General features: G+C 44.7%; 1 protein-coding gene across 1 annotated transcript; it reads left to right on the forward strand.

The window, feature by feature from the left end:
* Window positions 1-20005: 20005 nt before the first annotated feature.
* On the forward strand, window positions 20006-50661 carry rgp1 (GP1 homolog, RAB6A GEF complex partner 1). Its single transcript, XM_085973453.1, has 8 exons — window positions 20006-20308; window positions 30306-30442; window positions 36870-36953; window positions 39113-39262; window positions 42234-42380; window positions 44537-44664; window positions 45707-45884; window positions 49420-50661. Exons 1-8 carry the CDS (start codon window positions 20193-20195, stop codon window positions 49641-49643), a joined length of 1164 nt encoding a protein of 387 aa, XP_085829579.1. The 5' UTR covers window positions 20006-20192; the 3' UTR covers window positions 49644-50661.
* Window positions 50662-72089: the final 21428 nt, after the last annotated feature.

Genomic DNA, 72089 nt, shown 5'->3' on the forward strand with positions numbered 1-72089 from the left:
CAATCTCCTCTGTTCCTAACTTTTCCAATCTCTCCTCATAACCAGATTCCCTCATGCCTGGTAACATCCTGGTAAACCTCCTCTGTACCCTTTCTAGTGCCTTTACATTTTACATGTGAGATTATAATCTCTTGCCTGAGAATTGCAATCTCTTGCATGAATGCAATGCGCTGGTGGCTCCTGGTATTCCTCTTTCCATTGCTGGAGGCCCCACAGTTTTTACAGAGGACTTTCAGCACCACTATAAATACTAGGAAAGCTCCTCTTTCAAAGCAGCCTCTTGCTTTATCAAGCAAAAAAAGGGGGAAAATTCCCAAATGCCTCAAGTGGGCTGTGAAGAGAGAAAAAGGGATGGATAGAAGAGAAAGACAAAGAAAAGTGGTTAAGAGAGAAAGAGCAAAGTGGCATAACTAGTGCCATTTGATCTTCACAATGGCACATGTGATGTGATGGATACAGCTTGTTGCTTTGAACCATGTTCATGTTTGTGATGCAGGTTCTTGCCTCAAGTATATGACCTTTGTTTGAAAATCTTACACCTAGGATTTAATCAATGTTGATAGCTCTGACTGTAACCCTGCTCACTGTCATCCTGTTTGAGGTCAGCTAACTCAGCACAGACAATAAATTGAGCTGGGGATATTCCAGTCTATATGGCTCTGTACAACAATCAATAGTACATTTGCTCAAGGAGCCATCAGATGAGCCCCGATCACCTGGTTGCAGGGCTACTTGTGTAAATGGATTAGCTGAAACATCATCGAATGTGTAAATGGTTTAAGATTTCTTGCTGACGATGATTACAATCTCACACGTGAGTCACCTGCCAAATATGAGCGAATTGGTGCACCTGGTTTCAAAATTGGTGGACCTGATTGCAATTGATCTCAGTGCCTCTTAAACCTATTAACACATAGTAGCAAGTAATCAGAGAATCTAGAAGGAGACAGATAATCCCATTACATGAAAAGTGCGGAGTCACTAAATAAACAGCCAGTGATGTACCATTTACACACAGTTAGTGACACATCATATAACTCATTTACATGTTAAAATGAGGAATCAGTTTATCCATTTACTCACAGCCAGTGAAAAATCAGTAAACACTTTCCAATGAAATGCCAACTAACCTATTTATATGTCAGGTTTATAGGCAGACAGGGAGGATTCAGCCAACCTGTTTTTGCACAGCCTGTTTAAGCATTTCAAGTGAAGATTGAAATAAAGATTAACGGCTAACATAAAAGGGAACCCAAAAGTCTTTTATAAACATATGAATAGTAAAACGATAGTCAAAGGAAGAGTGGGGCTGATTAGGGACCAAAAAGGAGATCTTCTTATGGAGGCAGAGGGCATGGCCGAGGTACTAAATGAGTACTTCACTAAAGAAGAGGATGCTGCCAATGTCACAGTAAAGGAGGAGGTAGTAGAGAAATTGGATAGGATAAAAATAGATAACGAGTTGGCAGCGCTCAAAGTAGAAAAGTCTCCCGGTCTGGATGGGATGCATCCTAGGGTGCTGAGGGAAGTAAGGGAAGAAATTGTGGAAGCTCTGGCCACAATCTTCCAATCTTCCTTAAATATGCATGTGGTGCCAGAGGATTGCAGTTGTTACACCCTGTTCAAAAAAAGGGAGAGGGATAAAACTATAGGCCAGTCAACCTAATGTCAGTGGTGGGGAAACTTTCAGAGACATTAATCCAGGACAAAATTAACTGGTACTGGGAAAAATATATGGGTTAATAAATGAAAGCTAGCATGGATTTGTTAAAGGCAAATTGTGGTTGACTAACTTGATTGAGTTCTTTGATGAAGTAACGGAGAGGGTTGATGAAGGTAGTGTGGTTAATGTTGTGTATATGGACTTTCAAAAGGCGTTTGCTAAAGTACCACATAATAGACTTGTTAGCACAATTGAAGCACATGGGATTAAAGGGGTAGTGGCAGCAAGGATATGAAATTCGCTAAGGGACAGGAAGCAGAGAGTAGTGGTGGATGGTTGTTTTTCAGACTGAAGGGAAGTGTGCAATGGTGTCCCTCAGGGGTTGGTGTTGGGACCTCTGCTCTTTTAGATATATATTAATGACCTGGTCTTGGGTATACAGGACATAATTTTAAAGTTTGCAGATGACACAAAATTTGGAAATGTAATAAACAATGAAGAGGATAGTAACAGACTTCAGGAGGACATAGACAAGACTGATAAAATGGGCAGACACATGGCAGATTGTGGTAAACCACTTTTATCGTTCACTATCGTTACACTATAGTTATCACTGTTATATCGTTACTCTATGGTTATCACTGTTCACACTGTTGTATCACTATACGAGGTCGCCTCTTGTCATGTTGTTATACCTGGGCTGACCACTGCTGACTCCGCCCATGACTCCACCTACCTGCCCAGGTATAAAGGTAGTCGACTGGCTGGCATTCCTCCTTGTTGTATCCGATCACCCACGAGGGTGGGCTCTGTTATTTAGCCAATAAAAACCTATAGTTACTTTCTTAACTCGTCGCTTTTCATTGGATGAATTGATAGGTATATCAATTTTATTGGCTAAATTTTAAAATGTCGTTCCCTGAGCAGCAAAGCGAGCAGCAAAGCGAGCAGTCAAACGACCAGCCAGACGCCGAGCTACAACAGCCACAGCAGCCAGCTTGGCTGCGAGCCCTCAGACCACCGTACCTGGATCTAAACCCACAGGCAGCAAACTCAGCCCTCGACTTCGAACACTGGCTGAGCTGTTTCGAGTCCTACCTGGGAGAATCCGGCGTGCCTCAGAGATCCAAGCTAAGAGTTCTGACCGCCCAACTGAGCCCTAAAGTATTCGCACTCATCCGGGACTTTAAAACATACGAGGACGCCATCAACCGGCTGAAAAGACAATACCCGAGCCCGGTAAATTCCATGTATGCCAGACACCTCCTAAGATCCCGCCCGCAACAGCCAGGAGAGACCGTGGATGAATTTTTACAGGTGCTACAAGCACTCGGCAGAGACTGTAACTTTAAAGCGGTAACGGCGGCAGAAAATACTGAAGACAATGTCCGCGATGCCTTTGTGAAAGGCCTGCGGTCCGACTACTCACGGCAAAGACTACTGGAAGCAAAGGACCTCGACCTGGACAAAGCTGCAGCCCTCGCTCGCTCCCTAGAAGTGGCCCATCGGGACCTCGAGGCATACTCAAGGTACTGTAACCTGCGACCCTGGGACCGACCCCAATACCCCCCGCAGCACCCCCCCCCCGAGACCTACCTCAGCGTCGGCGTCCCGGACCCGATCGGGACCGCCACCCCCGGTACCGGCTGCGACCTCTGACCCCCGCGATCGGGCCGCCGGCTGCTTCTTCTGCGGCCAGGCGAAACACCCGAGGGCGCGCTGCCCAGCCAGGAACTCTACCTGCTCAAACTGCATGAAGAAAGGCCACTTCGCCAAGGCCTGCAGAGGTGGATCATCAGAGGCCAGCAGTGCCTCATGCGAGCTGTGGGGGCGGCCATCTTCCATCAAGGCAACAGAGGCCAGCATCCCCACACGTGAGTCATGGGGGTGGCCATCTTTGATCCAGGCAACCGACACCAGCAGTGCCTCATGTGAGTTATGGGGGCAGCCATCTTCTCCGCCATTTTGTCCAACCTCGTGGGAGACGCCATTTTACCCACCACGCCCGACCGCCACCGTGCCTCTAGATCCGACTACCGCCTCAACCGCAGACTACAACAACTCGCTCAGCTATACACTAGCCTCCGTCACACTGGACCAGGCCCGCCCGCATCACCTGTCCAAGTCGATGATGGACATCAAAGTAAACGGCCACGCCACGACCTGCCTGTTCGACAGCGGAAGCACGGAGAGCTTCATCCACCCAGACACGGTGAGCCACTACTCCCTCCCTGTCCTGCCAATGCGCAACCGGATCTCGATGGCATCGAGGTCACACGCCACAGACATCAGCGGCTACTGTGTTGTGACCCTGTCGGTTAAGGGTACGGAGTATAAAAATTTTAAACTCCTCGTCCTGCCCCAGCTATGCGCTGCCATCCTACTAGGTCTAGACTTCCAATCCCACCTCCAAAGCGTCATGCTAGCATACGGCGGACCCCTCCCCCCACTCACAGTCGACAACCAGCAGATTTTAAACCGCCCACCGCGTAACACCTGCGGCCTATCCACCCTCAAGGTCCCGCCACCTTCCCTGTTCGCTAACCTCACCCCCGACTGCAAACCCGTCGCTACCAAGAGCAGGCGGTACAGCGCCGGGGACAGAGCTTTCATTAGCTCTGAGGTGCAGCGTCTCCTGAAGGAGGGCATCATCGAGGGGAGCACCAGCCCCTGGCGTGCCCAGGTCGTGGTCGTTAAGACCGGCAATAAAAACCGCCTGGTCATCGACTACAGCCAGACCATAAACAGGTACACCCAGCTGGACGCATACCCCCTTCCCCGCATATCTGATATGGTCAATCAGATTGCGCAGTACCGGGTATTCTCCACCATCGACCTTAAGTCGGCCTATCACCAACTCCCTATCCGCCCCGAGGACCGCCAGTATACAGCCTTCGAGGCGAACGGCCGCCTCTACCACTTCCTTAGGGTTCCCTTCGGCGTCACCAACGGGGTTTCGGTCTTCCAAAGGGAGATGGACCGGATGGTTGACCAGAACGGGCTGCACGCCACGTTCCCCTATCTAGATAACGTCACCATCTGCGGCCGCGACCGGCAGGACCACGATGTTAATCTGGAGAGATTCCTCCGTACGGCCCAACGGCTGAACCTCACCTACAATAAGGATAAATGTGTGTTTAACACCTCGCGCCTTGCCATCCTCGGCTGTGTAGTAGAGAACGGAGTCATCGGCCCCGACCCCGAAAGAATGCGCCCCCTCATGGAGCTACCCCTCCCCCACTGTCCAAAGGCACTGAAGAGAACCCTGGGGCTCTTCGTCTACTATGCCCAATGGGTGCCCAATTATGCGGACAAAGCCAGACCCCTCATGAAGTCCACATCCTTCCCCCTTACGGAGGAAGCGTGCGCAGCCTTCTCCCTCATTAAGGGAGACATTGCCAAGGCCACAATGCACGCAGTGGATGAGTCCATCCCCTTCCAAGTCGAGAGCGATGCATCCGACTTCGCCCTAGCCGCCACCCTTAACCAGGAGGGGAGACCGGTGGCCTTCTTCTCAAGGACCCTACAGGGCCCTGAGATCCGACACTCGTCGGTCGAGAAGGAGGCCCAGGCGATTGTGGAGGCGGTACGACGCTGGAGGCACTACCTGGCAGGCAAACGATTTACCCTCCTCACCGGCCAACGTTCGGTCGCTTTTATGTTTAATAACAAGCTGAGGGGCAAAATCAAGAATGACAAGATCTTGAGGTGGAGAATCGAGCTCTCCACCTATGATTATGATATCTTGTACCGGCCAGGTAAGCTGAACGAACCCCCCGATGCTCTGTCACGAATTACATGCGCCAGCGCGCAAAGTGATAGACTTCAGACCCTCCACAACGACCTCTGCCACCCCGGGGTCACCAGACTTTACCACTTCATTAAGGCCCGCAACCTGCCCTACTCCATCGAGGAGGTCAGGACCATGACCAGGAACTGCCAGACCTGTGCCGAGTGCAAACCGCACTTCTTTAGGCCGGACAGAGCAAGCCTGATCAAGGCCACCCGCCCCTTCGAGCGCCTGAGCATCGACTTTAAGGGGCCCCTCCCGTCCTCTGACCGTAATGTGTACTTCCTCAACATTGTTGATGAGTACTCCCATTTCCCCTTTGCCTTCCCCTGCCCAGACATGACCAGTACCACGGTCATTAAATGCCTGAATGACCTCTTCGCCTTGTTCGGGTTCCCAAACTATATACATAGTGACCGGGGCTCCTCCTTCATGAGCGAGGAACTCCGTCAGTTCCTACTAGCGAGAGGTATTGCTGCAAGCAGGACCACCAGCTACAACCCCCGAGGGAACGGCCAGGTGGAAAGAGAGAACGCGACGGTATGGAAGGCCGTCCTCTTAGCCTTAAAGTCTAAGGGCCTCCCAACCTCCCGCTGGCAGGAAGTCCTCCCGGCAGCGCTGCATTCCACCCGGTCACTACTTTGCACTGCCATCAACGCCACCCCCCATGAACGAATGTTTGTTTTCCCCAGGAAGTCGACTACGGGAACCACGCTACCAACTTGGCTGACCTCTCCGGGGCCCGTCTTGCTGCGAAAGCACGTGAGGGCCCATAAAACGGACCCCCTGGTCGAGAGGGTGGACCTCCTGCACGCCAACCCCCAGTACGCCTATGTGGCATACCCAGACGGGCGGGAGGACACAGTCTCCTTACGAGACCTCGCACCCTCGGGCACTCCGGAGACACCACCTTCACCCCCCCCCACCAGCCCCCCAATTCCAGCCAAGGTAGACGGCATGCCGGAACCCCACGAGCCTTCGCCGACCACGCAGACACCAGCATTAACACCGGATAATGCAACACCGCCGCTGCGACGATCAGAAAGGCTTACGAGGCCTCCGGACAGACTGACATACCAGAACTGGTAGTACACTTCACCCCGCCGGACTCAAATCTAAACAAGGGGTGAATGTGGTAAACCACTTTTATCGTTCACTATCGTTACACTATAGTTATCACTGTTATATCGTTACTCTATGGTTATCACTGTTCACACTGTTGTATCACTATACGAGGTCGCCTCTTGTCACGCTGTTATACCTGGGCTGACCACTGCTGACTCCGCCCATGACTCCACCTACCTGCCCAGGTATAAAGGTAGTCGACTGGCTGGCATTCCTCCTTGTTGTATCCGATCACCCACGAGGGTGGGCTCTGTTATTTAGCCAATAAAAACCTATAGTTACTTTCTTAACTCGTCGCTTTTCATTGGATGAATTGATAGGTATATCACAGATGAAATGTAACACATTAGTGTGAAGTGATTTATTTTGGTAGGAAGGATAAGGAGAGGCAATATAAACTAAATAGTACAATTTTAAAGGGAGTGCAGGAACAGAGACACCTAGGGGTGTACAGACACAAGTCTTTGAAGGTGGCAGGACAATTGAGAAGGCTGTTAAAAAGGCATACGGGATCCTTGTTTTTTATACGTAGAGGCGTAGAGTACAAAAGCAAGTAGGGTATTCTAAAGCTTTATAAAATATCGGTTAGGCCCAAGCTGGAGTATTGTGGCCAATTCTGGGCAGCACACTTTAGGAAGGATGTCAAGGCCTTAAGAAGATGCAGAGGAGAGTTGCTAGAATGGTACCAGGGATGAAAGACTGCAGTTACGTGGACAGACTAGAGAAACTGGGGTTCTTCTCCTTAGAGTAAAGATGGTTAAGGGGCAATTTGATAGTGGTGTTCAAAGTCATGAAGGGTTTTGATAGAGTAAAGAAAGAGAAATTGTTTCCAGGTAATTGGCAAAAGAAGCAGAGGCGACATGAGGAAAAAAAAATTTACACAGCGAGTTGTTATGATCTGGAATGCATGGCCTGAAAGAGTGGTGGAAGCAGGTTCAATAATAACTTTCAAAGAATTGGATAAATACTTGAAAAGGAAACGTTTTCTGGGCTATGGGGAAAGAGCAGGGAAGTGGGACTAACTGGATGGCTCCTTCAGAGAGCTGGCACAGTCACGATGTGCCGAATAGCCTCCTTCTGTGCTGTATCATTTTATGAGTCTATGATTTAATGAAGGCCACAACTGTCCTTTGATTTGCTAAGCAAAGAGGTGGTTGTCCACCACGAAACTTGAAATTGTTGCTCACCGCACATGTGATAACATGCAGGCTGCAATATGTATTAGGCAATAGTGCATGGATGATTGCAGATGGTGTCTAGAGCTCCTATTGTTTTTTAACATCATCTGAAGTGTAACAATCTTTAAAACAACCTCCAGTCTGCCTTATTGTAGACAATATACACAAGTAAAATATGGGAAGGCAGTTTTAATTAGGTACTTTTGAAGCTTTCTGCAGGTGTTGTGGTAACTGATAGCAGCATTCTGTGATCAAATCACCTGATTTTAACTGAGTTACTATTGTAACAAGTCATTTAAACTAGATTGAAGTTATATTTTATATTTCACTAAATATTGCAGGAAATAGGCATATCCTGTATATATTTTGATACAAATAATTGACAATGCTTAATATCCGATAACAAACAGCTGGTGACATTTTGTCTGACCTCTGACCTGTTCAAATGTTCTTAGTTTCTATAGTATCTTCAAAATAAATAAAATGACCACCAATGAGCTTCTATGTGTACACAGGCCTTATTGTCCTTAAACAAATAAGAGGTGGACATTATTACTGCCATTTGGTTTTTGATGTTTAGCTGATATCTACTGTTCCAATGTTCAACAATTGGATAAAATGTCCTTGTGAACACCAGATGATTGTCAAATGGAATTAGCTAATATAATCAACATATTTAGATAAATTAGTAACTATTCTGTGCAAATTCTCGAATACTGATTAATTATTTCTAAATTTCCCAGTGCTAGTTAATTGATCCTCTAGTAATATATCCACCAATATAGCAGTCAATTGCAGGTCACTTTCAATTTAAAATGTAGGAAACATCAGCCCTTCTGCTGTTAAAGACACAAAACTATCAGTAATAGATTACCATGATTACATGTAGACTAATGAACTGCTGAGTGATTACAAGACAATAACCTCATCTGAGGTTCGGATGAAATAAATCTTGAAAGCAGTTTATAATTGTATTTTGAGATTGGATTAATGCCTAGAAATAATAGTTGATTTATAGAATGGTTTTCAGTTTTTATACTGATTTTCTGCTAGCATTGGCTGTCTCTGCAGACACTGGTTGCCAATGTTCTTAGTATCATTGACATGTGATGATATTGACATTGAAGCATTAACAAGCATGTTACCATGATAATGTTTATCAAAAAAAAACAAATGATAATTGGGAGATTACTTGCCCAAATTCAGTTTGTTTTCTATCTGACTAAAAGCTTCAGTTCACTGTTTTCACCATTTTTCAAAACCTGATTCTCGCCTGATTCTGGCAAGCTCAGCTGATTGACATAATTCTCAACAACTCATCGACCCATCCTTGGTATTACGTCACATTGAATTTGCTGGAGCGGGGCATCTCGCGGCATATCCTGTTAGTTTGAGTACCATTCAGCTTAAATATTGTGATGCAAATTGCTGGAAGTGCAAGTCCGATTGCAGTAATTACAGAGGAGTTTCCCTGCTGTCTGCCACAGGGAAAGTCATCGCAAGAATCCTTCTCAATCGCCTTCTCCCAGTGGCCGAAGAGCTCCTCCCAGAGTCGCAGTGTGGATTCTGCCCACTAAGGGGCACAATGGACATGATCTTCACCGCACATCAATTACAAGAGAAATGCAGGGAACAGCGCCAACCGCTGTACATGGCCTTCTTTGGTCTCACAAAGGCCTTCGACACTGTCAACCGTGAGGGATTATGGAGTGTCCTCCTCAAATTTGGCTGCCCTCAAATGTTTGTCACTATCCTTCGCCTGCTTCATGACGACATGCAAGCCATGATCCTGACCAACGGTTCCACCACAGACCCAATTCACGTACGAACCGGGGTCAAGCAAGGCTGTGTCATCGCACCAACGCTCGGATCAATCTTCCTTGCTGCAATGCTCCATCTCACCCTCAGTAAGCTCCCCACTGGAGTGGAGCTAATTTAAAGAACAAACGGGAAACTGTTCAACCTCCGTCGCCTCCAGTCCAGGTCCAAGGTCGTCCCATCCTGTGTCGTTGAATTACAGTATGCAGACAACGCTTGCGTCTGCGCTCACTCGGAGGTCAAACTCCAAACCATCATCAACACCTTCACCAAAGCGTACGAGAGCATGGGCCTTACACTAAACATCCGTAAGACAAAGGTCCTCTACCAACCTGCCCCCGCCACACAGTACTGCCCCCCGATTATCAAAATCCACGACAAAGCCTTGGACAACGTGGACCACTTTCCATACCTCAGCAGCCTACTGTGAACAAGGGCAGACGTCGACGACAAAGTCCAACACCACCTTCAGTGTGCCAGTGCAGCCTTCGGTCGCCTGAGGAACAGAGTGTTTGAAGACCAGGACCTCAAACCCGGCACTAAGCTCATGGTCTACAGAGCAGCAGTGATACCCGCCCTGCTGTATGCCTCAGAGACATGGACCATGTACAGCAGGCACCTCAAAGCACTGGAGAGGTACCACCAACACTGCCTCCGCAAGATCCTGCAAATCCATTGGCAGGATAGGCGCACCAGCGTCAGTGTTCTTGCTCAGGCCAACATCCCCAGCATCGAAGCTTTGACCATGCTCGATCAGCTCCGATGGATGGGTCACATTGTCCGCATGCCCGATACGAGATTCTCAAAACAAGCGCTCTACTCGGAGCTCCGGCACGGCAAGAGAGCCCCAGGTTGGCAGAGGAAACGCTTCAAGGACACCCTCAAAGCCTCCTTGAAAAAGTGTAACATCCCCACCGACACCTGGGAATCCCTGGCCCAAGACCGCACAAAGTGGAGGAGAAGCATCCGGGAAGGCGCCGAACACCTCAAGTCTCTTCGCCGGGAGCAAGCGGAAGTCAAGTGCAGGCAGCGCAAGGAGCGCACGTCAACCCAAGCACCCCACCCACCCGCCCCTTCAATCACCGTCTGCCCCACCTGTGACAGAGACTGTAGGTCCTGCATTGGACTCATCAGTCACCTGCGAACTCATTTTTAACGTGGAAGCAAGTCATCCTCGGTTCCAAGGGACTGCCTAAGAAGAAGGAGAAGTGTGATGCAAATTGCTGGAAGTGCAAGCTGATAATGGCGCAGCAATGTCAAGGGGGCATCTGGGACCTTGGTGAACGATGGGACCAACAGTCTATTTCCTTAACCAATGAGATTTAAGGATTGAGAAAGAAAAAGGAACAACAGTGAAGGAAATAGGGTGAATGAGAGTCAAATCAGGCACAGAAACAGAAATCAAGAGAGGGAAAGATTGGATTAAGAGAGAGAAAAAAGAAACAGAATGGAAAAGAAAGAAAACGAAATTAAAATTTTAAAAATCTCTAATTACAATTTACTACAGAAATGAGATTCCACAGTTTCAATTGTTCCCTTTCTGGGCCGAGAGGTTGAGTGGCATTGCAGGAATATAAATCTAGTCATTAAAAGGGTACTTACGCTGTTAAGTACCAGCCCTAACTTTCTGCGGTGAGTTTAATTGGCAATTAATGCGCAAATACAGCAATTTGTTGAAACTCATGGGGGTGTTGATGTCAAGCTGCCACTTGGCGGAACAGTGCAAAGCGTCCAGCAATTTTTGGCAATTCACAGCACACCAGAATGATACTGGGGCTAAAAGGGTTAAATTATGAGGAGAGGTTGCATAAACTTGGCTTGTATTCCTTCGAATATAGAAGATATAGGGGCGATCTGATTGAGGTGTTTAAAATGTTCTAAGGATTCCAGAAAAAGATTTCCTCAAGTGGGGGAATCAACAACGAGGGGACATAATTAGATCTGGGCCATTCAGGAGCGAAATCAGGACTCACCTTTTCACACAATGGGTAGTAGAAATCTGGAATTCTCTCTCTCCAAAGGCTGTAGATGCTAGGACAATTGGCGCTGTCAAGACTGAGATAGATAGATTTTTTTTAGGAAAGGGTTTCAAGGGATATGGAGCTAAAATCTGGGTAAATGGAGTTGTGGTATAGATCAACCTGATCTAATTGAATGGCGGAGCAGGATTAAGGGGGTAAAATGGCCTGTTCCTGATGATCCCTCCCTCTGCCTGTTGTTCCATCTCTCTGACTCTGTCGCAGCTTTTACCTGTTCCTTCCTTTGTGGAAACTGTCCCAGGTTTTACCCGATCCTTCCTCTGCTGGACGATAGCAAAATACTGCGGATGCTGGAAATCCGAAATAACAAACAGAAAATGCTGGAAGTACTCAGCAGGCCAGGCAACATCCGTGGAGAGAGAAACAGAGTTAACGTTTCAGGTCAATGACCTTTCGTCAGAACTGGAAAAAAGCAGGAAATGGAAAGCAGGTTTAGGGGCTGGGAAAAGGGGGAGGGGCTGAAAGAACAAAAGGGAATGTCAGTGATAGGATAGAAAGCAGGAGAGATTAAGAGACATTGAGAGACATTAAGAGATATTCAAGGCGAGAGGAGGTGGTAATGGGACAGGTTAAGGAACAAAGGATGGCTCTAAATGGGGTGTGAATTGCGCAGGCAGAATGAAGGACAGCTGCCATGTGGGAGAGAAGAAGAAGGAAAAAAAAAGGGCCAAACAAAAATTGTGGATAAAAAAAGAAGAAAATATATATATGTGATAGCCGAGGTTACGATCTGAAATTGTTGAACTCTATGTTGAGTCCAGAGGGCTGTAGAGTGCCTAATCGAAAGATGAGGTGCTGTTCCTCAAGCTTACACTGAGCTTACGTGGAACAGTGCAAGAGGCCGAGGATGGTGAGGACTTCCTCTGCTGAACTTTGCTCCAGCTTTTACCCATTCCTCCCTCCACTGTACTCTGTCACAAATTTTAACCATTCGTCCCTCCACTCAATTCTACTCCAGGTCCCATTCTAGCCTCCGCAGGATACTGTACCATGCTTTACCTTTACCTCCCTCTGCTTGATTCTATTTCAGATCTTACCTATTCCTCACTAAAACAAAAGCAAAATGCTGTGGGTCCTGGAAATCTTAAATAAAATGCCTTTCACAAAGTCCCCAAGCACTTTACAGCCAATGAAGTAGTTTTTGAAGTGTAGTCACTGTTGTAATGTAGGAAAAATAGAAATTGCTGGGAACAGTCAACAGGTCAGGCAGCATCTGTGCAGAGAGAAACAGGGTGAACATTTCAGGTTAATGAACTTTCATCAGAACTGGAAGGTGTTAGCCATGAACAACATTTAAGCAAGTACAGAGCCAGGAAAAAGGTGGACAGGAAAAGAACAAAAGGGAGAAGATTGTGATGGGGTGGGGGGCAGGAGAGGTTAAATGATAAAAGCAATAATGGTGCTTTCATAGATACATAGATACATAGAAGATAGGAGCAGGAGTAGGCCATTCGGCCCTTCGTGCCTGCTCCGCCATTCAATGAGATCATGGCTGATCCTTTAATTCAGTATCCCGTCCCCGCCTTCTCTCCGTAACCCTTAACCCCTTTTGCCCGTAGAAATATATCTAATTCCCTCTTAAATATATTTAATGAGCTGGCGTACACTGCCCTCTGTGGCAATGAGTTCCACAGGTTCACCACTCTCTGAGTGAAGAAATTCCCCCTCATCTCTGTCCTAAATGGTTTAGCCCTTATCCTTAAATTATGTCCTCTAGTTCTGTTCTCACCCGCCAAGGGAAACATTCCTTCTGCATCCAGTCTGTCTAGACCTGTCAGAATTTTATACACTTCTATGAGGTCCCCTCTCAATCTTCTAAACTCCAGTGTGTACATCCCTAAACTACATAGTCTCTCCTCATAGGTCATTCCCGCCATTCCTGGTATCAGCCTGGTTTCATCTCTAACATCATCCAGTTCTGATGAAAGAACATAAGAAATAGGAGCAGGAGTAGGCCATACGGCCCCTCGAGCCTGCTCTGCCATTCAATAAGATCATGGCTGATCATTGACCTCAACTCCACTTTCCCGCCCAATCCCCATATCCCTTGATTCCCTTAGTGCCCAAAAATCTATTGATCTCAGTCTTGAATATACTCAACAACTGAGCATCCACAGCCCTCTGGGGTAGAGAATTCCAAAGATTCACAGCCCTCTGAGTGAAGAAATTTCTCCTCATCTCAGTCCTAAATGGCCGACCCCTTATCCTGTGACTATGACCCCCTAGTTCTGGACTCTCCAGCCAGGGGAAACAGCCTCTCAACATCTACCCTGTCAAGCTAGCTAAGAATTTTGTATGTTTCAATGGGATCACCTCTCATTCTTGTAAACTCGCAGAGAATTTAAAAAGAAAGACTTGCATTTATATAGCGTCTTTCACGACCACCGGATGTCCCAAAGTGCTTTACAGCCAATGAAGTACTTTCTGAAGTGTAGCCACAATTGTAATGTAGGAAACGAGGCAGCCAATTTATGCATAGCATGCTCCCACAAACAGCAATGTGATAATGACCTGATAATCTGTTTTAGTGATGTTGATTATAGTGTGGATGAGACTGGGGAATTAATAATGGGGAACGGGGGAATGGCAGAGACTCTGAACAAATATTTTGCATCTGTCTTCACTGTAGAAGACACTAACAACATCTCAATAATGGATAATCAAGGGGCCACAGGGAGTGGGGAACTAAAGACAATCACTATCACTAAGGAAATAGTACTCAGTAAAATAATGGGACTAAAAGACGACAAGTCCCCTGGACCAGATGGCCTGCGTCCCAGGATCTTAAAAGAAGTGGCTGCAGAGATAGTGGATGCATTGGTTGCAATATACCAAAACTCCCTGGATTCTGGAGAGGTCCCAGTGGATTGGAAAACCATTAATGTAACACCCCTATTTAAGAAAGGAGGGAGACAGAAAGCAGGAAACTATAGACCAGTTAGCCTAACATCTGTCGTTGGGAAAATGCTGGAGTCCTTCATTAAGGAAGCAGTAGCAGGGCATTTAGAAAAACATACTGCAGTCAAACAGAGTCAGCATGGTTTTAGGAAAGGGAAATCATCTTTAACAAATTTGCTGGAGTTCTTTGAGGATGTAACAAGCAGGGTGGACAAGGGTGAGCCAGTGGATGTGGTGTATTTGGATTTCCAGAAGGTATTCGATAAGGTGCCACATAAAAGGTTACTGCATAAGATAAGAGCTCACGGAGTTGGGGGCAATATATTAGCATGGATAGAGAATTGGCTAACGAACAGAAAGCAGAGAGTCGGGATAACTGGGTCATTTTCTGGTTGGCAAACGGTAACTAGTGGGGTGCCACAAGGATCGGTGCTGGGGTCCCAACTATTTACAATCTACATTAATGACTTGGATGAAGGGATCGAGTGTAATGTAGCCTAGTTTGCAGATGATACAAAGATGTATTAAGACAGAAGGCCTTCAGGCTTGTTTTTTTTAACCGTGGCTAACAAGGGAAATTAGGGATAGCATAAGATCCAAGGAGAGGACATATAAATTGGCCAGAAAAAGCAGTAAACCTGAGGATTGGGAGCAGTTTAGGTTTCAACAAAGGAGGACAAAGGGATTAATTAAGAGGGGGGAAATAGAGTATGAGAGTAAGCTTGCAGGGAACATAAAAACTGACTGTAAAAGCTTGTATAGATATGTGAAGAGAAAAAGATTGGTGAAGTCAAGCGTAGGTCCCTTGCAGTCAGAATCAGGGGAATTTATAATGGGGAACAAAGAAATGGCTGACCAATTAAATACATACTTTGGTTCTGTCTTCACAAAGGAGGACACAAATAACCTCCCAGAGATGTCGGGGAACATAGGGTCTAATGAGAGGGAGGAACTGAAAGAAATCAGTATTTGTAGGGAGATGGTGTTAGGGAAATTGACGGGATTGAAGGCCGATAAATCCCCAGGGCCTGATAATCTACATCCTAGGGTACTTAAGGAAGTGGCCCTAGAAATAGTAGATGCGTTGCTGGTCATCTTCCAAAATTCTATAGACTCTGGAACTGTGCCTATACATTGGAGGGTAGCTAATGTTACCCCACTATTCAAAAAAGGTGGTAGAGAGAAAACGGGGAATTATAGACCAGTAAGCCTGACATCGGTAGTGGGGAAAATGCTAGAGTCCATTATAAAAGATGTAATAGCAGAGCATTTGGAAAACAGTGACAGGATCGGACAAAGTCAACATGGATTTACAAGAGGTAAATCGTGCTTGACTAATCTACTGGAATTTTTTGAGGATGTAACTGGTAAAATTGATAAGGGAGAACCAGTGGATGTAGTGTATTTGGACTTTCAGAAGGCTTTCGATAAGGTCCCGCATAAGAGATTAGCGTGTAAAGTTAAGGCACATGGGATTGGGGGCAAGGTATTGACTTGGATAGAGAACTGGTTGGCAGACAGAAAGCAAAGAGTTGGAATAAATGGGTCTTTTTCCGAGTGGCGGGCAGTGACTAGTGGGGTACCGCAGGGATCGGTCCTGGGACCCCAGCTATTCACAATATATATTAATGATCTAGACGAGGGAATTGGATGTAATATCTCCAAGTTTGCAGACGACACAAAGCTGGGTGGGAGTGTCTGCTTTAAGGAGGATGCCGAGAAACTCCAGTATGATTTGGACAGGTTGGGTGATTGGGCAGAAGCATGGTAGATGCAATATAATGTGGATAAATGTGAGGTTATCCACTTTGGTGTCAGAAACAGGAAGGCAGATTATTATCTGAATGACAATAGATTGGGAGAAGGGGAAGTGCAACGAGACCTGGGTGTCCTTGCGCACCAGTCGCTGAAGGTAAGCATGCAGGTGCAGCAGGCAGTTAAGAAGGCAAATGGTCTGTTGGCCTTCGTAGCGAGAGGGTTTGAGTACAGGAACAAGGATGTCTTGATGCAGCTGTACAGGGCCTTGGTGCGACCACACCTGGAGTATTGTGTGCAGTTTTGGTCGCCTTATCTGAGGAAGGATGTTCTTGCCATGGAGGGAGTTCAGCAAAGATTCACCAGGCTGTTACCTGGGATGGCAGGAATGACATATGAGGAGAGATTGGGTCGATTGGGCTTATACTCGCTGGAGTTTAGAAGAATAAGAGGGGATCTCATTGAAACTTATAAAATACTAACAGGACTGGACAGACTAGATGCAGGAAGGATGTTCCCGATGGCCGGGGAGTCCAGAGCGAGGGGTCACAGTCTAAGGATAAGGGGTAAGCCATTTAGGACTGAGATGAGGAGGAATTTCTTCACCCAGAGAGTGGTGAACCTGTGGAATTCTCTACCACAGAAGGCAGTAGAGGCCAATTCATTAAATATATTCAAGAAGGAGTTAGATATATTTCTTAAGGCTAAAGGGATCAAGGGATATGGAGAGAAGGCAGGGACAGGGTACTGAATTTGGATGATCAGCCATGATCGCACTGAATGGCAGAGCAGGCTCGAGGGGCCGAATGGCCTACTCCTGCTCCTATTTTCTATATTTCTATGTTTCTATCCCACCAATTACACTACAGTTAAATGGTATACTTAAGGGCCCTGGTTTACCAACAGTCCCCGCTATACCACAGAGAGCTTAGAAATTATAAACCACAGAGTTAAGGTTTAAAAAGAGAGAAATACTCACCAACGAATCACTTACCTGCTTTCTGGTGACATCACACTTCGATTACTTTTTAATTCTCTCCTTCCCTCTGAGTTCTGAGATTGGAGATTAGTACACTCGGAGGCCTACCTGGTCTCTGGGGCCTCTTTTAAACTCGCCGCTCCTCCGAGATTCCCGCCGCTGCTGCCGCTCTGAGGCCTACCTGGTCTCTGGGGCCTCTTTTAAACTCGCCGCTCCGCCGAGATTCCCGCCGCCGCTGCCGCTCTGAGGCCTACCTGAGTCTCAGGGGCCTCTTTTAAACTCGCCGCTCCGCCAAAATTCCCGCCACCGCCGCCGCCTTGTTGCTCAATCACTTAACCGGTCTGTATCCCATTGCAGCCTCTTTACGTCCTCTTCACAGCTTACTTTCCCACCCAGCTTTGTATCATCAGCAAATTTGGATATATTACACTCGGTCTCCTGTGCCGTCCGGACACATCTTGGCGCATCATCTTGCCGTCCGGAGGAGGTGGGGGTCCCCAATGGAGGGTTGTCTATGCAGGAGTCCTCCCTTTATCTATTGGAGACTTTGTCTGGAGGATGTTGCACAGAGCAATCCCGTGCAATAAAGTTTTAAGTCGGTTCATGGACTACCAGGCCGCCTACCTTTTCTGCGGCCTGGAGGAGTCCGTGTTCCATGTTTATATGGAGTGTGAGAGGTTGCAGCCCCTCTTCCATTATTTGAAGGGGCTGCTCCTCGATTTTTGGCTGAACTTCAGTCCCACGCTCCTGATCTTTGGTCACCCGGTGCGGAGGGGAAGCGGGCAGGTCGGGGGACCACCTCGTGGGACTGTTCCTGGGTCTGGCCAAGGTGTCCATTAACTGGTCCAGGCAGCGGGCGGTCGAGGGGGTCTTCCGGCCTGACTGCCTGCCTCTCTTCCGCGGCCACGTTTGCACCCGGGTGGCCCTGGAGATGGAGCACACGGTGTCCGTCGGCACACTCGAGGCCTTCTGCGACCGGTGGGCACCGCAGGGACTGGAGTGCATTATCACCCCCAGCAACCAAATTTTAATTTAATTTGGTAAGTTTCATTTAATGTTTTAAGTTTAGTTACAATCCGTTTGTTTATGGGTTGCTCAAAAAGAGTACACTCGCTCTCCTCATCTAAGTCATTGATATAGATTGTAAATAGCTGAGGCCCAAGCACTGATCCTTGTGGCACTCCACTAGTTACACCCTGCCATCTTGTAAATGACCTGTTTATTCCTACTCTGTTTCCCGTCCGTTAACCAATCCTCAATCCACGCTAATATATTACCCCCAATCCCATGAACCCTAATCTTGTGTAACATCCTATTGTGTGGCACCTTATCGAATGCCTTTTGAAAATCCAAATATACTACATCCACTGGTTTCCCCTAATCTACCCTGCTAGTTACATCCTCAAAAAACTCTATAATAGATTTGTCAAACAAGATTTCCCTTTCATAAAACCATGTTGACTCTGCCTAATCATATTGTGATTTTCCCTCTTGCCACACTTCATCTAGAGCCATCCTTTGTTTTTTAACCTGTCCCATTACCATCTCCTTTTGCCTTGAATATCTCTTAATCTCTCCTGCCTTCTATCCTATCACAGACCTTCCCTTTTGTTCTTTCATCCCCTCCCCCATTTCCCAGCCACAACACTTGCTTAAAAATCTGTTACATTTCCTGCTTTTTTCCAGTTCTGACAAAAGGCCATCGACCTGAAACGTTAACTCCGTTTCTCTCTTCACAGATGCTGCCTGATCTGCTGAGTATCTCCAGCATTTTCTGTTTTTATTTCAGATTTCCAGCATCTGCAGTATTTTCTTTTTGTATTGTTGTAGCCTGTTCCCCAGTTGGTTCCTCAACATATTGTTCTAGAAAACTGTCTCGAATGCATTCCATGAACTCGTCCTTCAATTTGGTTTGCTCAGACTATATGAAGATTAAAGTTCCTCACGATTATTGCATTACCCTTGTAACATCTCTAATTTTCTGATTTATACTCTGTCCAACACTATGATTACTGTTAGGGGAGACTATAAACTACTCCCACCAGTATTTGCTGCCCTTTGTTATTTCTTAGCTCCACCCATACTGATTCTACATCCTGATTTCCTGGGTTAAGATCCTTTCTCACTACTGCCTTTATCTTATCCTTTATTATCAAGGCTACCACATTTCTTTTTCCATTTTGCCTATCTTTTCTAAAAGTCAAGTACCCTGGAATATTTAGTTCCCAACTTTGGTCACCTGCAACCCCGTCTCATTAATTGCTACTAGAACAAACCCATTTATCTCTATTTGTGCCATTAATTTATCTATTTTGTTACGAATGCTTTGTGCATTCATAGATAGCATCTTTAATTTTAACTTTTCACTATTTTCCTTGATGTGGCCTTAGTCACTAATGTCCTATTACCATTGTTAAACTCTCTGTCCCTACCTGACACAATCTGCTTGATTTTACCCAAATCGCTACTCAGCTCTAGACTTGACTTTTCTCTTCAGACTTATAGATTTACCCTTACCTGAACCCTCCCTCGATGAAAGGTCATCGACCTGAAACGTTAACACTGTTTCTCTCTCCACAGATGTTGCCTGACCTGCTGGGCGTTTGCAGCATTTTCTGTTTTTATTTGACCTATTCCTCCCTCCACTGGACTCCGCTCCAGTTTTTCCCCATTCCCCCCTCCACGAAACTCTGTTCCAGGTTTTACCTGTTCCTCCACCTCCTGTCAGCTGAGTTCGCCTTCAATGTGACGCGACGGTATGGCAGAAGACTGTCAATACGCATGTGCGATGCCACCAGACTTCCGGTTGTGCTGGGGCTCTTCAACCAGATGTGAGCGGTGTTTGTTTAGATTGGTAGCGGTTGAAATGATTGCAGATGGACGCTGCTTGAGGTGTAAAGATCGGTGTTAAATTTATTTTAAAAAAAACCTTTGCGAAGAGCTCGGAATGATTGAGGTGGTGGCAAAACTCCTTCGGGGCCCGGTGTTTCTGACCGGCGAAGTGCTGGAGTCCGTTATAACTTTCACCAACCCCATCACAGCCCGCTCCACCTCGGCCAGCAGGTAAAGATCGCGCGAGCGCCTGTCACTCGATCACCGGAGCGCGCTCCCCTCCGCGCGACAGCAAGCGTCAGTTGCCAAGCAACGAGCGCGCGCCTGGGTCTCCAGGCGGCCGGAGTCACCAGGTAACGACGTGGCCCAGGCTGTCGGTCACATGGTAATGCGCGCGCCCGTGCCTTGAGGTGATCAGTCTCAACAGGCATGATGTGGAGATGCCGGTGTTGGACTTGGGTGGACAAATGTGAGAAGTCACACAACACCAGGTTATAGTCCAACAGCTTTATTTGAAATCACAAGCTTTCGAACCTGACGAAGGAGCAGCGCTCCGAAAGCTTGTGATTTCAAATAAAGCTGTTGGACTATAACCTGGTGTTGTGTGACAGTCTCAACAGGGAAGGCGAGTGAGCCTGTCTGCAGGTATCTGGTCTGTACGTTGTCAGTAAGCGTGCATTACCAGATGATCCCAGTTGCCAAGTAATGTGCAAACCAGACCGTGCTAACCCTTGACGATCTCTTCGACCCACAACTAAGCATCAGATTCCATTGATCTCCAACGCTTCTGCAACATTGTCTGTCTTTGCCTAAGCCACACTGCTGATGAAGTTCTTACCCATACTTCTGAAACCTCTAGACTTGTTTTCCGTGATATCCTCCTTGCCAGCCTCCCATCTCCGCCCCCACTCCCCCATAAACGTCAGCTTATTTAAAGCTCATCTGCCTGTATCGTGACCTGTTTATCTTGCGGACCTTCACTGGTTCCCTGTCTCCCAATACACTGAATTTTAAATTCTCCTTTTCATCTTAAAAATCCTTCTTGTTGTCACTGCAACACATCTCTGCAACCCTTTCCTGCATGCTTTGAACCTCTGATTCTGGCCTTTTGTATATTGTGCCCACCCCCCTTGCTGACACAGGTTTCAGCAGCCTTGCTCATACCTTTGTTAAACCTTTCATAAAAACATAAGAAATATAAAAAACCCACGTGTTTGCGTGGGTTTCCTCCGGGTGCTCCGGTTTCCTCCCACAGTCCAAAGATGTGCGGGTTAGGTTGATTGGCCATGATAAAAATTGGCCCTGAGTGTTCGGGGGGATTAAATACGTGGGTGAAATAAAGAATAGATTTGCCTTCCAAAGCTAGGCTTTATTAACTTTAAAATCTGCAGCACATCTTCCCACATCCAGTCCCAACCAAAGCTGGAAAAGAACTGAATTTAAGGTGGCCACAACACATCATGTGATCATCAACTACCAATGAGATTACATATATCCCAAGGCAGTTAACAACCAACCAATCACAATACTTTTACTAAACAAGGAATAATCACCACATTCACCCCTCCTTTTAAAATATACTCCAACCTAAATAACCTTTACAATTTATAATTAATTATTTACAACTAAAACTATGCACAACAAGAATAAAACTGTTCACATGACACAATACTAAGTGAACAACAACAAATAGTAACATTGCACATAAGTATTAAGTATCTCTCAACTAAAACAATATACTATAATATTTCAACAATTTTAAAACATTACTATCAATTTAAAAGTCCATTTTCAATCGGTCGACCGGATATCTTGTTCGTGTCGACCTTCTTAACCTTGGTGAAATTCCTTGCCCTCCCACACCAGAAGGCACAGAAGTATCTTCAGCAGGAAGGCTATCCATATCCCGATTTTCAACGGTTTCCGGATTAGAAATCCCATCAGAAGGTAAACTGGGACGGTCATAAACATCTATCAAGGGCTGACTAATAGAAGTATAATTATCTGCAATCGGATTGGAAATATTTGTAGTATCTGTAACAGCATCCACATTATCTGAATCATGACTATTGTTAATATCCTCAGAAGAGGGCTGGCCCCCACAAGGAGCCAAGTCTTTAATTGAAACAGTACTTTCTTTCCCATCTTGGAATCGAATATGAGCATATTGGGAATTTGCCTCCAACAGCTCCACCTCCTCCACCAAAGGATCATATTTTGACAATCTAACATGGCGTCGAAGCAGCACAGGTCCCTGCATAGTAAGCCATGAAGGTACCGAATATCCCGTAGTAGATCTCCGCGGATAGTTAAAGAGCCTTTCATGGGGGGTCACATTAGTAGCCGTTGAAAGCAATGATCTAATGGAATGCAGGGCATCAGGCAGTACCATTTCCCACTGTGTATTCTTAAGGTTCCGGGATGTCAAAGCCAACATAACTGCCTTCCAGATCACCCCATTGTATCGTTCGCACTGTCCATTACCCTGGGGATTATATGGGGTAGTTCTACTAGTAGAAATTCCCCGACTCTGAAGGTATTCCTTCAACTGGGAAGACATAAAAGAACTTCCCTGATCCGAATGGATATACGCAGGCATCCCAAAGATGACAAAAAGTTGAGTCAGACATTTAATAACTGTAGCAGCTGATACATCTGCGCAAGGAAAAGCAAAAGGGAACCTTGAAAACTCATCCACAACAGTAAATATATATCGGTTTTGAGTAGTTGAAGGAAGAGGCCCCTTAAAATCGACGCTCAAACGTTCAAAAGGAGAAGTAGCCTTTATAAGATGAGCTCGTTGAGGCTTAAAGAAATTCAGTTTACACCGAGCACAGATAGAACATGATGAAGTCATCCGCTTGACGTCTTCAACTGAAAAAGGCAAGTTCTTACTGCGTACAAAGTGTATCATCCTCGTAACCCCAGGATGACATAAGGCATTGTGAAGATTAATAAGCGTATCTCCGTGAATCACAGAACAATAAGCCCTCGACAGCGCATCAGCAGCAACATTATCCTTCCCCGGACGATAAACTATGTCAAAATGGTAACATGCCAACTCAATCCTCCATCTCATTATTTTATCATTTTTGATCTTTCCAAAATGTTTAACATCAAACATAAAGGACACAGATTTTTGATCAGTTACCAACGTGAAATGTCGCCCCGATAAATAATGTCTCCATTTACGCAATGCTTCTACTATTGCGTATGCCTCTTTCTCTATTGAAGAATGTCTTTTTTCACTATTGTTCAAAGTACGTGAGAAAAAGGCCACAGGTCTTCCATTTTGGTTCAGAGTAGCCCCAATTGCAAAATCCGAAGCATCCGTCTCGATCACAAAGGGAACCTGCTCATCAATAGAATGCACAACTGCTCCTAAAATATCCTTTTTAAAATTCTCAAAACATGTCCTGGCCTCCCATGATAGAGGATATGTCGTAACCCGAATAAGAGGCCGGATCTTCCGTGAAAAATTTGCAATCCAATTAGAATAATAAGAAAACAGTCCAACAACTCGTTGCAAAGCCTTAGAATTAGTAGGACAAGGTAAATCAATCAATGGTCGCAGACGTTCTGGATCTGGTTTAATCTTGTTTCCCGAGATAATATACCCCAATAGATTTACCTCAGTAGTCGAAAAGATACATTTCTCTTTGTTAAAAGTTAAACCAACTTTTTCCGCAGCTTGAAGGAATCTTTTTAAATTAGAATCATGCTCCACCCTTGATTTGCCACACACTGTGATGTCATCTAAGTATGAAAAGGTGTCAGAGAGGGAGTTATCACTTATAAAAGCATCCATTGCCTGTTGAAAACAAGCAACACCATTAGTAACACCAAATGGCATTCGGCAAAACTGATACAGCTTTCCACCAGCCTCAAAGGCCGTATATGGTTGATCCTTCTTAACAATAGGAATCTGATGATAAGCACTCTTTAAATCAATAGTGCTAAAAACCTTATACTGAGATACTTTGTTGATAAGCTCATCAATCTTAGGCAAAGGGTACGCATCTAATTGAGTATACCTATTAATAGTTTGGGAATAGTCTATCACCATTCGTTTCTTGTGTCTCTCGTTAGTCGTGACAACTACCTGTGCTCGCCAAGGCGAACAACTAGGTTCAATGATTCCTTCCAATAAGAGACGTTGAACTTCAGAATTAATAAATTCTCTATCCTGACTACTATATCTTCTTGACTTGGTGGCAATTGGCTTACAATCCGACATCAAATTGGAAAAAAGTGATAATGGAGAAATAGGTAAAGAGGTTAATCCACAAATAGATAAAGGTGGCTTAGTCCCTCCAAATGAAAGACTAAGAGACTCGTGTAACTGAAGCACATCATGTCCAATCAAAATATCTGCACAGAGATTAGGCAAAACAGATAGGCGTATATCAGTATACGTATTACCTAGAAGAATCATTTTCACAAAGCAACAACCAGCTATTTGTGAAGTAAGGGTCGTCTGAGCCATACACACCTGATACGTAACAGGCGAAATTTTCAAATGCTTCTCCTTCGCAAACTGAAGACTTATAAAACTCTCAGTACTGCCCGTATCTATAAGGGCCTTCACTTCCAACCCATTAACTTGAGCCGTAACTATAGCTTTGTTTAGGCCATGAGCAAATGCAGCAGAAATTGATGGCTATACGGCCCCTCAAGCCTTTTTAAAAATTTGTTTATGGGATGTGGGCATCGCTGGCAAGGCCAGCATTTATTGCCCATCCCTAATTGCCCTCGAGAAGGTGGTGGTGAGCTGCCTTCTTGAACCGCTGCAGTCCGTGTGGTGAAGGTACTCCCACAGTGCTGTTAGGTAGGGAGTTCCAGGATTTTGACCCAGTGACGATGAAGGATATACTTCTAAGTCAGGATGGTGTGTGACTTGGAGGGGAACTTGGAGGTGGTGGTGTTCCCATGCACCTGCTGTCCTTGTCCTTCTAGGTGGAAGAGGTCGCGGGTTTGGGAGGTGCTGCCGAAGAAGCCTTGGCAAGTTGCTGCAGTGCATCTTGTAGATGGTACACACTGCAGCCACGGTACGTTGGTGGTGGAGGGAGTGAATGATTAAGGTGGCGGATGGGGTGCCAAACAAGTGGGCTGCTTTGTCCTGGGTGATGTTGAGCTTCTTGAGTGTAGGAGCTGCACTCATCCAGGCAAGTGGAGAGTATTCCATCACACTCCTTACTTGTGCCTTGTAGATGGTGGAAAGGGTTTGGGGAGTCAGGAGGTGAGACACTCGCCGCAGAATACCTAGCCTCTGACCGGCTCTTGTTGTTACAGTATTTATGTGGCTGGTCCAGTTAAGTTTCTGGTCAATGGTGACCCCCAGCATGTTGATGGTGGGGGATTCGGCGATGGTAATGCCATTGAATGTCAAGGAGAGGTGGTTAGACTCTTGCTTGTTGGCGTTGGTCATTGCCTGGCACTTCTGTGGCGCAAATGTTATCTGCCACTTATCAGCCCAAGCCTGAACGTCGTCCAGGTCTTGTTGCATGCGGGCATGGACTGCTTCAATATCTGAGGAGTTGTGAATGGCGCTGAACACTGTGCAGTCATCAGCGAACATCCCCATTTCTGACCTTATATTGGAGGGAAGGTCATTGATGAAGCAGCTGAGATGGTTGGGCCTAGGACACTGCCCTGAGGAACTCCTGCAGCGATGTCCTGGGTCTGTGATGATTGACCTTCAACCACCACAACCATCTTCCTTTGTGCTAGGTATGACTCCAGCCAGTGGAGCGTTTTCCCCCCGATTCCCATTGACTTCAGTTTTACTAGGGCTCTTTGATGTCATACTCAGTGAAATGCTGCCTTAATGTCAAGGGCAGTCACTCTCACCTCACCTCTGGAATTCAGCTCCTTTGTCCATGTTTGAACCAAGGCTGTAATGAGGTTGGGAGCCGAGTGGTCTTGGTGGAACCCAAACTGGGCATCAGTGAGCAGGCTTTTGGAGAGTAGGTGCCGCTTGATAACACTGTCAATGACACCTTCCATCACTTTGCTGATGATTGAGAACAGACTGATGGGGCGGTAATTGGCCGGGTTGGATTTGTCCTGCTTTTTGTGGACAGGACATACCTGGGCAGTTTTCCATATTGTCGGATAGATGCCAGTGTTGTAGCTGTACTGGAACAGCTTGGCTAGAGGCGCGGCTAGTTCTGGAGCACAAGTCTTCAGCAGGACAGCCGGGATGTTGTCAGGGCCCATAGCCTTTGCTGTATCCAGTGCACTCAGCCGTTTCTCGATATCATGAGCTCTGCTATTCAATAAGATCATGGCTGATCTTCGACCTCAACTCCACTTTCCCACCCGATTTCCACATCCCTTGATTCCCCTAGAGTCCAAAAATCTATCTACATAAGAAATAGGAGCAGGAGTAGGCCATTTGGCCCTTTGAGCCTGGTCCGCCATTCAATAAGGTCATGGCTGATCTTACCTATCTCTGCTTTGAATATACTCAAAGATTCAGCATCCACAGCCCTTTAGGGTAGATAATTCCAAAGATTCACAACCCTCTGAAGAAGAAATTCCTCCTCATCTCAGTCTTAAATAGCCGGCCCCTTATCCTGAGACTATGCCCCCTAGTTCTAGACTCTCCAGCCAGGGGAAACAACCTCTCAGCATCTACCCTGTCAATCCTCTTCAGAATCTTAGATGTTTCTATGAGATCTCTCATTTTTCTAAACTCCAGAGAGTATAGGCCCAATCTACTCAATTTCTCCTTATAGGTCAACCCTCTCATCTCAGGAATCAACCTAGCGAACCTCCATTTCTCTTTACAGCTTCATACACCTCAAAACCTATCCTTTTGACCATGCCTCCTAACTTGCAACATAGCTTGTTGTCTGTTCCTGATGCCTTTTTATTTCGTTAACCCTCTGCTCTGTAAAACGTCATGGGATATTCATACATTAAATATGCTGCTTGAGCTGACAAGTTTGACACAAGGCAGCATCTGTGTCTGTGTCTGTGATGGTGGGGACCTCAAGAGGAGGCCGAGATGGATCATCCACTCAGCACTTCTGGCTGAAGATGGTTGCAAAACTTTCAGCCTTGGCTTTTGCACTCGCGTACTGGGCTCCCCCATCATTGATGATGGGGATGTTCATGGAGCCTTCTCTTCCCGTTAGTTGTTTAATTGTCCACCATTCACGACTGGATGTGACAGAACTGCAGAGCTTTGATCTTTTTGCTGCACACAGCAAATAATAATACATTAATGCAAAATACTGCGGATGCTGGAAATCTGAAATATAAACAGAAAATGCTGGAAATACTCAACAAGTCAGGCAGCATCTGTGGAGAGCCACCTTCCATACCAGTGCTTCCGATATGTCTTCCTTTTTCCTCAACCAAGAATTCCCCTCTACCGTGGTTGACATGGCCCTCGACCATGTCCGTTCCATTTCCTGCACTTCAGCTCACACTCCTTCCCCTCCCTCCCAGAACCACTTGTCCTTACCTTGCACCCCACCTGCCTCAGCATTCAATGGATCATTGTCCTCCATTTCCATCACCTCCAACGTGATGCCACCACCAAACACATCTTCCCCTCCCCTTCCCTTTCAGCATTCTGAAGGGAACGTTCCCGCCACAACACCATGGTCCACGCTTCAATTTAATTTGCCTTTAAATTTAATGCCTCCAGCGTGGGTTTCCTAGGGCTCGGGAAACCTGGCAGCTGAAGAGAGGCGAGAAGGGCTCGATCCAGCAGTTAAGTGCCCTTCAGGTACAGCTTGTGATCTAGGAGGAGCAGGAGTGCTTCCCCCGATCCCTCAAGTAAACCTGCTTCCCTCCCCGCGATTGTCCTCCCTCCCCCCGTGATCCGATCTCCCCCTCACCTCCATGATCACACCCCCACCACCCCCCCCCCCCTCCACCCCCACTGTCCTTCCTTGTGCGGTGTCTGCAGACCCTTCCTGAACTTCCATTCCTTCCTCTCTGGGCCCCGGCAGCAGCATACCAGCGCAGGCTTTCCCGCCCGACGGTTAGCCAGCCTCTGAAGTTGACTGGCTGCCGGCCGGGAAACGGAGAAACAAAATTAAATGAGATCCTGCCTTTAAATTCAGCAGGGACTCCGCATTACCCACATTTCTGGGTTTTCCGGCCGCTCCGAATCCCACCCTGCCCCCGCTCTCTCCCGCCTCCCTGTAAATTTTGGGGCTCTGGTTTCTGTTTAATGTAAGAGTTCTGATTGATAATCATAAAATCATACAGCTCAGAGGGATTACCTTCTGCCAGTGAAAACAGTTTCTCCCCATCTACTGATTCAAAACCCCTTAGAATTTTGAACACCTCTATCAAATTCTCCCCTTAACCTTCTTTGTTGTAAAGCGAACGATCCCAGCTTCCCTACTCTCTCCACATAACTGAGGTCCCTCATCCCTGGTACTATTCTAGAGTAAATGTCCTCTTCAAGGTCTTGACATCCTTCCTAGAGTGTGGTGCCCAGTTATTTTTCTTGGCCCTGCGTGGTCCCTTTAAGGGGCTGCGTGGGCCATTCAAAATACTATGCATGCGCAGTTTTAAAATTGAAATGCCGGCAAGCTGGCTGCACAGGCTCCCTGGAGCACTGCACAGCCGTACACCTTACAAGGAACACTGGTGCCCAGTATTGGACACAATACTCTAGCTGAGGCCTAACCTGTGATTTATAAAGGTTTACCATAACTTCCTTGTTTTTGTACTCGATGCCTCTATTTATAAAGCCAAGGATCCCATATGTCTTTTTAACAGCCTTCTGAACTTGTCCTGCCACCTCGAAGATTTGTGTACGTTAATCTTCAAGTCCCTCTGTTCCTGCACACCCTTTAAAATTTTACCACTTAATTTATATTGCTGCACGTTATTTTTCCTTCCAAAATGCATCTCTTCACACGTCTCTGCATTAAATGTCATCTGCCATGTGTCTGTCCATTTCACCAGTCTGTCTTTGTCCTCCTGATGTCTGGTACTATCCTCCTCACTGTTTTCTATATTTCCAAGCTTTGCGTCATCTGCAAACATTGAAATGATGCCACCTATACCCAAGTTCAGGTCATTAATATACATCAAAAGAGCAGTGGTCCCAATACCGATCCCCGGGGAACACCACTGCACACTGCCCTCCAGTCTGATAAACAACTGTTCTCTACTCTTTGCTTCCTGTCTCTTAACCAATTTCGTATCCATGCTGCCACTGCCCCATTAACCTCACAGTCTTCAATTTTGCCATCATGTCTATTATGTGGCACTTTATCAAACGCCTTCTGAAAGTATAGGGATAAGTATGGGGATCATTGAGTTTCCATGTATTTGTGCTCAACACAGTTGCAGCTGGATATAATTCCACATTACATAACTACCCATTCTTGGGACTAGCTGGCAGTGTCACTGTGTCTTGGTTATGCTGCAATCTTGATGTTGCTGTTGCACATATTTTTTATCATGATGGTTGCAAAAGTGTAGCTTGAAATGTCTGGTGCCATCCTGATTTGTGAGGTAAGTGAAAAATCATTCAGTTGATCTTTGACAGGTTTCCTCCCTGCGGTTGCGTGAATTGCTGCCACTTCATCTAAATCATGTATACTTAACCTGGGAGTACTTCATACTAACACTAGCTACCTAATGTGCTCAAGGACTAGAATATAGTGATGTAGAAATGGGTAAGTCAATATTTGATCCATACTGAAATCAAGTCTTGCATGGAGTTCTATGGATTCGTAGTCGTGATTCATGTAACGGTATTAGTTTCTGGTGATTAAGGATTGGTATGGCTTTGGTCACTGGATAAGGGAAGGGGACATTGGTTTCTTTTTTTTCTCCCAGCCCAGAAGCATTAGGGTATGCTGTAGCTGCCCCAAATTCCACACAGACTGGGGATCAAAGTCTGAAGCTCATTTAGTTGCTGAACTATCTGGATGTTTCCCCAGTGTGTAACAATAATAATTTTAAAACATTTTAAATTTAAGAGATGGGTTTGAGATGGACTTGGAAATTTTCGATCATTTACGTGCTAGGGTATGGTGAACTGACCAGGGGTTTGGAAAGGATTTTGAGAATTATGCTCAGATAGTGCTAAAGTTTTTTTTTAATCAGCCAATGCATTTTGAATATTCTGATTATCCTTGATGTTTAATAGAACCTCACAGTGTGAAAATAACTAGCTTATTAGGTGTTCACAAGTCTGCTAAAGTATTTTGGAATTGAGCCACAGTTTCTGTCTTTTGTTTATCAGTGAGATGTTGGCATGGGCAAGTGCTCAGGTACATTGCCAGTTTCATACCAGTGAGAGTCGTGTTGCACTTCCGCCCTCTGAAGACGTAAAGCATGACGTGCAGGCCGAGAATGAAACGGTCTTTGTTCCAAACAGAGGTAGGATATTATCTCTCTTTTACTTTTCTTGGTACAAGGCGATCTGACTATTTCTATTCTTAAGCTTGCCACTTTTTGAACTGTCTATAATGTATTATGATTTTAAAATAAATACAATTTTTACACTGTCTTGAGATTTTCCATGCTGAAGATGTATGCACAAGAACTCAGACTGACAATCCTCATGTGAGAAATTAAATCATTCGTTTTACTGGGGGGAGCTCAGTGGACTGGTTGTGAATTTCATTTGTTTATTGTATCTGTTGCTTTAACCCCTTTCTCACCAAGCCGAAAACCTTCCCCCAGCTCCCCTCCCCCTCTCTGGTTTTTCTCTCTCATTTCCTCTTATGTCCTCTCTGAGCTAATTTTGTCCATGAGACCCACCTCCTGCTTCCTTGACCCCATTCCCATTAGACTGATGACCACCCAACTTCCCTTCTTGGCTCCCATGCTAGCTGACATTATAAATGGTTCCCTGTTCTTAGGCACTGTCCTGCTCTCTTTCAAAATCACCTTCAGCATCCCCTCCTCAAAAAAAAAATACACCTTCGACCCCTCTGTCCTTACAAACTACTGCTTCATCTCCAACCTGCCTTTCCTCTCCAAAGCTCTTGAATGTGTTGTCACTTCTCAAATCTGTGCAAATCATTCCTGCAACTCCATGTTTGAATCTTTCCAGTCAGGATTCCCTCCCTAATACAGTACCATAATGGCCCTAATCAAAGTCACAAGTGACATCACCTGTGACTGTGACCGTGGTGAATTAGTTCTGCTCAAGCTCTCTGCAGCCTTTACGGTCGATCACACTATCCACCTCCAACGCCTCTCCTCCGTTATCCAGCTTAGTGGGACTACCCTCACTTGATTCCATTCATACCTGTCTGATCATAGCCAGAGTAAACCCAGCTTCTCTTTCTGCCTCTGTACTGTTAGATCTGGACACCCTCCAAGGATATTTCCTTGGCTCCGTCCTCAGCACATGCTGCCCCTTAGTGACATAATCTGGAGACATGGGGTGAATTTCCACATGTATACTGATGAAACCCAGCTCTAAATTTCCACCACCTCTTTTTTTTATTAGTTCATGGGATGTGGGTGTAGCTGGCAAGGCCAGCATTTATTGCCCATCTCTAGTTGCCCTTGAGATGGTGACCCCTGCACTGCCTCTGTGTTGTCAGCCTGCTTGTCCAACATCCAGTCTTGGATGAGCTGGAATTTATTCGAGTTAAACATTGATGAAACAGAAGCTGGCATCTTTGGCCTCCACCACAAACTCCGTACCCGTGCCACTGATTCCATCCCCTCTCAAACCACTGTCTGAGGCTGAACTAGACGGTTTGCAATCTCTGCATACTATTTGATCCTTAGCTGAGATTCTGGTCCCATATCCTCTCCATCACAAATACTGTCTACTTTTACCTCCATAACATTGCCTACTTCTGCACGGGAACGGTAGCATAGTGGTTATGTTACTGGACTAGTAATCCAGAGGCCTGGACTAATACAGAGACGTGAGTTTGAATCAATTTAAATTCAGTTAATTAAATAAATCTGGAATAAAAAACTAGTATCAGTAATGGTGACCATGACACTATCGGATTGCCTTAAAAGCCCATCTGGTTCATTAATGTCTTTATGGGAAGGAAATCTGCCGTCCTTACCTGGTCTGGCCTATATGTGACTCCAGACCCACAGCAATGTGGTTGACTCTTAACTGCCCTCTGAAATGGCCACTCAGTTGTTCCAAACTGCTACAAAAAACAATAATAAGAATAAAACCGGACAGACCACCCGGTCTTTCAGCCAATGTCCCAAATTCCTCCAACACCATCTCTGGGTATGTCCTGTCCCACCGGCAGGACAGACCCACCAGGGGTGGTGGCACAGTGGTATACCTTCGGGTGGGAGTGGCCCTGGGAGTCCTTAAAATTGACTCCGGACCCCATGAAGTCTTATGGCTTCAGGTAAAGCATGGGCAAGGAAACCTCCTGCTGATTACCATCTACCGCCCTCCCTTAGCTGATGAATCAGTACTCCTCCATGTTGAACACCACTTGGAAGAAGCACTGAGAGTAGCAAGGGCACAGAATGTACTCTGGGCGGGGGACTTCAATGTCCATCACCAAGAGTGGCTCGATAGCACCACTACTGACCGAGCTGGCCGAGTCCTGAAGGACACAGCTGCCAGACTGGGCCTACGACAGGTGGCGAGAGAACCAACATGAGGGAAAAACCTGCTTGACCTCGTCCTCACCAAGCTACCTGTCGCAGATGCATCTGTCCATGACAGCATTGGTAGCAGTGACCACCGCACAGTTATTGTGGAGACGAAGTCCCGTCTTCACACTGTGGACACCCTGCATCGTGTTATGTGGCACTACCACCGTGCTAAATGGGATAGATTCAGAACACATCTAGCAGCTCAAAACTGGGCATCCATGAGGCGCTGTGGGCCATCATCAGCAGCAGCAGCATTGTATTTCACCACAATCTGTAACCTCATGGCCCGGCATATCCCTCCCTCGTTTGCAACCATCTTCAGCCAGAAGTGCTGAATGAATGATCCATATCGGCCTTCTCCCGAGTGCCCCACCATCACAGAAGCCAGTCTTCAGCCAATTCAATTCACTCCACGTGATATCAAGAAACAGCTGAGCGCACTGGACACAGCAAAGGCAATGGGCCCTGACAACATCCCGGCTGTCTTGCTGAAGACTTGTGCTCCAGAACTAGCCACACCTCTAGCCAAGCTGTTCCAGTACAGCTGCAACACTGACATCTATCCGACAATGTGGAAAACTGCCCAGGTATGTCCTGTCCACAAATAGCAGGACAAATCCAATCCGGCCAATTACCGCCCCTCAGTCTACTCTCAATCATCAGCAAAGTGATGGAAGGTGTCATCGACAGTGCTATCAAGTGGCACTTACTCTCCAAAGACCTGCTCACTGATGCCCAATTTGGGTACCGTCAAGACCACGCGGCTCCCAACCTCATTACAGCCTTGGTCCGAACATGGACAAAGGAGCTGAATTCCAGAGGTGAGGTGAGAGTGACTGCCCTTGACATTAAGGCAGCATTTGACCGAGTGTGGCATCAAGGAGCCCTAGTAAAACTGAAGCCAATGGGAATCAGGGGAAAACTCTTCACTGGCTGGAGTCATACCTAGCACAAAGGAAGATGGTTGTGGTGGTTGGCGGTCAATCATCACAGCCCAGGACATCACTGCAGGAGTTCCTCAGGGCAGTGTCCTAGGCCCAACCATCTTCAGCTGCTTCATCAATGACCTTCCCTCCATCATAAGATCAGAAGTGGGCATATTCACTGATGACTTCACAGTGTTTAGTGCCATTCACAACTCCTCAGATAATGAAGCAGTCCATTCCTGCATGCAGCAAGACCTGGATGACATTCAGGCTTGGGCTGATAAATGACAAGTAAGATTCGTGCCACACAAGTGCCAGGCAATGAGTATCTCCACCAAGCGAAAGCCTAACCACCGCCCCTTGACATTCAATGGCATTACCATTGCCGAATCCCCCACCATCAACATCCTGGAGGGGTCACCATTGACCAGAAACTTAACTGGACCAGCCACATAAATACTGTGGCTACAAGAGCAGGTCAGAGGCTTGGTATTCTGTGGCAAGTGTCTCACCTCCCGACTCCCCAAAGCCTTTCTACCATCTACAAGGAGTGTGATGGAATACTCTCCACTTGCCTGGATGAGTGCAGCTCCAACAACACTCAAGAAGCACTTTCAAACTCCCAACTGTCTTGCCTTTGTCTGTCCATTCATCACGACACTTCTGCAGCTATCAATCTGCTCAATCACACCCTCACTTTTGATGCCCTTCTCCCCAGTAAAATCCTAACTCTCTCCCACCCTGGCTGTTCCCCTTAGTATGGGCTCCATCTGCACTCTCAAGTGCAAGGGATGTAGACTTGAACGTTTATGACACACAACTAGTTTAGTCATTCATCGCCAGATCTGTCTGGACCAAAATCAAGCACTATCGGGCCCTGCTCTCCTCTGACAAAACTACTCACTATTCCACGATCATCCTGGAATGCAAAGATAACCCGCACTTCTTTTCCCCAACCAACCATCTCCTTAAACCCCTATCTCCTACCCCCTCCAACAACGTGCGAGGAGCTCATGGACTTCTTTGGATGGTCTCAATCTTATTGATATTCAGCTGTCTCTGCCGCATCTTTCCCATTCCCTAGCCCACCAAGCCAAGCTACTGCCAAGGTTTCCCCTCCATGCCTAGACCTGATCTCTCCTCTCTCCAGTTTCTCTCCCACCTCCCCTCTCCAAGCTTATCTTCCCTCTTCAAGTTTATCTTGTCCACGAGACCCACCTCCTGCTCTCTTCATTCTATTCTCACTAAACTGCTGACCACCCAGCTTCTCTTCCTGGCCCCTGCTAACTGATATTGTAAATAGTTCCCTCTCCTTGGGTACTGTCCCGCTCCCTTTAAAAACTGCTGTCATCACCCACCTCAAAAAAAACACTCTTGACACCACTGTCCTTGTGAACTACCGCCTCATCTCTAACCTCCCTTTCCTCTCAAGTCCTTGAATGCATTGTCGCATCCGAAATTCATGCCAATCTTTTCCACAACTCTATGTTTGAACCTCTCTAATCTGATTTCTGCCCCTGCCACAGCACTGAAATGGCCCTAATCAACGTCACAAATGACCTCCTCTGTGACTGACTGTGGTGCACTGTCCCTCTTTGTCCTTCTTGAGCTGTCTGTAACCTTTGACACAGTTGACCACACCATGCACATCCAATACCTCTCCTCCGTTGTCCGACTGAGTGGGACTACCCTCGTCTGGTTCTACTCTTGCCTATCCAGTCGCAGCCAGAGAATCTCCTGCAATAGCTTTATTTCCCGCCCTGCACCATTACCTCTGGAGTCCCCTAAGGATCTATCTTTGGCCCCCTCTGATATCTCAACTACATGCTGCCCCTAGGCAACATCATCCGATGACACGTCAGATTCCACATGTACATTGATGATACCCAACTCTACCACACCACCACCTTGCTCAGCCCCTCATTTCCTCTGTGTTTTCAGACTGTTTATCTGACATCCAGTACTGGATGATCTGAAGTTTCCTTCAATTACATTGTCTTTGGCCCACGCCACAAACTTTGTTCGCTCACCACCGATCCCATCCTCCTCCTTGGCCTCAGTCTCAGGCTGAACCAGACTGTTTGCAACCTCTGTGCCCTATTTGACCCAGAGCTGAGCTTCTGACCCCACATCCTCTCCATCACAAAGACTGCCTACTTTCACCTCTGTAATAGCACCTGTCTCCACCCCTGCCTCAGTCCATTTGCTGCTGAAGCCCTCACCCATGCCTTTGTTACCTCTAGACTCGACTACCCCAGTGATCTTCTGGCTGGCCACCCATCTTCCACCCTTCATAAACTCGAGCTCGTCCAAAATTCTGCTGCCCGTACCCTAACTTGCACTAAGTCCCGTTCACCCAGCACCCCTGTATTTGCTGACCTGTATTGGCTCCAGATCCACTAGCGCCTCAGATTTAAAATTCTCATCCCTGTGTTCAAATTTCTCCATAGCCTCGCCACTCCCTATCTCTGTAACCTCTTTCAGCCCTACAAACCTCAGAGAACTCTATGTTCCTCCAACTCTGGCCTCTTGTGCATCCCCCACTTCCTTCGCCCCACTATTGGCACCTGTGCCGTCAGCTGTCTAGTCCCTAAGTTGTGGAATTCCTGCCATAAACCTCTTCACCTCTCCATCTCCCTCTCCTTTTAAGACGCTGCTTAAAACCGATCTCTTGGACCAAGTGTTTGGTCACCTGTCCTAATGTCTGCTTCTTTAGCTCAGTGTCAATTTTTGTCTGATTATACTCCTGTGAAGCACCTTGGGACGTTTTACTACGTTAAAGTCACTATATAAATGCAAACTGTTGTTCCTCTCACACTGGCCTCTTGTGCACTCCCCTCCCTTTGCCATACCATTGGTGGCTGTGCTTTAGTCACTTTGACTCCATGCTTTGTAATTGCCTGCCTAAACCCCTCTGCACCTCCCTTTCCTCCTTTAAGACCACTCTTAAAAGCCACCTCTTTGACCAAGCTTTTAGTCACCCCTCTTAATATCTCCTTCTTTAGCTTGGTGTTCATTTTTTCCCTTGCGCCTCTGTGAAGCACCTTGTGATTATTTTCTCCCCCCACGTTAAAGGCATTAGATAAATGCAAGCTCTTGCAGTTGTTTCAGTATCACGCTGGGTAATGTATTTACCCACATAAACCAATGGGAGTTCTGTTTGACTGTTTTCGATACTAGTTAAGGGATCTTGGTCTGATCTGATGAGGATTTGTTTGCTTGAATTTTAGCCATCAATTAAATGTTTAGCAGGATCATTCCAACTGTTCATTTATTTCCAGGTGAACGAGGAAAATGTATCCTAGCCACTCCACCCAAGATACTGTTCTGTGACCTGCGACTTGATCCTGGTGAATCAAAGTCCTGTAAGTAGACATATTTTGGTAATATGATCTAGATAAAAACTATATTCCACTTTTTAACAGCAGTTAAAAATAGAGGTAGAGCTATACTTGCTTTGAGCTCCACTTTTTTGTGAGTAGTTATGCGAGTTGCTCTTTTGATGTCTGCTGCACATGGTGTGTCCGCTGGTATTGTTATGGGGTGGGAGAAGAGACAAATTTAACCAAAAAACTACAATTTACTAACCATAGAAAGAGGCCATTCTGTGCATTGTCTCTGTGCTGGCTCTTTGCTAAAGCAACTCAAAATGAATCCCAATGCCTTGCTTTTTATCCCATAGCTCTGTTTGTCCCCATTGCCTTTAAAAGAGGCAATGATCTCTGCCACTTCAATTCCTTGTGGCAATGCATTCTATGCTGTAAAGAAAAATCTCCTAACCCCTCCCACACTCTTGTTAATAATTTTAAATTGATGACCCACTCATCACTGACTCCCAACCAGTAGAAATGCTCTTTCCTTATTCATTCTTATCAAAGCCCTTTGTTATTTAAAAAATCTCTGTTGGCCTTCTCTGCTCTGGTGGAAATAGTCTCAGTATCTTAAGTCTCTGGCATCATCCTGCTGAATCTATGCTATATGAGTTCTATTGTTTTAATGTACTTTTTATAATGACACACCCAGAGCTGCACAGTACTGTAACAATATCCTAACCATTGCCTTGTACACACGTACCATTACCTCCTCAATCTTGCATGCTGTACCCCTATTTATAAAACCTCAAAAGCTATTGATTTTTTTTTTCATAACTTTATCTGTCGGCCTTGGCTAAGCGGCAGCACTCTTGCATCTGAGTCAAAAGCCCATTTGGCCAATTATTTTCTTCCCATCCAGAAAAATCCTAAGGGCCCCCTATTGATGCATCTAAAGATTCCAGGCTTTTTGTCTCCACTCCTTTATCTGGAAGTCTTCCATACGTTGATCATTCTGTGTGAAGAAAAATGTACTATCAATCCTAAAGTTACCTTTTGCTAGTTTGTTCCTGTGACCTTTTGTTCTACTTCTGTAAAATTTCGGGTTTACTTTTTACATTCCCTTCATAATCTTGTATACCTTGATCACCTCTCGGATGCCCCTCTTTTAAGATGAAAAGCCCATGTTTCTCTAGTCTTTCCTAATAACTAAAACTCCTAACGCTAACCTCTTCTCTGCATTGCTTCCAGCACTTAAATGTGGAAATCAGGAAGTTATTGTCCGATTTGCCCTGCTCTTCCATAAGCTTTGCTATACCGGTACCTCGCCGAAAGACTCGGCATTCAAACACATGACGGGCGTGAAGTTGCGGTACTTACCCACTGGATACCCACTAAACATACCAGAAAAAGTTGGGGCTTGCCCATTCAAGTGTAACTGAATTTTTAATGCAGTGATAAGTCTTAATTACTGTAAAACAACCTCCCTGGCACTGAAAATTTACTTTTACAAGTGTGGAGTCTCTTTCCTTCAAATTTTAATTATTGTTGGAGATTTTTTTTTTTAAATGTTTTTTTTTACTTTTTATTTCTGTCTCTTTCTTATTTTTTTCTCTCTCTCTTAATCCCAATTTTCTTTCCCTCTCTTTTATTTGGGTTTCTGTACGTGATTTTACACTGTATTAAATATTCTAATTTACACTTCCTGTTTTAGACTGCGTGCCTCAGTAAGGATTCTTAAATCTGATTGGTTGAGGAGACATGCTATTGCTTGCCCTGTTCACACAGGTTCCAGATTCCCTGTAGAGGGCACCATGCTGCTTTAACTGTCTGATAACTGCAAATCGCAGTGTAAAAGCCCACAGAAATTCTGTGGGCAAGTGAAAGTGTAAAGAATGATAAGCGTGTTCATTCGTCGCTGACGCCAAAATCTGGGCCAAAGTAATATACAACTGCAACATAAATGAGAGTATGAAGTACCTACTTTTGCAGTGACAGTTTAAAAAATGTCTCATGATATGGTATATAGGCACCCCTTTTGTTTGCTATTTATTTATATTCAAACATTATTTAGGAATAAAAAATTATGGAAACTAATGAAATATGGCAATAGTTTATGCTAACAGTCATTATTTATCATTCTATGGTGTGATTTTTCTGAAATGACATGTTTCTGAAATGATGTGTGATTTAGTTTTGCTGGAAATTTTCAGATTCTTACTGTGAAACGGTGCCTCTTGATGGTCCACCTTCCTTCCGTGGCCAGTCAGTGAAGTATGTTTATAAATTGACAGTTGGCTGTCAGAGGGTCAATTCTCCAATCAAACTTCTACGGGTTCCTTTTCGGGTTTTCGTTGTCTATGGTGAGTCTGAGGTGAAGCTAGTTCACCTGTTTGGAACCACTTGTAACTTGCTGTAACTTGTAAGATGACGTGTAACTAATTCCATAGTCAGTGTAAATTCTGTTGCATTGTTTACTAAAAGTTGAAATGCTCTATTTGGGACAAGTGACTTAAATTTTTTTCCTTTAAATTTGTATCAAGTTTCTCCTTGATGGTATCATAGCTTGGTCGATCTAATCCAGGCTTCTATAAGGATAGGCCTCTGACAACTCAGGATCTTGCCCTCTCTTTTTAATCGTAATGTTTCTTCTCACTGAACCAATCAGAGCTGAAAAAATATGGTACATGTGTATATGTTAATATAATCCCTACGGTTACACAATTCTAGATAATCTCTACGGTTACACAATTCTAGATAATCTACACTTTGGTATGGAAATTATACAATCCCTATATATTATGAGCTTACATACTAGCTTATTCCTAGAAATGAGAGTTAAATTACCATTTACAGGCCAGTCAGCCTCACTTCGGGGGTGGGCAAATTATTGGAAAGAATTCTGATGGATAGTATTAATCATCATTTAGAAAAGCATGTCAGCGTGGATTGTTAAGGGAAGGTCATGTCTGACTAGATTGAATTTTTTGAGGAGGTAACAAGGAGGATTGATGAGGGTAGCACGTTTGACATGGATTTTAGCAAGGCTTTTGACAAGGTCCCACATGGCAGATTGGTGAGAAAAGTAAAAGCCCATGGGATCCATGGGAAAGTGGCAAGTTGGATCCAAAATTGGCTCAGTGGCAGGAAGCAAAAGGTAATGGCTGAAGGGTGTTTTTATGACTGGAAGGCGGTTTCCCATGGTGTTCCACAGGGCTCAGTACTTTTTGTGGTATATATCAATGATTAAGACTTCAATGTAGGGGCATGTTTAAGAGGTTTGCAGATGATACAAAAATTGGCCATGTGGTTGATGGTGAGGAAGATAGCTGTAGACTGCAGGAAGCTATCAGTGGACTGGTCAGGTGGGCAGAAAAGTGGCAAATGGAATTCAATCCGGAGAAGTGTGAGGTAATGCATTTGGGGAGGGCTAACAAGGCACAGTAAATGGTAGGATACTGAGAAGCGTAGAGGAACAGAAGGATCTTGAAGTGCATGTCCACAGATGCCTGAAGATAACAGGACAGGTAGATAAAGTGGTTAAGAAGGCATACGGGATACTTTTCTTTATAGCCAAGGCATTGAATATAAGAGCAGGGAGGTTACGCTTCAACTGGCATTACCATTTGGCAAATCCCCCACCATCAACATCCTGGGGGTCACCATTGACCAGAAACTTAACTGGACCAGCCACATAAATACTGTGGCAACAACAGCAGGTCAGAGGCTGGGTATTCTGCGGCAAGTGTCTCACCTCCTGACTCCCCAAAGCCTTTCTACCATCTACAAGGCACAAGTAAGGAGTGTGATGGAATACTCTCCACTTGCCTGGATGAGTGCAGCTCCAACAACACTCAAGAAGCTCGACACCATACAGGACAAAGCAGCCCACTTGATTGGCACCCCTTCTACCACCTTAAACATTCACTCCCTCCACCACTGGCGTACCGTGGCTGCAGTGTGTATTATCTGCAAGATGCACTGCAGCAACTCGCCAAGGCTTCTTCAGCAACACCTCCCAAACCCGTGACCTCTTCCACCTAGAAGGACAAGGGCAGCAGGCGCATGGGAACACCACCAAGTTCCCCTCCAAGTCACACACCATCCTGACATAGAAGTATATCGCTGATCCTTCATCGTCGCTGGGTCAAAATCCTGGAACTCCCTACCTAACAGCACTGTGGGAGTACCTTCATCACACGGACTGCAGCAGTTCAAGAAGGCGGCTCACCACCACCTTCTCAAGGGCAATTAGAGATGGGCAATAAATGCTGGCCTTGCCAGCGACGCCCACATCCCATAGACTAATTTAAAAAACTGGGTAAAACACTAGTTAGGCGACATCTAGAGTACTGCTTCCAGTTCTGGTCACCACATTGCAGGGAAGACTAGCGAGGGTACAGAAGAGATTTATGAGGCTGTTTCCAGAACTGGAGAATTTTAGCTCTGAGGAAAGATTGGATAGGCTGGGGTTGTTTTCTTTGGAACAGAGGAGGCTGAGGGGAGATTTAATTGAGGTGTATAAAATTATGAGGGGCCTAGATAGAGTGGATGGGAAGGACACATTTCCCTTGGCGGAGAGGTCAATAACCAGGGGGAATAGATTTAAAGTAATTGGTAGAATGATTAGAGGGGAGTTGAGGAGAAATCCTTTCACCCAGAAGGCGGTGGGGGTCTGGAACTCACTGCCTGAAAGCGTGGTAGAGGCAGAAACCCTCATCGGATTTAAAAAGTACTTGGATACGCACTTTGAAGTGCTGTAACCTACAAGGCTACGGACTAAGAGCTGGAAAGTGGGATTAGGCTGGATAGCTCTTTTTCTGCCGGCACAGATACGATGGCCTCCTTCTGTGCCATAAATTTCTATGATTCTATGAAGTAAGATTTTCCTTTAAGTGTAAACCAGGGTGAAGAATAAACAGAATACTTTATTATAGAAAGAAATTGAGTATTTGGTAAACTCAAGTAAACCATGAGAATGCAAAAGTGTTAAGAATTGAAGAATTGTAGACCTTGGCTCCCAATCTAGCAGCAGCTGTATTTCCAGAAGTAGTTAATGAAGTGTTAAATGCTGGGGATGAGTAAATTTTCACTTTTGCCGCCGCACAGAAATCGGGTGGTAGCAGATTGTCCGCCAATTTTGGAGACTGCCTGATTTAAATTTCTCTTGATCTTCAGGCATTGTGTAAATTGGGCGGCCGATTTGCTACCACCCATTTTCTGCATGGCAGTAAAAGTGAAAATTTGCCTTTGGGTGTAACTGTGTAAATAACTAGATTTCATTCATGAAGACACTATGCTTTTTAGTGAACATGCAAATTTTTTTCGCATCAGGGCTAGAAGATTACCAGTTTCCTCCAGATGAAGCTGTCGCACCTACAAACCCATTTTTGGATGAAGATGAGAACATTAAAAAAGACACTAGATTAGTAGACCTGGCAACAGAAATGCTGATGACCAGCACATCTCGCCGCAGTCTTCGTGAGTATTTAATAATGAAACCAGCATTAGATAGAGACTAGGATTTCCTCCAGGTACTCTTGTACTAATCAAATGTAGAGCTTCTCCAACCTATTAATGAAATTGCTGCATTTATATGCAGAATGGTTTCACCAAGATAAGAAAGAAAAAGGTTGCTGTAATAGCCAAAAATATGTCCTATTTTTATGCTGGTTACCCTTCTAGTTGTTGAGAACCATAGCAAGTGCTTCTTTTGAAGTTCAGAAAGTAACTTAACAAGGTGATTTTGCTCTGCTAATTTTTTTATTTAAAGCTTGTTAAATATGATTCCATTTCAAGGTAATTCTATCCTGAGCATTCTATTTTTTTTCTTATTTTTGTTGTGGTTTCAATAATAAGATGGCAACATCAAGGTGAATTGTTTGCAGTTACTGAGCCTGGCTGGGTGAAGGAACTGATGTGATGTCGGTAGATACAGTTACTAACCCAAAGTGCTTTAGAAATCTAACAGTAACCACTTTAACTTTCTTGCTTTGCCAGTATCTCTGATCTTGTCAGCAATTGCAAAATAAAGCATTCAAAAATAATTGCCCAAGACTGATGGAGAAATAAATATTAGATTTATTTTCATAAAAAGCAAATACTTTGTTTATTTAAAAATAATTATTCCTCCATTAGTAAATATTAGTGATAAAATTTCTGTTAACATGTCTATTGTTTCTCTTATAATAATTTCCATGAATTAACATACTCTTGCAGTATCAGTTCACCATAACATGGTGATTGATGAAACAGAAATAATCAACTCGTCCAATACCCCAGTGAATAAATGTAAGAAGTCACACAACACCAGGTTATAGTCCAACAGCTTTATTTGAAATCACAAGCTTTCGGAGCGTTGCTCCTTCTTCAGGTGAAACCACCTTCTTCAGAAGAAGGAGCAGCGCTCCGAAAGCTTGTGATTTCAAATAAAGCTGTTGGACTATAACCTGGTGTTGTGTGACTTCTTACATTTGTCCACCCCAGTCCAACTCCGGCATCTCCACACCATGGCTAGTGAATAAAGGCACTGTCCAAAGTTCAGTTCCTACTTTATGGTGAGTTATCTGATCTCATTTGGGGAGCTGCAATTGGGCTCTTTACCACTGGGCTATGGGATTGGTGGGGCAAACTATTTTTAAAAAAATACTCTAAATGTGTATTGTATTCTAAGGAACTTGAAAGGGGAGAGGGAGGTAATGGGCAGGATTTTCATTGGGCCGTGGAGTCGGGATTGGAGGCATGTGGGGGGTTAAAATCCCGAAATCGGGGGGCATGAACCCATCCCGCCCCCAACCCGCCTCCATGCCAGTTTCAAAGGAGGCGGGTACCCGCACTGGGACCTGCCTACAGGCAGTTTTTAGCCTAATCGCTATTTTTAATGCTGAAGTGTGGGTTTCCCGACGGCTCCAAACCACGCCAAGTTTGCGAAGTGGGCCGTCGGGTTGAAGGACTTGGAGGGGTCGAGATGTCGGTGTTCAGGTGAGTGATGTGTGCATGAGTGCAAAGGTAACTGTGTTTGGTGTGTCTAAAGTGTTTAAAGAAGTTTAAATTACCTTTTCAGCCTTCCTTCCTTTAGGTCTCGGGAGTCCCTCATCTCACCGGCTCAGAAAGCAGAATGGCTGCGAACTGTCAAAAGTGACAGCCTTCAGCTTTCTGTGTAGGAGAGATTTCTAACTGAGTCTGTAGAGAAGGACTCAGGTTAGAAGTAAGACTGTCAGTGTTTGACAGCTTCAAACAGCTGTGAAACACTGATATTTCATCTGTCAAAACCTCTTGACAGATGAAATTTCAGTCTGTGACGTCACCTGTTGCCGGGTGGCCCTTAATTGGCCTGCTGAGCCCGCTGGGCGGGCTCAACAAGGTCAAATCAAGTTAAAATCGCGTGGATTGGCCACATCTCGATGGAGGCGGGACTACAACCCCGAAAGTTGTAGCCCCGCCTCCTACCTGACTCCTGAATGAAAATCCAGCCCAAAGTGTCTACATTGACCAAACAAGCATGAAGCAATGTTAAATGAACAAGGCGTCAAAATCCAAATAGATTGTTTTAGCAGTACTATTGTGCTTGTGCTAAAAACTTTTTTTTATAATTTTGAAAGGTAACTGATTAATATTATTTTGTGTATTCTATGCAGATTTGTATAACATTACTAATATCCGGGGGAAGGTTGGAAAGTTTTGCATCTTCAAAGCCATCTATAAAATTGGAGAGGATGTAGTGGGCACATTCGATTTCTCCGAAGGAAATATTCCATGTTTGCAGGTCAGTACATTTTGTGCTTGTTAATCTTGGTGATAAACTTGCAGATATGTGGTCCATTGTTTTAAAAGTACTTTGATAATTGACTTGTTGCCAAGTGAAAGGCTACAAAAGCTTATACAAATTCAAATATCTTTATCTCAGAACTGTTTACTGGCCAACTGGGGAAAAAATATTAGATACCTGGTCGGTACTAAATTATCTGATTGCAGCTGGTGCAGGAGTGGGGCATTACAATTGGCATTAACACACCTGGGATAAAGAAGGTGGAGAGAAGAGAAAATTATTAGCCGTGGTTGTTCCTTATTGCTCATCACTGTCCAATGATCCTTTTTGAAATGTGTCCATAGATGGTAGATGAAGGTGGGTTTGAGATCAACTGTGATGTCCTCCATAACTGAGCCTAGACAGCGAGTGTTCAGACTATTCAAGCATAAAGTACGACCACTTGGGCAAGGTACTTGTGGACTGTTGATGCCCCTGGCACAGGGCCTTGTATAGGATCTGCACCTTCAGGATAGTTATACAGTTCTCTAGTTGGAGAGATACTACTTGTTCAGAGCATGAAGCTGATGCTTCTCATGAATGTGGGCAGAAGTTAATCCAAATGTATTATCAACCTCCACAGCATTATAGAATACTTTGCATGTAAATGCCAGACAAAGCTGAACTGTCAGATGGATTCAGGAGAGCAATTTCTGTCCAAATGTGTCTTTCAGTATTTTCTTCTATGACACTTCTACTGCGTGATGCTTGTGATTTTTTTTTTTGTCCTTACTAATACCTTCTTCTATCATTCAACATGAAATAGTAATTGTTTCCAGTTAAATAATAGATGTGACTACAGGGTTTAATTTCCACAAATGCAAAACTCTGATGTCAGGCTTAAAGTATTACTTTCTATAGCCGTGGCTTGATAAATAAACCTTTGTTATGGTTTTTCAATATGAAATGCTATCAGTAACTATGGGAATTATAATTTAAACAATCATTTGTGTTTATTTTTTAACCACTAATTTGAGTCCCAGTCTGTCCTTCTTTGCAGTTCTCCGTGTCTTTACAAACTGAGGAACACGTACAGGAGGAGTACCAGAGAAAACCAGGACAGCCTATTTCTCTTAGTACGCATGCTCGGCACCAGGAGTCATGTTTGCACACTGCTAAGACTCACTTCAGTTTACCTATTCCACTTAGTGCCACACCCAGCTTCATCACCACTGTAGGTAAGTGTGTATCATTTGTTTTATTTATGTGGTTACATGATGTATGAGGGCTGATAATGTCATGTGATCACCAATGCTCCCCATAAGTTTATTTTGGGTGCACGGCCCCTTTAAGGGGCTGCACAACCCATCCACAGTTTTGCGCATTCGCGAATTTTAACATTGCATAAGCTGGTCCTGGGCTGCGCAGGACTGGCAGAGAGCTGCGTGGTAGGGAACATTGGTGATGACCTGTCTTGTGTATTTAAGGAAACCTGATAGGATCCACTTTCCTGTGCTGAAAAATAAATCAAACAGCCTTACTTATCAGCAGCAGTGCAAGTTATCCACCAAAGCAGCTCTTGCTCACACTGCCTGTCTTCTGCCCTTCGAACAAACACAGCGATTAGATGACGCAATTAATTTTTTGTTTCCTGGTCCCTTCAAATGCAAATTACTAGGGATTATTACGACCGTATAATTGAATAATATAAATTAACCCAATGCAATGTAATCACTAGTCACCTAGAGGGCATGAAAAAATATTGGCAAGTAAAATCAAGGAAAACCCAAAGATGTTATTTTATAAATACATAAAGAGCAAGAGGATAACTAAGGAAAGAGTAGGACCGATGAGAGACCAAAAAGGTAACCTATGTGTTGAGGTGGAAGATGTGGGTACGGTTCTTAATAAATACTTTGCGTCTGTCTTCACAGAAGAGAAGGACGATGCAGACCTTGTAGTTGAAGAGGAGTGTGAAATATTAGATGGGATAAACCTAGAGAGAGAAGTATTAAGAGGTTTAGCATCTTTGAAAGTAGAGAAATCGCCAGGCCCGGAAGAAATGTATCCCAGGCTGTTGAGAGGCAAGGGAGGAAATAGCGGAGGCTGTGACCATCATTTTCCAATCCTGTCTGGCTACAGGCTGGGTGCCAGAGGACTGGAGGACTGCTAACGTTGTGCCATTGTTTAAAATGGGAGAAAGGGATAGACCGAGTAATTACAGGCCAGTATTATTGGAAAAATTCTGAGGGACAGTATTAATCATCATTTAGAAAGTCACAGATTAATCAAGGGCAGTCAGCATGGATTTGTTAAGGAAGGTCATGTCTGACTAACTTGATTGAATTTTTTGAGGAGGTAACGCAGAGGATCGATGAAGGTAGTGTATTTCATGTAGTCTATATGGATTTTAGCAAGGCCTTTAACAAAGTCCCACATGGCAGGTTGGACAAAAAAGTAAAAGCCCATGGGATCCATGGGAAAGTGGCAAGTTGGATCCAAAATTGGCTCAGTGGCAAGAAGCAAAGGGTAATGGTTCACGGGTGTTTTTGTGACTTGAAGGCTGTTTCCAGTGGGGCTCAGTACTTGGTCCCTTGCTCTTCATGGTATAATTCAATGATTAAGACTTCAATGTAGGGTGCATGATTAAGAAGTTTGCAGATGATACAAAAATTGGCTGTGTGGTTGATAGTGAGGAAGATAGTTGTAGACTGCAGGAAGCTATCAGTGGACTGGTCAGGTGGGCAGAAAGGTGGCAAATGGAATTCAATCCGGAGAAGTGTGATGTAATGCATTTGGGGAGGGCTAACAAGGCAAGGGAATACACAGTAAATGGTAGGATACTGAGAGGTGTAGAGGAACAGAGGGACCTTGGAGTGCATGTCCACAGATCTCTGAAGGTAGCAGAGCAGGTAGATAAGATGGTTAAGAAGGCATACAGGATACTTTCCTTTATTAGCTGAGGCATAGAATATAAGAGCAGAGAGGTTATGCTAGAACTGTATAAAACACTAGTTAGGCCACAGCTAGAATACTGCGTACAGTTCTGCTCACCGCATTGCAGGGAAGACGTGATTGCTCTAGTGGGGGTACAGAGGAGATTTACGAAGATGTTGCCAGGATGAGAGAATTTTAGCTATGAGGAAAGATTGGATAGGCTGGGGTTGTTTTCTTTGGACCAGAGGAGGCTGAGGAAAGACTTAATTGATGTGTATAAAATTATGAGTGGCCTAGATAGAGTGGATGGGAAGGACCTATTTCCCTTAGCAGAGAGGTCAATAACCAGGGGACTTAGATTTAAAGTAATCGGTAGAAGGATTAAAGGGGAGTTGAGGAGAATTTATTTTTTACCCAGATGGTGGTGGGGGTCTAGAATGCAGTGCCTGAAAGGGTGGCAGAGGCAGAAACCCTCACCTCATTTAAAAAGTACTTGGATATGCACGTGAAGCGCTGTAACCTGCAAGGTCAGCGACCAAGAGCTGGAAAGTGGGATTAGGCTGGATAGCTTTTCTTTGACCAGTGCAGACACAATGGGCCAAATGGCCTCCTTCTGTGCTGTAAATTTCTATGATTCTCCATTATACTATGATTCTACTGACCATGACATGCCTATTGCAATGATTGTCACTAAAATCTCTGCACCATACTATCAAGCACCACTGCTAAAAGCTTATTTAGAATTTTTAACGAACGAAATGAAACTCTATTCTGTATCGTACAAATTACATACTGCATAAGATTTTAAATACATGTTTCAGTTTCTAGTTTTCTTCCTTCCTTTGTTGATGATGTTGACTCATACTGACATGGTTCCTGGGAGCCAGCAGGACCAGATCACTTACTGAAGTGGAAATTCTATGTGTGAACAAGGGCATGAGAGTTCGGATCCTGTTCTTGTCTGTTTTTCACCCAAGCACATTTTCTGCGGGGATCGTTTAATAACGATCAGGAACAAGAATCCTAGCTTTCTGATCAGAAATATTTGGACCCTTACTGTCCTGAAGGTGGTGACTTGTGCTGAGGATGACAGCTGAATCAAATACTACCTTCACCTGACATCCATACTTGCATTTCTCCAAAGAGCAGTCATTGGCTAATGATCAGCAGTGATAACTCTTGGCTCCACCCTACACAAACTCCAACCCATCCAAAACTGTCTTGCTCACATCCTATTCTATGCTAAGCCCTGCTCAGCTATTACCCTTATCCTCACTGACCTTCAGTAGCTCCCTATCCCAGTATATTAACTTCATAATTCTTATCCACAGCCACTGGCAGCCCTGCATCCCAGCTTGCACCCTTCTCTCTTCTAAATCTGTAGTATTGGGTGTTTTCCCTTAAGTCATCATGGCCTTGCTCTTTTGAAATTCTCTCCCCCAAACCCCTCCAACTTCCTTCAAAAGTCTCTTTAAAAACCAAGATTTTTGACTTACGGCCACTTCTGTTTCCTTCTCCCAATTCTTGCTTGATGTCTGAATTTTTCTTTTGTTTTCCGCCCTCCCTCTTATAAAACACACTGGGCATTAAAAGTGTATATAATTTATTGTGGTGGTTGGTTGTTAAGGAGTGCCATCTTCAGGAAAGAAGGAATAAAAGAGAAAATTACAAAGGGACCTAAAGTGACTTCAGTGCAAGAAATAAAAGTTTAAACCTGTATACTACACCAAGTAATCTTAATATTTCAGATTTTTAAAATCCTTTAATGATTGTATGATTTTAAACAATAGGTTGATGTATACTTCGAAGTGATTAATGTATATATTTCAATTTCAGTGTCCTTAAAGTGGCGCTTACATTTTGAGTTTGTCACTGCTCGTGAACCAGTGGAACCACCTACCGTACTTGAGAACCAATCGGAGATAATTACTTGGACCGGGGCAGGGAATATAGATGTGGACACATTCAGCTGGGATCTGCCCATAAAGATGCTTCCAACCAATCCAGTACTTGCATCTTATGTGTCACAGTTCGCATCTTCTAACTCCATCAGTATTTGAATTTCATTATTTTCTCTTCGGCTAAGGAGTGGTACTTTGGAAATTTTGCAACCACTCCATTTAAAATGTTTGGTTTTAATAACCAGCAATGGTACAACAGTAACAATTGGAAGAGCAAGGAATAACATTGCCATTGATGTTCCAACTACATCAGTTCTTGTACTGCTAATCAGGGGTTACTGGAATGTGTCGCAATGTGCGATACCAAAACATTGTTGTGCAGAAGAGAGCAGTATTTATGGAAAGAAGTGTGAAGAGCACGATTTGTAGTGACTACAATTTCTCCTATTAACTATATTGAAAGGGCTCAGAGGGGAAAAAATGCAACTTTCCCCATTTTCTTCTATATTTTTTTAAAACTGACAATTTCAAAAATTCCTTAAATTGAAAACTGGTTGATCTGAAGATTCTGTCTTGAGTAGGAGTATTTTGTATACACTAAATTGTGTTTATGGCTTTTGAACTATGATGGGTGTGAAGTACTAGTAAAAAAAAAATGAAATTGTTGAGATGTACTTTTTATTTTGTTGTGAGTTTTAATGTTGATAGTCTGAAGCCCACGAATAGGGAGTACTGCAACTTCACATCTGTACTCATTGTAGTTCATATGTATGCAACTTTCAACACATGCTGCACATTTACAGACAGCTTGCTGTTCTTGAGAATTCTATATTTTGTATTAAAAGTACACTATTCATTGTATTGTAACACATCAATAAATAAATCTATATGCCATTTAACACCTTAACCCAGCAGTGGAAAAAAACATATTTTTCTAAATAATCAAAATAATTTGTTTTGTGTATTCCTGCTGGTATCCACAATGGCCCCCATGCCACTACATTTTACTTACCGTACTTGGATTTTTGGCATAAGCCATTATTGAACCTGGAAGTGGCACCAAGAGGAGTGATGGGCAGCTGTGATTTGGTTGGCTGGCAGCTAAAGCCTCTGCCGACAAACCTCTTGCTATTGGAGCTTGATCATTTAAAAAAAAAATTAAAGTTCAGATTATATATTTTTGTCTCTGCCTCTTTCATTAATAATTTCCAGAGGGAATAAACTGTCAAATTCTGTGAAATTTAGCAGAAAATAATTGTTTTAATGCCACTTGTTTTATATGAATGAAACAAATTCACTCTTTTTGAAACTGTTTTAGTGTGTGCTTTTTTTCCTATATTTAATATAATGTAGCCATAGAAGTCTGAATCTGGCTTAAAAAATTACCCATTCATTCTTGTCTGCGTTGTTGATCTTCAGATCCTGATATCTGATGAAGGTTAACAACTGCACCTTTTTCATATAATGTGATTTAAATCTTCAAATTATTTTAAAGCCTAATTTTAGGTTATTTTGTGACTCTTTAATTACAATCCTATTTGTCACAGGCCAATATTTACTCTAACTTGTACATGGCTGTATAGTTGAATCATTCAGGCAACCGGCCTCTTTTTTAAAGCTATTTCCTTTTTGTCCTACCCTAGGCCACGCGCTCTTTAGCAACTCAAATATGGAAATTATAAGCTCAGTGGAAAACCTCAGCTTGGAGGCCACACCCAACACTGGGCACTCTTCATGTGGGAAATTGTGTCTGTTTATTGCATAAAATGACGCCAAGAACAAAGTCATATTTACTGCAGAACAGTATTTATGTTGTATTTAAAATGGAGAAAGTGTGTTAGTCATAATGGTGAAAGCTACATTATTTGCTGTATTCCAGATATTATGTAATAGTTAAAGAATAAACCATTTTTGGTTTGTACATTAAAATCATATTCTAGGCAAACCAAATGTTTTGACATCAATCCATAAGAATTTAAAACTTGTTGCATTAAAAGTACAATGATGGTTAATTGTACATTTAAAACCTTGTACAATTATCTATATTTTAGAAGATAAATAATCATTGTCAACTAATCTCATTTTGTCGCAGAGAACTAACAGTAAGGCAAAAACCAGATGGAGACTATTTTAAATAATGTCCTATTTTCCCTCTATGTAACTGTCAGTGACAACCGCTCACATTAGTATAGTGCCTTTAACATACAAAAATGTCCCAGTTCATCACAGTTGGAGCTAACTTGAGCAGCAGGAGGAGGAATGTGATGGGAGGAGAATGAAAGTGCAGTTGAAAAGGTAGGGTTTGAGGAGGGGAGAGAGATCTGGAGTGGGGGAGCAAGATGGATGAAGGCTGTGTGCTGGAAGGTAGAATGAAGGGGGGCGGGGGGAAGAGAATGTGGAGCGTGTGAATAGGGCTGGAGTAGCTTACAGAGGTAAGGAGGAGCGAGATTATGGCTTGATTTGTAGATGAAACATAAGAAATAGGAGCAGGAGTAGGCCATACGGTCCCTTGAGCCTGCTCTGCCATTCAATAAGATCATGGCTGATCTTCGACCTCAACTCTACTTTCCTGCCCTATCCCCATATCCCTTGATTCCCTTAGTGTCCAAAAATCTATCGATCTCCTTCTTGAATATACTCAATGACTGAGAGTCCACAGCCCACTGGGGTAGAGAATTCCAAAGATTCACAACCCTCAGAGTGAAGAAATTTCTCCTTATCTCTGTCCTAAATGGCCCACCCCTTATCATGAGATTCTGACCCCCTAGTTCTAGACTCTCCAGCCAGGGGAAACAGTCTCTCAGTATCTACCCTGCCCAGCCCTCTCAGAGTCTTATGTTTCAATGAGATCACCTCTCATTCTTCTAAACTCCAGAGAATATAGACCCATTCTACTCAATCTCTCCTCATAGGGCCACCCTCTCACCCCAGAAATCAATCTAGTGAACCTTTGTTGTACCCCCTCTAAAACAACTATACCCTTCCTTAGATAAGGAGACCAGAACTGTGCACTGTACTACAGGTGTGGTCTCACCAAAGCCCTATATAATTGCAGCAAGACTTTCTCACTCTTATAATGCAGCCCCCTTGCCTTCCTAATTGCTTGTTTTACCTGCATGTTAACTTTCTCGCCGGAATTTTCCGGGGTGGTAGCGAGCGCGATTGGTGGAGGGTCGGGTGGGAAAGTTGTAATTTTGACAGTGGGTCAGGAACCCACTGTCATCTCCCTCCCACGCGCCTTTCCACCAGGCGCATCTGTCATCGCAGAGCCAACCCGCACGGCAGCGGTGGGGGACGCGATTGAGATGATTATCGGGTATAACAACAGAAAATGCTGGAAACACTCAGCAGGTCCGGCAGCATCCGTGGAGAGAGAAAAAGAGTTAACGTTTCAGGTCGATGACCCTTCATCAGAACATGATTATCAGGGAGTTTACAGGCAATTAAGAGCCTTTTTTCACTTTTTAAATTTCTCTGCATGGTCACGAGATTCAAGCAGCTTGGGAACCACGTCTGTCAACCTGAGGCGGGAGATCTGCGGCCATTGCTCCAGCTGATTACTTGACAGCATGAAATGTACAGTAAAAGCTCCCACCTGACAGATGAGCACTTTCCTCAGACAGAAGCTGTTGCTCAGTCCATTTCCAGCACAGAATCTGCAGACTGCAAGTCTTTCTAGCAAAGTCTCCATCCAGTGTCACCTCATTGGAAGAACTCTCTCACCATTGTCATCTGTACTTCACCTGCCAGCTATTCCATCAACATGGGTGCTTTTTATACTGTCTCACCTTGGTCCTCAGAATCGGACTACGATGTGCCCCAACACCAGCAGCACCAACAACAGCATCAACCTTCTCCGCAATCATCTGGTGCTGCACAGGACAGAGAGCATCGGCACCAATATTCTCTCTTTTTTTGTACTGAGCGAGCCACAAACTCCTTTGAGCTCGAACTTTTTGTCTGTGAGCAAATTTTACAACAACAACTACTTTTACAACAACAAACACTTAAAAGCATATATGCAGTAATGCCATATTACCACCCCACTGTCTCAAATCGTGAGACAATCAGACAAGGTTCTATACAAGTTTAACATAACTTCTCTGCTTTTGAAATTAACCCCACTGCTTTATTTGCACTTCTATGGCTTTTTTAACCTGCATTGCTACTTTGAATGATTTGTGAATCTATACCCCGAGATCCCTGAGCACCTCTACTCCATTTACACTCTTGTTTTCCAAGGAGTAGGTAGCCTTCTTATTCCTCCTACTAAAATGCACCACCTCACACTTACCTATTATTGAAATGTATTTGTCATTTACCTGCCCATTCTGCAAGTTTGTTTATGGTAGAATTAATTAAAAGCTTTTAGTTCATCTTGTACAAACTCTATTTAAAAAAAATACTTGTCAGAAATGACTGGGATATAAAAGAACTGCATAATAATGCATTAACACTTCAGAAACGTCACTCAGTTACACGGTTATGTATCGACAAAAAATCCAAAAGCCCAAGGTGAGCTGAAAGAGACGTATCTATTTGTGCAATTAGTATTAATTTTAAAGTTTTCAACATATTAGACCATCCCACATGTCACTATACCAATGGCTGCACAAGCAGCAGGAGCAGCGGCTTTCCTATGGCGCTGACGTACTGTGCAACCACATAAGTAATTAGAATGTTAATCACAATGCAACCAGACAACCAACAAATATAAAGTGCTGCAGTTCTTTAGTTCACAGTATTAAAAAGAATTGAACAAAAACAGGTATCTGTATTTTCAACTTCAATCACTTCCATTAATATTGTTGTCTCTCTCCCTCTGTCCCTATCTCTGTCTCTCTCTGTCCCTGTCTCTCGCTCTCTCCCGCTGTCTCAGTCTCTCGCTCTCTTCCTCTGTCTCTGTCTCAGTCTCTCTCTCTCTGTCCCAGTCTCTCTCCCACTATCCCAATCTCTCACTCTCTATGTCTCTCTCGGCAAAGAGCATCAGAACAAATGGAGAAGCAGAGAATCAGTGTCGGTTCAGGAGAGAGCTTTCCTCCCATTTTTTACAACATTTGAAATGTTCAAAAATGAGCAGAATTCTTTCCCTCTTAGGGGAAACCAGTGGATGTGGTGTATTTGGATTTTCAGAAGGCCTTTGATAAAGTCCCACATAAGAACATAAGAAATAGGAGCAGGAGTAGGCCATTTGGCCCTTCGAGCCTGCTCTGCCATTCAATGAGATCATGGCTGATCTTCTGCCTCAACTCCATTCACCGGCCCTTTCACCATATATCCCTTGATGACCTTACTAGTCAGAAATCTCTCGACTTCTGTTTTGAATATACCCAATGACTGAGCCTCCACAGCCCTCTGGGGTACAGAATTCCAAAGATTCACCACCCTCTGTGTGAAGACATTTCTTCTCATCTCAGTCCTGAATGGCCTACTCTTTATCCTGAGGCTGTGGCCCCTGGTTCTAGACTCCCCAGCCAAGGGAAACATTCTCCCAGCATCCATCCTATCAAGCCCTGTAATAATTTTGTATGCTTCAATGAGATCCCCTCTCATTCTTCTGAATTCAAGAGAATACAGGCCTAGTTTACTCAATCTCTTCTCCTACGACAGTCCCGCCATCCCAGGAATCAATCTTGTGAACCTTCATTGCACTCCCTCTATGGCAAGTATATCGTTCCTTAGGCAAGGAGACCAAAATTGTACACAGTACTCCAGGTGTGGTCTCACCAAGGCCCTATATAATTGGAGTAAGACTTCCTTACTCCTGTACTCAAATCCTCTTGTAATGAAGGCCAGCATACTTGTCTAAGTCTAAGGATAAGGGGTAAGCCATTTAGGACTGAGATGGGGAGGAATTTCTTCACCCAGAGAGTGGTGAACCTGTGGAATCCTCTACCACAGAAGGCAGTTGAGGCCAATTCATTAAATATATTCAAGAAGGATAGATATATTTCTTAAGGCTAAAGGGATCAAGGGATATGGGGAGAAAGCAGTGACAAGGTGACGTAAGAAAACTACTAGGCACTTGGTCTGAGTATTAAACAAGGCTTTAATCAACTGTTTTTCAACATGGAGACCTAGTTGTGTCCTTCACTAGTTCCTGTTAAAGAATGTCCTGAGCAAGCTGGGCCCATGCCCGAGTATGTATACTCTCCCTGGACAGCGCCATCAGCAGGCCGCCCAGTATCATTTCATAAGTCATTTCCACATGAATGACAAGATTCATGTCACAGGGTACTGAATTTGGATGATCAGCCATGATCTCATTAAATGGCGGAACTGGCTCGAGGGGCTGAATGGCCTACTCCTGCTCCTATCTTCTATGTTTCTATACCATTTGCCTTCCTAATGGCTTGCTGCACCTGCACATTCACTTTCAGTGACTCATGTACAAGGACACCCAGGTCCCTTTGAGCATCTGCATTCCCCAATCTTTCACCATTTCGGAAATACTCTTGCCTTTCTGTTTTTTCTACTTCACATTCATCCACATAAGAGGAAAGTGTGCAAAATTAAAGCACATGGGATTAGGGGTAATATACTGGCATGGATTGAAAATTGGTTAACAGACAGGAAACAGAGAGTAGGAATAAATGGGTATTTTTTGGGGTGGCAGGCGGTGACTAGTGGGGTACCGCAGGGATCAGTGCTTGGGCCCCAGCTATTCACAATATATATCAATGATTTGGATGAGGTAACCAAATGTAGTATTTCCAAGTTTACTGACGACACAAAACTAGGTGGGATTGTGAGTTGTGAGGAGGATGCAAAGAGGCTTCAAGGCGATTTAGACAAGTTGAGAGTGGGCAAATACATGGCAGATGCAGTATAACGTGGATAAATGTGGAGTTATCCACTTTGGTAGGAAAAACAGAAAGGCAGAGTATTATTTAAATGGTGATAGATTGGAAAATGTTGATGTACAAAGGGACCTGGGTGTCCTTGTGCACCAGTCACTGAAAGCAAACATGCAGGTGCAGCAAGCAGTTAGGAAGGCAAATGGTATGTTGGCCTTCATTGCAAGAGGATTTGAGTACAGGAGCAAGCATGTTTTACTACAGTTATACAGGGCCTTGGTGAGACCACACTTGGAGTACTGTGTGCAGTTTTGGTCTCCTTACCTAAGAAAGGATATACTTGCCATAGAGGGAGTGCAGCGAAGGTTCACCAGACTGATTCCTGGGATGGCAGGACTGTCGTATGAGGAGAGATTGGGTCGACTAGGCCTGTATTCACTAGAGTTTAGAAGAATGAGAGGGGATCTCATTGAAACGTATAAAATTCTGACAGAGCTAGACAGACTGGATGCAGGGAGGATGTTTCCCCTAGCTGGGGGGTCCAGAACGAGGGGTCACAATCTCAGGATACGGGGTAGGACATTTAGGACTGAGATGAGGAGAAATTTCTTCCCTCAGAGGGTGGTGAACCTGTGGAATTCTCTACCACAGAAGGCTGTGGAGGCCAAGTCACTGAATATATTTAAGAAGGAGATAGATAGATTTCTAGACACAAAAGGTATCAAGGGGTATGGGGAGAGAGCGGGAATATGGTATTGAGATAGAGGATCAGCAATGATCATATTGAATGGCGGAGCAGGCTCGAAGGGCCGATTGGCCTACTCCTGCTCCTATTTTTCTATGTTTTTATGAAACGCTTCTTGACAATGCTTTCCTATTTGTGCTCTTGTGATAATGTAGGTGCTCATATCAGACACCAGCTGGTGTCAAACCCGAAACGTCAACTCAAATTTCTCTCCACGGATGTTGCCTGACTTGCTGAGTTTTTCCAGCATTTTCTGTTGTTATTTCGGATTTCCAACATCTGCAGTATTTTGCTATCGTACCAGCTCCACTAACCTGTTCATTATTAATTGAATGCCCTTAGTGTCCCAGCTCAGCGTAATCCTGAGCGATAACTGCCTGCAGGTTTTAGGAGAGATGATTAAATGAGGCCCTGACAGTGGATGTTAGATTTTTTTTACCACTATTGTAACAAGCTCATGGAATCTCTTTCGCCCAGTCTCTCTATCTCCCTCTCTCCAGTCTCTCTCTCTCCCTCTCTCTCTCTCTCTCTCTCTCTCTCTCTCGAGTCTCTCTCTCCCCTGTCTCTCTCGAGTCTTTCTCTCTCCCCATTTTCTCTCTCTCCCCCGGTCCCTCTCCCCCGGTCTCTCTCTCTCCCCCAGTCTCTCTCTCTCTCCCCCCGTTTCTCTCTCCCCCATCTCTCTCTCCCCCCGTCTCTCTCTTTCCCCGTCTCTCTCTCTCTCCCCCCAGTCTCACTTTCCCCCCAGTCTCTCTCTCTCCCCGTCTCTCTCTCTCTCTCTCCCCCCAGTCTCTCTCTCTCCCCCGTCTCTCTCTCTCTCCCCCAGTCTCTCTCTCCCCCCAGTCTCTCTCTCTCCCCCCGTCTCTCTCTCTGTCTCTCTCTTTCTCCCCAGTCTCTCCCTCTCTCTCCCTGTCTCTCTCCCCAGTCTCTCTCTTTCCCCCAGTCTCTCTCTCCCCAGTCTCTCTCTTTCCCAGTCTCTCTCTCTTCCGCAGTCTCTCTCTCTCCCCCCAGCCTCCCTCTCTCTCTCTCCCCAGTCTCCCTCTCTTCCCTCCAGTCACACTCTCTCCACCCAGTCTCTCTCTCTCCCTTTTGATCCTCGCTCTACCCACCCCCACACCAATGGATCCAGTCATCTTGTTGCAAAGCGTGGCCTGTACTGTAGGCCGCAACGGTGGAGTACTGTGCATGCATGGCTTCAGCAAAACTGCGCATGTGCAGAAGGGGATCAGGCGCACATGCACGGATCTGCGAGACTGCGCATGCGCAGATGGCTGCAAAGCCGTTGGTGATGATAATCAGAGTGTTTTTATTGAGCCGCTTCCCTGCTCCAGCTGCTGTCCGGCTCTCTGCGTGGCCTTTCAACCCAACTGCGTGGCAGCTCGGGGATTAGTGTGCGGGCGGCAGTCGCGCCTCTTAGAGGGAACAGTGAACAGCACCCTAGAACATTGTTGCTGGGAGGCCAGGGATGGCCTCATCATGGCCAGATTTACTTCACTTGATGCTGTACACCCATATGGCTGCCACATGATACGCCAGGTTGGCATCACCCCACACCAACACCATAAAGCATCCCTACAATGCCCAAGCCATTCCTTTCACACTCATCACCATTGCGGGGATACCGTTATGTCTCACCATTCACTGCAACTCACTAAGCCACTTCCAAAGGTGCACACGAGTCTGTCCAAGGCTGGAAAGTGTTGAAAATAAAGATTTTTATGTTTGACAGCACATCAACAGCAACTTTACATAAATACTGGATAAAACACCCAAGTAGCTACCCTTGTGTATTTATTTATTTTTAAAACAATTCTCTCTCCCACATGGCAGCTGTCTTTCATTCTGCCAGTGCCATTTACACCATCTAGAGCCATCTTTTGTTTCTTAACTTGTCCCATTACCATCTCCTTTTGCCTTGCACCATCTCTTAATCTCTCTTAATGCCTCTTAATCTCTCCTGCCTTTCATCCTATCACAGACCTTCCCTTTTGTTCTTTCCTCCCCTCCCCCTTTCCCTGCCCCTGCACTTGCTTAAAAACCTGTTCCATCTCCAGCTTTTTCCCGTTCTGACGAAGGGTCATCGACCTGAAACGTTAACTCTGTTTCTCTCTCCACAGATGCTGCCTGACCTGCTGAATATTTCCAGTATTTTCTGTTTTTATTTCAGATTTCCAGAATCCGCAGTATTTTGCTTTTGTTGTAGCTACCCTTGTGTGTTGTTAGTTGGTATGATTGCACTAGGATGAGGGTGAGTGTGAGGGGTGGCTAGTGAGATGGGGATGTGATAATGTAGATAGAGAGGGATGGGTGGAGGTGCAAACATAGAAACATAGAAGATAGGAGCAGGAGTAGGCCATTGAGCCCCTCGAGCCTGTTCCGCCATTTAATGAGATCATGGCTGATCATCCAAATTCAGTACCCTGTCCCTGCTTTCTCCCCATATCCCTTTAGCCTTAAGGAATATATCTAACTCCTTCTTGAATATATTTAATGAATTGGCCTCAACTGCCTTCTGTGGCAGAGAATTCCATAGGTTCACCACTCTCTGGGTGAAGAAATTCCTCCTCATCTCAGTCCTAAATGGCTTACCCCTTATCCTTATACTGTGACCGCTGGTTCTGGACTCCCCGCCATCGGGAACATCCTTCCTGCATCTAGTCTGTCTAGTCCTGTTAGGATTTTATAAGTTTCAATGAAATCCCCTCTCATTCTTCTAAACTCTAGCGAATATAAGCCTAATCGACTCAATCCCTCTTCATACGTCATTCCTGCCATCCCAGGTGTCAGTCTGGTGAATCTTCGCTGCACTCCCTCCATGGCAAGAACATCCTTCCTCAGATAAGGCGACCAAAACTGCACACAATACTCAAGGGTGGTCTCACCAAGGCCCTGTACAACTGCACCAAGGCATCCTTGCTCATGTACTTGAATCCTCTCGCTATGAAGGCCAACATACCATTTGCCTTCTTAACCGCCTGCTGCACCTGCACGCTTACCTTCAGCGACTGGTGCACAAGGACACCCAGGTCTCGTTGCACTTCCCCTTCTCCCAATCTATTGCCGTTCAGATAATAATCTGCCTTCCTGTTTTTGCCACCAAAGTGGATAACCTCGCATTTATCCACATTATACTGCATCTGCCATGCATCTGCCCAATCACCCAACCTGTCCAAATCATACTGGAGTTTCTCTGCATCCTCCTCACAGCACACACCCACCCAGATTTGTGTCATCTGCAAACTTGGAGATATTACATCTAGTTCCCTCGTCTAGATCATTAATATATATTGTGAATAGCTGGGGTCCTAGCACCAATCCCTGTGGTACCCCACTAGTCATTGCCTGCCACTCGGAAAAAGACCCGTTTATTCCAACTCTTTGCTTCCTGTCTGCCAACCAATTCTCTATCCAAGTCAGTACCTTACCCCCAATCCCATGTGCTTCAACTTTGCACGCTGATCTCTTATGCGGGACCTTATCGAAAGCCTTCTGAAAGTCCAAATACACCACATGCACTGGTTCTCCCTTATCTATTCTACCAGTTACATCCTCAAAAAATTGCAGTAGATTAGTCAAGCATGATTTACCTTTTGTAAATCCATGTTGACTTTGTCTGATCCTGTCACTGTTTTCCAAGTGCCCTGCTATTACATCTTTTGTAATGGACTCTAGCATTTTCCCCACTACCGATGTCAGGCTTATAATTCCCCATTTTCTCTTTACCACCTTTTTTAAATAGTGGGGTTACATTAGCTACCCTCCAATCTGTGGGAACTGTTCCAGAGTCTATAGAATTTTGGAAGATGACCAGCAATGCATCTATTATTTCTAGGGCCACTTCCTTAAGTACCCTAGGATGTAGATGATCAGTTCCTGGGGATTTATTGGCCTTCGATCCCGTCAATTTCCCTAACACCATTTCCCTACAAATACTGATTTAATTTAATTCCTCTCATTAGACCCTATGTTCCCCGACATCTCTGGGAGGTTATTTGTGTTCTCCTTTGTGAAGACAGAACCAAAGTATGTATTTAATTTGTCTGTCATTTCTTTGTTCCCCATTATAAATTCCCCTGATTCTGACTGCAAGGGACCTACGCTTGACTTCACCAATCTTTTTCTCTTCACATATCTATAGAAGCTTTTACAGTCAATCTTTATGTTCCCTGAAAGCTTACTCTCATATTCTAATTTCTCCCCCTCTTAATTAATCCCTTTGTCCTCCTTTGCTGAATCCTAAACTGCTCCCAATCCTCAGGTTTGCTGCTTTTTCTGGCCAATTTATATGTCCTCTCCTTGGATCTTATGCTATCCCTAATTTCCCTTGTTAGCCATGGTTGAGTCACCTTTTTTGTTTTATTTTTATGCCAAACAGGGATGAACAAATTCTGTAGTTCATCCATGCGATCTTTAAATGTTTGCCATTGCCTATCCACCGTCAACCCTTTAAGTAATGTTCCCCAATCCAGCCTAGCCAACTCGCGCCTCAGACCATCGTAGTTTCCTTTATTTAAATTCAAGACCCTAGTCTCTGAGTCAACTACTTCACTCTCCATCTTAATGAAGAATTCCATCATATTATGATCGCTCCTCCCCAAGGGGCCTCGCACAACAACATTGCTAATTAATCCTTTCTCATTACATAATACCCAGTCTAAGATGGCCTGATCTCTAGTTGGTTCCTCAACATATTGGTCCAGGAAACCATCCCCTATACACTCTAGGAATTCCTCCTCCACAGTATTGTTCCTAATTTGGTTAGCCCAATCTATATGTAGATTAAAGTCACCCATGATAACTGCTGTGCCCTTATTGCACGCATCTCAGTTTCCCATTTAATTCCATCCCCAACCTCAGCATTACTGTTTGGGGGTCTGTATACAACTCCCACTAACGTTTTCTGCCCCTTGGTATTTCTCAGCCCTACCCATACAGATTCCACATCATCAGAGCTAATATCCTTCCTTACTATTGTGTTAATCTCCTCATTAACCAGCAATGCTACCCCACATCCTTTCCCTTTTTGCCTGTCCTTCCTGAATATTGAATACCCCTGGATGTTGAATTCCTAGCCTTGGTCACCCTGGAGCCATGTTTCCGTAATCCCAATTATATCATATCCGTTTACATCTATTTGCGCAGCTAATTCATCCACCTTATTACGAATGCTCCTCGCATTAAGACACAAAGCCTTCAGGCTTGATTTTTTTAACACTCTTAGTCCTTTTAGAATTATTATTTACTGTGGCCATGTTTGATTTACACCCTTGATTTCTCTGCCTTCTACTTTAGCTTTTCTCCTTCCTGTCTTTTGTTTCTATCGTTGCTTCCCTTTCCTCTGTCTCCCTGCACAGGTTCCCAACCCCCTGCCATTTTAGTTTAAACCCTCCCCAACAGCACTAGCAAACACTCCCCCTAGGACATCGGTCCCAGTCCCACCCAGGTGCAAACCACCCAGTTTTTACTGGTCCCACCTCCCCCAGAACCGGTTCCACTGTCCCAGGAATTTGAATCCCTCCCCCTTGCACCATTCCTCTAGCCACTTATTCATCTGAAATATCCTTCTATTTCTACTCTGACTAGCACGTGGCACTGGTAGCAATCCTGAGATTACTACCTTTGAGGTCCTATTTTTTAATATACCTCCTAACTCCCTATATTCAGCTTTTAGGACCTCATCCCGTTTTTTACCTATATCGTTGGTACCTACATGCACCATGACAACTGGCTGTTCACCCTCCCCCTCCAGAATGCCCAGGTATGTTGGTATGATTAATGATGTGCAGGAGTAGGGTTGGGAAGGCAGAGTGATGGGGACGTGATGAGAGGCACAGCAGGATGAAGTTGAGTGTGGCTTTGTACTAATGTTTCCTTATCTAATGCGATCATTGAAACATTTGCGGCACTGCACCCAGGTCCTCCTAACCACATCCCTGCTTGTGACCTCCTCTGCAATCTGCAACCAGGCTGTGTTGGTCTCCTTGGGAGGTCTCTTCTGCCCATCAGAAGGGAACAGGACTTCCCTGAGTGCTCTGACTCCATCCATAAGCATATAAAGGGAGTCATGGGAGAACCTGGGTGCAGCTCCCTGCCTCTGTGCAGTCATTGTCACTGTTTGCAGCACTCCAGTGCTGTAGTACACTGACAGCACTATGTTAGATTAAATGTCAAATCTAATGTGGCTATGGTCCCTTTAAATATCCCAGCTGAAAAAGCGTCATGAATGATGTCACCAGACCTGCTCCATCTCATTGGGCTGGGTAACGCGCTGGGGAGACTCATACGCCCCATTAAGGTAAGTTCATTTTCAACAGCGGGATGGAGCCAGCAGCGGTGTCGAGACCCGACATGGACACCGCCCCCACTGGACCCGCCAAGGAAGGCAAAATTCTGGCCTCTGTGATTCATGTACAAGGACACTCAAATCCCGCTGCACACCAACATTTACTAGTCCCTCACCATTTAAAAAAAAATTCTGCTTTTCTATTCTTCCTACCAAAATGGATAATTTTACATTTCCCCACATTATACTTCTTGCCTGCTCACTTAACTTGTCTCTATCGCTTTGCAGCCTCTTTGCGTCCTCCTTGCTGCTTACTTTCCCACCTAGCTTTGTATCATCAGCAAACTTGGATACATTACACTTGGTCCTCTTATCTATGTCATTGATATAGATTGTAAATAGCTGAGCCCCAAGCACTGATCCTTGTGGTGCCCCACTCGTTACAGCCTACCAATGTCCCGTTTATTCCTGCACTGTTCTCTGTCCGTCAACCAATCCTCAATCCAAGCTAATCCCATGAGTCCTTCCAATGAAGGTTTTAAAGTTGGAGAGATGATTGAAGTGGGCAAGGAAAGGTGCAGTGGGGTTCTGGAGAAGTTGGAGTTTTAGAGTAGAGGTCAGGAGGCCAATGCGGATTATGTTGGAAAAGTTAAGTCTGCAGATGACTGATGTAAATAAGGGACTGAGATGGGAACAGAGACCGATGATATTAAACAGGTAGATGTAAATGAACTGGATGTAAGGCTTGAAGCTTAGCTCAGGATTGAACATTAGACTAAGGCTACATATCAAACTGAGCATGAGCAGCCTTTTACGAAACACCGGCAGGATTTCAATTGACTGAATCAAAGATAATTAAATAAACATAAAATTTCACTACTGAAAGCAAGATAAATATTGTAGCACTACTGCAGAAAGATAGCAGTCTCATTTATGACCTTTGGTTTAAGAAGCCTGAGATGTGCTGAATAGTTGCCAACCATTACTGTGAAGATATCTGTTAGAATATTTTAAAGTGGTTTAAGTGGTCAAGGTATCCTAGCATGCTTTGCTTTAGCATTTTAGCCAGAGGGCAAATGTGGAGGAAAGGGGAAATGTATGAATAAAGACAGTTTGGAAACTCAAAAGACAGAGAATGATAAACACCCAGCGGAAGACATGGTCCATACTGAGATAAGGGGACTGTTGCTAAGACACCACATATGGAAAAGGCCTGCAAGACCACTTGGTCTATGCATTTAAAGTACCATAAACAAATCTGTAAAACAGAGATGAAGGCCGAAAGAATCGAAGTGGGGTAAACACCTCAATACATGGCCTCAGCAAATGTGCACCTATGCATACTGTTGTGCGTAGGTGCAGCCCAAGGTAGCCGAATAGTGTAAGATGAGACTTTGTTCCTCTTAAAAAGTTAGAGTGCTCTCGGGGCAGTTGGATGTCCATTTGCTGCAATGGTCACCCGCGAAGATTACTAGTCTGATTAAGTTGAACGAGGCTTGTGAAGGAAACAGGTCGCCATTTCCGCTACCTCCAAAGTGATCCCACCAACAATCGCATCTTCCCCTCCCCTCCCCTTTCAGCATTCCGTAGGGACCGCTCCCTCCGAGACACCCTAGTCCACTCCTCTATCGCCCCCAACAGCCCTTCCCCTGGCACCTTCCCATGCAAGCGCAGGAGATGTAACACCTGTCCCTATACCTCCCCCTTCCCACTGTCCAGGGCCCCAAACACCCCTTCCAGGTGAAACAGCGATTTACTTGTACTTCTTGCAATCTAGTATACTGTATTCGCTGCTCACGATGCAGTCTCCTCTACATTGGGGAGACCAAACGCAGATTGGGTGACCGCTTTGCAGAACACCTCCGTTCAGTCCGTAAGGGTGACCCCGAGCTTCCGGTTGCCTGTCATTTTAATTCTGAGGAAGTGTACTTTTATATTACGAAATGGCTTCACAAGGTACAGAATAGAAAACACAAAATGGCTTCCATAGATTAGTACTTGCTAGTTCTGCTGAAAAAGCAGAACTCTCCAATTAACAAGATGACCTCAACTGTTAATTAGGACAAAGACCTTCAAAGGTACATACTGTAAGCCTCCCTATCTCTTTCTCATAGCTAGATGAAGAGAGTCCTTGAGTCATGTATAAACCAGGATAGGGAGTCAAAGAAGAACAGAACTTATAGATTAGATAACCCTACCTATAGGCATTCCTTTTTGTTCCAGTCCTTTTTATCCTTGATTACAGTTTTACTAACACTATATTTTTCTTGTTACTAATTATGATCTCAGACTTCAATCATGTGATTCTGAAGGCTTGCTTTAACTATAAATTTGTTACCTTTTGCCTATGATCTTAGAAGTGGTCAGCGTAGCCATTGTCTACATGTCCGCTTCCCTTGTATACAAGAACTAATAAAGTCTTCTTTTGACGATACTTTGTGTTTAAAGAGTCATACTTGGAAGTCGAGACTTCGACAGTCTTACTTGGAGGTTCCACTGAGATCGCTTGCTGCCTTTCGGTAAGTCACGGACAAAGACATCGTGAATTTCTAGTGACAGATCCTGAATGGCCACAGTGATGTTTTATCACATAATAAGGATTTCTCATTAGATACTGAATTGGTGTAGTCTGTTTCTTCCGAAGGGAGTACTGCAATCAAGTTAAGACTCGTGTTTTAGATTTGAGTTGAATCCTGTAACTTTTGCTTCTTTTATTTTAACGTTGAAAGGAGGAGGATACTGACGGCTCAGGTCTCAAAACTATCGGGCAAAGGAGACAAGGGAAAAGTCGGCAGGGTTGCGTCCCGGACTAATAAAGGTGCCAGGTTGTGAAAGAGAGCGCTAAAGGTTAAAACTGCAGTATCAAGGGTGGGTCCCTTGAGCCGGGGTTAAAGTCCAGCGGCAGAAAGTATCGTTTGAGGATTGTCACTGTGTTTTAAAGACCTGTATTACCAGGCTCAGGATTATTCTCCGTTGAGATACCTTCTACGAGGGTTCAAGCCCCTCGCATTAAAGCATAAGGATTTTATATGAACATAGAGGTTAAGAGTTATCGCAACCATTGTTTTCCGTTTTGTTTGTTGATTGTTGACAACATTAAGACAGAAGACTTTCACATAAAGTATAAGTTAAATGTTAAGGACTCAGCTTGTAGTGGCGTACAACGCAAACTGAGAATTGACTATTTGTTTAGTTTAGAGTATAAGATCAATGTCTGAGCATTTTGTCTGTTTGCCTGTTTGGGCTGTTGCATTACTTGTCATTTCTTTGATTGTTGTTATTACTTTTTATTGTTCATCACTTATGGTCCTTTGGACAGTCAGTAATAGTCGCAAGGGGGTAAAGGGCGAAACTTGTGATCTAGAAGAAGAGTGCCTAGTATAAATTAAGAACTAAAACTTTACTAAGATGGGAGCTTCACAGAGTAAGATCCCAGAAAAAGGGACTCCTGCTTTTTACATCTTTAACAACTATGGTCGAATGTCCACAAATGATTTATCTAAATGGTCTAAATGGACCAAGAAAGACAAGCACCCGTTCCGAGCTACGGACAATAGTCCATGAGTTACCGGACCCCTCAGAGGACTTAGAAAAAGCAATTAATGAGCTCAAAAGCATCGTTATTTGCCATCAGCCCACTATTGTGGACGTCGACCAGCTAATCAGAGCTTGGTTAAAAGATTCCAAATACCACCTTTTAACAGATGGTCTAGGTAGTTTAACGACCATAGAATACATCAGCAATGGAATCCTGAAATACTACCAAACGATGCATTTTGGACCAACTTATATACAACAATGCATGCTAAATTCCCAAAAAGAACTAATTGGACAAAAATAATTGAGACCACTCAGAAAAAGGACGAAGACGTTGAGGATTATATAGAAAGAATAGAAGCAATTATGGGGCAACATTCTGGAATGACCAAAGAAAATTACCAGATCCCTTTAATTAATGCCCTTGTAAATGGTCTCAGAACAGAACTTAAAGAACCATTGACTTTAGTCTGCCTAGATTGGAGACATAAAACAACTCCTGAATTAACACAAATTCTGAAAGGAATTCAGGAGAGAAATAGAGACCAAAAGAGTAAGGTTTCCCTCTTAATGGAGCAGACAGCTCCCGCAGCTCCGACTGCCCAGACTACCATTTATTATCAGGGCCACTACAGAGGACGAGGCAGAGGGTCTAACAGAGGCGGATTTAGAGGAAATAGTAGAGGAGGGACTGGCAGAGGCCAGTGGAATGGAAGAGGCGCAAACTCTCCGTGTTTTAACTGTGGTCAGATCGGACACTGGAAGTCCGACTGCCCGTTCCCCAAGCAGCAGAATCAAGGATGGAGAGGTGCCCCAAACAATGTAAATACCCAAGCCCAGGTTCACACTCGTCCGCAGACAGGTTTTACAACAGGGAATCCTTGGGGAGGTCAAAATACGGAAGGACAATTCGGATCCCCAGGGCAAAGTTATTCAGCATGACGCGGAGAAACAGCCCTGAACGTTACCCACATTCTTCAATTACCTTCAGTATCACTAAATTCTAGTGATGAGCCATATTTATCCATAGAAATGCAGGGCAATAGAGTCCCTTTTCTCGTTGACACAGGAGCCACAACCTCACTATTAACAAAGCAACACGCTGGAGGAACTCTGTTGTATCCGTGTGTTAATGAAGACACGGAATGCAGGAGTTGGTTTAACAGGTGTTTACTGAACAAAGTCTGGAGGTGAACTAAAAGATACAAGACGCTATACAGGCTTATATACCCGAGTGGTCACTACCGGTATTACAGTACACAGGGGCTCTTAAAGGTACATACACTACAATTCCTCCCCTTTTAAATAATTAGTACATAACATTTTAAGTAATCATTAATTAACATGTTTACAAGAACAATAATCTACACATTTGCTGCAGTTAATCAATTATAAGTCAGTCTCTCTGGAGGCTTTCTGACTCGGTCCGGATAACGCCTCGGTGGTGTAGTAGTTTTTGGTGGTGTAGTAGGTTCTTTTGGCAAGGTCGATTCGGCTTGAATGCCAGTGTCGGGTTCATCTGGTTCCAGTATCACCGGATCGGAGGTAGATACAATGGGTATCTCTGCTTCATCATTGGGCGTATAGAGTTGTGGTGTAGGTTGTCCCTTTTCGGATGACTCTATGATCTGGTCAGCATGGCGCCTTATTATGCTTTCACCAATGTCCACAGTATACATCAGCGGTCCTAGTCGTGTGCAAATAGTTCCAGGCTGCCATTTCTCGGTACGGTAGGCCCGGGCCAAAACTTGTTGACCTATCTGGAAGGTTCTAGTTGGCCTTTCATTCATGCCTTGAAATTGCCGGTTCTCTACGTCCCTTCTGATGTTTGGCTTGATCAAATCCAGCCGGCATCTTAGTCTTCTATTGAAAAACATCATGGCGGGAGTTTGGTTTGCAACCACATGTGTTGCATTCCTGTACGCAAACAAGAAGTTATCTACCTTATGTTGTAGATTTATGTCTTCATTACCCATGGCCTTTATGGCCTTCTTGAAGGTCTGGACAAACCTTTCAGCTAATCCATTGGTGGCGGGATGGTATGGGGCGGACATGTAGTGCTTAACCCCATTGTTTTTTAAGAACTTCCTGAATTCTTCGGACACAAATTGCGGTCCATTATCAGAACAGATCTGTTCAGGCAGCCCATTCCTGGCAAATATGGTCCTTAATACTGTGATGGTTTTTTCCGTGGTGGTGGAGGACATCTTTATTACCTCCGGCCACTTGGAGTGTGCATCAACCGCGATTAAGAACATTGAGTCCATAAATGGACCAGCAAAGTCGATATGTACCCTTTGCCATGGAGATGAGGGCCACTCCCATGGATGTAGAGGGGCTTGTGGTGGGGCGTTTTGGACCTTCTGGCATCCTAGACAGCTCTTGGTAATTTCTTCGATGTCTCCATCGATACCTGGCCACCACACAAACGCTCTGGCTAGGTTCTTCATTTTCACTCCACCCAGATGCCCCTCGTGAAGTTCCTTTAGCACTTTATCCTGGAGTTTGGATGGAATCACCACTCTGGATCCACACATCAAGGTTCCTCGGCACACTGACAGCTGTTCTCTTCTTTGCAAGAATGCTGGCAACAGTGGTTCGCCATGTGCTGGCCATCCCTTCACCGTTAAATCGTAGACTCGTGAGAGAGTCGGGTCATTTCTCGTTTCCTTTTCAATGGCAGAATTTGTTACTGGTAGACTTTCCACTATGGTTGAGTGGAACATCTCCACTGGGTCCACTGTAGGTGCCTCTTCTACCGTTGGCAACGGTAGGCGCGATAAACTGTCAGCATTCCCATGCTGTTTTGATCCTTTGTATTCTATGTCATATTGGTGTGCCCCTAGGAAAAGGGACCACCTCTGTAGCCTTTGCGCTGTCATAATGGGAACGCCCTTTTTAGGGTTGAATATGGAGACGAGGGGTTGATGGTCAGTCAACAAGGTAAATTTTTGTCCGTGTAGGTAATGGTTGAATTTCTTCACTCCCCACACCAGGCTGAGTGCTTCCCTGTCGATCTGGGCATAGTTGCGCTCAGCTGAGTTCAATGAGCGTGACGCAAAAGCTATCGGCCGCTCCGAGCCATCAGGGAATCTATGTGATAATACCACTCCTACGTCGTAAGGGGATGCATCGCACGCCAGTCTGATTGGCAGTGATGGGTTGTAATGAGCCAACACTTCCTTGGACGTGATTAAGTCTTTGCATTTATGGAAGGCATGTTTACAGTCTTCGCTCCATTTCCAAATTACTCCCGTTTGTAGCAGTGCGTTAAGAGGGTACAGAACAGTTGACAAGTTCGGTAAAAATTTATGATAGTAATTTATCAATCCCAGGAACGACCTTAATTGTGAGACATTTTCAGGTGCTGGGGCTTTTATGACCGCTTCAATTTTTTCAGGTGACTTATGCAACCCTTCTTCGTTAATTATATGGCCACAATATGATATTTGTTTCTGGAAAAATTCGCACTTGGGGCGATTTGCTCGTAGGCCCCGTTCCCTCAGCCTAGTGAGCACCTGCTCCAAATTGGCAAGGTGCTCGTTGTCGTTTTCTCCTGTTACAAGGATGTCGTCTAGGTAGCATTGAGTCCCCGGAATCCCTTGCAGGACTTGCTCCATAGCTCTTTGCCAGATAGCTGGAGCTGATGCTACTCCGAAAACCAGTCGATTGTACTGGTACAGGCCTTTGTGTGTGTTTATCGTGAGATACTTTTTAGAGGCCTCCTCAACCTCCATCTGTAGATATGCCTGTGCCAAGTCAATTTTGGTGAAGCGTTTCCCTCCGGATAGTGAGGCGAAAATATCTTCTATCCTCGGAAGAGGATACTGTATCGTGTGAAGGACCGGGTTTACAGTCACCTTGAAGTCCCCACAGATGCGAATTTTTCTCTGTTCTTCAGATTTATCATTATTCAACATTTTCTTCATGACCGGGACGATGGGTGTTGCCCACTTGCTCCAATCTACCTTGGATAACACGCCTGCTTTTTCCAAATTCTCCAGCTCTGCCTCGACTGCTGGACGAATTGCGTATGGCACCGGCCTTGCCTTAAAAAACTTGGGAATTGCTGCATCGTCCACTTTTATTGAGGCGGTGACACCTTTCAAGGTTCCTAGTTCCTGTTGAAACACTTCTTTGGCATTAGCCAAGATGTCTTTTAATCGTTCAGGTATGACGTCATCATCATTTTTTTTCTTACTGGTCACCGTCAGTGCCTGAATGGAGTGCCAGTCTATACGTATCTTCCTGATCCATTCACGTCCCAACAACGGTGGACCACCATCTTGCAGAACGTATAAATACAACTTCTGTATTTCCTTGCCGTTGTATACAACAGGCACCCTTATTTTCCCTCTGGGGTATACTTTCTGCCCCGTATATGTCTTCAAGATAATGGATGTGTCTTTCAAAGGTATATGCGGAAATAGCCGCTCGTAATCCCGTCGACTTATGACGGTCAGAGCTGATCCTGTATCTAGCTCCATTTTAACTGGGGACCCCGCTATCGTGAGTGTAACCCAAATGGTCTGGTAATCTTCTTTGGCAATTACATTATGTAATTTGAGACAGCTTAGTCTCTTGTTTCCGGAGTCGCTATCGCTCTTCTGGTCTTCGGAGCTACTGTCCGTCATCATTTGTACCTTTCTGTACTTTTCCTTATTGATTTTTTTTCTGTCAGTGGATTTTTTGTTTCCAGATCAGCATACACGTGCAATGTGTCCCATCTTTCCGCATTGCCTGTATGCTTTGTCCTTGAACCAGCAGTCCAGCTGGTCATGGGTGGATCTGCCGCAGCGATAACATCTCTCGAAACCCCGTGTCATTTCATGGGTGCCGAAGTCCTGTGGCTTTTGCTGTATCTCTGCAGCTCCTCTTGCTGCTGCTTCGTATGATACAGCCACACTGAAAGCCTTGTCCAGTGTCAAATCTTTCTCAGAAAGTAGCCTTTTCTGTGTTCCTTCACTTAGGAGACCGCAGACGAATTTGTCTCGTAGAGAATCTGCCAGTCCTGCCCCGAACTGGCAGTGCTTTGACAGCTTTCTTAATTCGGTGAGGTAATCAGCGTTACTTTCATTTTTGTGCTGATTCCTCCTGAAGAATTTGAATCGTTCCGCTATCAGCAGCGGTGTTGGGTTTAAGTGCTCCTGTAGGGTATCAACAATCTCCTTAAAATTCTTGTCCATCGGTTTGGCTGGAGTGATTAAATTTCGTAACAGCCCGTATGTCCTTGCGCCCATCAGATT

The sequence above is a fragment of the Somniosus microcephalus genome, chromosome 2, assembly GCF_052327205.1.
Source record: "Somniosus microcephalus isolate GS21.2 chromosome 2, FLI_Smic_1.0, whole genome shotgun sequence".
Taxonomy (NCBI): domain Eukaryota; kingdom Metazoa; phylum Chordata; class Chondrichthyes; order Squaliformes; family Somniosidae; genus Somniosus; species Somniosus microcephalus.

Excerpts from the sequence above, each read along its gene's own strand:
- rgp1 (XM_085973453.1), top strand. The coding sequence starts at position 20,193 with ATGATTGAGGTGGTGGCAAAACTCCTTCGGGGCCCGGTGTTTCTGACC. Across the intron at positions 20,309-30,305 it reads CGCTCCACCTCGGCCAGCAG|TGAGATGTTGGCATGGGCAA; the intron begins GTAAAGATCGCG and ends TTTGTTTATCAG. Across the intron at positions 42,381-44,536 it reads CACATCTCGCCGCAGTCTTC|ATTTGTATAACATTACTAAT; the intron begins GTGAGTATTTAA and ends TATTCTATGCAG.